General features: G+C 37.1%; 7 protein-coding genes across 7 annotated transcripts; 2 read left to right on the plus strand and 5 right to left on the minus strand.

Moving 5' to 3' along the window:
• Nucleotides 1–7,281: 7,281 nt before the first annotated feature.
• Nucleotides 7,282–9,012, minus strand: LOC127078885 (uncharacterized). The gene is made up of 6 exons (XM_051019300.1): nt 8,502–9,012; nt 8,301–8,409; nt 8,025–8,212; nt 7,865–7,947; nt 7,624–7,773; nt 7,282–7,499 (listed from the first exon to the last, which is right to left on the minus strand). The coding sequence occupies exons 1-6, from the start codon at nt 9,010–9,012 to the stop codon at nt 7,305–7,307; spliced, it is 1,236 nt and encodes a 411-aa protein (XP_050875257.1). The 3' UTR covers nt 7,282–7,304.
• Nucleotides 9,013–11,040: 2,028 nt separating this feature from the next.
• On the plus strand, nt 11,041–11,781 carry LOC127078886 (uncharacterized). The gene is made up of 2 exons (XM_051019301.1): nt 11,041–11,296; nt 11,371–11,781. Exons 1-2 carry the CDS (start codon nt 11,255–11,257, stop codon nt 11,779–11,781), a joined length of 453 nt encoding a protein of 150 aa, XP_050875258.1. The 5' UTR covers nt 11,041–11,254.
• Nucleotides 11,782–12,834: 1,053 nt separating this feature from the next.
• On the minus strand, nt 12,835–14,329 carry LOC127078887 (protein FAR-RED IMPAIRED RESPONSE 1). The gene is made up of 5 exons (XM_051019302.1): nt 14,130–14,329; nt 13,589–14,057; nt 13,398–13,502; nt 13,112–13,180; nt 12,835–12,924 (listed from the first exon to the last, which is right to left on the minus strand). Exons 1-5 carry the CDS (start codon nt 14,327–14,329, stop codon nt 12,835–12,837), a joined length of 933 nt encoding a protein of 310 aa, XP_050875259.1.
• Nucleotides 14,330–14,524: 195 nt separating this feature from the next.
• On the minus strand, nt 14,525–16,936 carry LOC127078888 (protein FAR-RED IMPAIRED RESPONSE 1-like). Its single transcript, XM_051019303.1, has 3 exons — nt 16,921–16,936; nt 15,516–15,751; nt 14,525–15,280 (listed from the first exon to the last, which is right to left on the minus strand). Exons 1-3 carry the CDS (start codon nt 16,934–16,936, stop codon nt 14,525–14,527), a joined length of 1,008 nt encoding a protein of 335 aa, XP_050875260.1.
• A 27,250-nt stretch (nt 16,937–44,186) lies between these two features.
• LOC127087740 (uncharacterized) lies at nt 44,187–47,059 on the minus strand. Its single transcript, XM_051028671.1, has 9 exons — nt 46,787–47,059; nt 46,504–46,697; nt 46,083–46,264; nt 45,705–45,989; nt 45,547–45,605; nt 45,426–45,462; nt 45,261–45,332; nt 44,854–45,178; nt 44,187–44,777 (listed from the first exon to the last, which is right to left on the minus strand). The coding sequence occupies exons 1-9, from the start codon at nt 46,866–46,868 to the stop codon at nt 44,352–44,354; spliced, it is 1,662 nt and encodes a 553-aa protein (XP_050884628.1). The 5' UTR covers nt 46,869–47,059; the 3' UTR covers nt 44,187–44,351.
• Nucleotides 47,060–50,924: 3,865 nt separating this feature from the next.
• On the minus strand, nt 50,925–52,879 carry LOC127087741 (flotillin-like protein 1). The gene is made up of 2 exons (XM_051028672.1): nt 51,741–52,879; nt 50,925–51,571 (listed from the first exon to the last, which is right to left on the minus strand). Exons 1-2 carry the CDS (start codon nt 52,665–52,667, stop codon nt 51,062–51,064), a joined length of 1,437 nt encoding a protein of 478 aa, XP_050884629.1. The 5' UTR covers nt 52,668–52,879; the 3' UTR covers nt 50,925–51,061.
• Nucleotides 52,880–64,875: 11,996 nt separating this feature from the next.
• Nucleotides 64,876–67,033, plus strand: LOC127087744 (flotillin-like protein 1). Its single transcript, XM_051028677.1, has 2 exons — nt 64,876–65,879; nt 66,049–67,033. The coding sequence occupies exons 1-2, from the start codon at nt 64,953–64,955 to the stop codon at nt 66,556–66,558; spliced, it is 1,437 nt and encodes a 478-aa protein (XP_050884634.1). The 5' UTR covers nt 64,876–64,952; the 3' UTR covers nt 66,559–67,033.
• The last annotated feature ends 5,056 nt before the right edge of the window (nt 67,034–72,089 follow it).

The raw sequence follows: 72,089 nt of genomic DNA on the forward strand, positions 1-72,089 counted from the left end.
GGGAACATATAGAGCAGTTCTACGAGACATCATTGATGTGTCAACCAGAAGGTATTACTGAGGATCAAGTTAAACTGAAATTATTCAGCTTCAACTTGGTAGGGAGAGCGAAGGATTGGTTATTGTGCCTTCTAAATGGAGTAATTAGAACTTGGAGAGAACTAGAAGAGAAATTTTTGGAAAGATTCTTCACTACAACACAATTCACATAAATGAAGGATAAAACTACATACTTCGAGCAGCAAGAAATTTAATCTCTCTATGATTCTTGGGAGAGCTTTAAATTATTGTTACGCATATGCCCTAATTACAATATGAGAAATATGGAACAAATGCAGAGTTTTGTCAAGGGTTTACAAATGCAAGCACGAATGCTTTTATATGCATCCGTCGGGGTACAATCAGAACACTGATCAAACCTCAGGTAAAAGAGCCGATAGAGAAAATGAGCCTAAATGAATACAACTTTGCAAATACAAGAGCGGAAAAAAATAGCAGATCTAATAGTGAGTTGACATTAGGAGGCCACAAAAAGCTTCTAAAAAAGCTAGAACTACTGAATCAAAAGTTGAATGTAACAAGTACAACTCATGAGTCTTCAAATGAGGTAGTGCTCTTACTGTGTGCTAATTATGGAAAAGAATATTTTGCAGGTAATTATACTAAAGAACAACTTATAGGAGAAGTACAAGATGTAACCATAAATTCCCATTATGGATCACCACAACGGATATGGAAGTCAATATCTCCCCGCTAGAAGAAACACTGACTCAATTTATGTTGGTAACACAAAATGAATTTTTGAAGGCTAATAGACTACAAAACTTGTTGAACGAAAAGCACGAGGAGTCAATGAAAAGACTAGAAGGGAAAATGTAGAGTTTATCTCAATAAATCACATAACTAGCAAAGGAAAGAGAAAATCATGATGCGATAGAATTGAGAAATCACACAGTTCTCTCTGTTCCTAGTTTGAACAATAAGAAAAAAATTATGGAACAAAGTAGTGAAAAAATGAGGAACCAAAAACCAAACCTATAGAGGATGAAGTTTCAAACGAAATTATTGTTAGGGGAGAGACACTTGAAAACTTCATTGATAAAGACTCACCTTATAGGAGAACAAAAAAGAAAATCATCAATGAACCAACCCCCGACTTACCCGATTACATCAAACAACCTTACCCTTTCATTAAGAAGAAACTGAAGAGAGAGATGAAAGTGGGATAGTTTAAAAATTTCATGGAGATGCTTATAATGTTACAGGTAAATATTCTGTTTTGTGATGCTCTGGAAAAAATGCTCGTCTACACCAAATTCATAAAAGAGCTTCTAAATGGTAAACACAAATTTAAAGATGATGAAAATGTTGCTTTAGCTGAAGAGTGTAGCACAATCATCCAACGCAAGCTACCACCCAAACTAACATATCCGGTTAGATTTAATATTCCTTCCTCTATTGGTTCATTAAACATTGGCTAAACACTATGTGACTTAGGGGCGAGCATCAATTTGATGCCACTGTCTATGATGAATAAATTAAATTATGGAGAGCCAAAACCTACGAAAATGACTTTGACGCTGGCTGGCCGATCAGTCATATACCCCTATGAAGTACTAGAGGACGTGTTGGTAAGCGTTGATGATTTACTTTTCCCTGCTGATTTTTCCATCTTGGATATGCCAGAAGATGCCGAAACACCATTATTATAAGGGAGACCCTTCCTTGCTACTGGAAAAGCTTTGATTAATGTAGAAAGAGGAGAATCGATTCTCTAGTTTAATAAAGAGAAAGTAGTATTTAATGTGTTTGAAGCCATGAAACACACTCATGAGGATTTACAATGTTACAAAATTGATTTAATTGTCGAATTGATAGACAATGTTTCAAATGGAGACGGTCTTCCCTCTCCAATTGAGAAAGTTTTATAGCAGCCTACTGAAAAAATAGGCGAAGACGAAGATAATGTTAAGGTAAACGAGTTAGTGCTACAATTGCAAGCGACACAACTGGAGCGGGCTCATAAATTTTTTGAAGAATTAGGAGGCAGGGTGAGGAGAAACCAATGGATCCTGAATTAAAAGAGCTTCCTGAACATTTAGAATATGTCTTTTTAAGTAAGGGAAATAGGCACCCATAAATAATTAGTAACACATTATCAAAGGTCGAAGAAGAAAAGTTGTTAAGAGTGCTAAGAGAAAATAAAGAAGCAATGGGATGGAGATTATTAGACGTGAAAGGGATTAGTCCAGCATACTGCATGCATAAAATAAAGCTCGAGGAAGAATTAAAGCCGATCATGCAACCTCAATGGCGATTAAATCCAACAATGAAAGAAGTGATAAGATAAGAAATCCTTAAATTGCTTGAAGCATGTATGATTTATCCTATTTCTAATAGTTCTTTGGTAAGCCTAATACACGTAGTTCTATAAAAAGGAGGCAACACTATTATACGTAATCAAAAAATGAACTAATCCCAACCCGTACTATTACAGGATTGAGAATGTGTATTGATTATCGGAGGTTAAACCTCTCTACGTGTAAGGATCATTATCCCTTTCCATTCATGGATCAAATGCTTCAAAGACTAGAAGGACAAGCCTATTACTGTTTTCTGGATGGATACTCAGGGTACAACCAAATTTCCGTAGATCCAGCTGGTCAAGAGAAAACACATTCACATGCCAATTTGGAGTCTTTGCGTATCGAAGGATGCCTTTCGGATTATGTAATGCTTTCTATTTTCTCCATATGATTGAAAACTTAATAGAGACATTTATGGATGACTTTTATATTTTCGGTACATCCTTTAACAGCTGTCTTGATCGATTAAATAATGTCCTAAAGAGATGTACCCAGACAAACTTAGTTTTAAATTGAGAAAAATGTCATTTTATGGTGATTGAAGGGATTGTTCTCGGCCACAAAATCTCTGCTAAAAGAATAGAAGTCGATCAAGCCAAAATTGTAGTGATAGAAAAACTTCCCCCTCCCGTAAATGTTAAAGGAGACATAATTTTTCTAGGTCATGCAGGTTTTTATAAGAGATTCATTAAAGATTTTTCAAATATTACAAAACCTCTATGTAACTTGATGATCAAAGAAAATGAGTTTAAATTTGATAAAGATTGTCTACACTTTTTTTTTGTCATAAAAATTAAATTGATAATTGCACCCACCATTATGTCACCCAATTGGGAACTACCTTATGAAATTATGTGTGATGTAAGAGACTATGTTGTTGGCGTAGTCCTCGGAAAATGACACAGAGACTTTTTCCATGCATTTTACTATGCAAGCAAAGTTTTAAATGAAAATTAGGTTAACTACACTACTACTGAAAAATAATTACTGGCAATAGTATTTTCTTTGGAAAAATTTCGTCTGTATTTAATAGGTTCAAATGGTTATTATTTATACAGATCATGCAGGTTTGAAGTATCTATTCAATAAAACTGACTCAAAACCAGGATTGCTACGATGAATGCTTATGCTACAAGAATTTGATCTGGAAATTAAAGATAAGAAACAGGTAGAAAATGTTTGGCATATCACCTTTCCAGGTTAGAGAATTTTGAAGTGACCAGAAATAAGTAAAGCATTACATAGACATTCCCTGATTAGCAGCTAATGACAATCAGTGAAAGACCTTATTTTGCATACATGGCAAATTATAAGGCGACAAATACGGTCCCAGAAGAATACACTAAGCAGAAAAGGAAATGATTATATAAAGAAGCAAATTTTTATTTGTGGGATGATCCATACTTGTTTAAAAGAAGTCTTGATGGTTTGCTTCGTAAGTGTGTTACAGGTAAAGAAGAAGATAACATTATCTGGCATTGTCATGGCTCGGCATATGGAGGACACCGTAATAGCGAGAGAGCTGTAGCTAAATACTGCATAGTGGGTTTTGGGGGCCTACTTTATTTAAATATTATAAGTTATATGTGTCTACATACCCCGAGTGAAACATAACATGTAACATCTCAAAACGAGACTAGATACCTTTGAATATTATGCTTGAGATAGAACCGTTTTATTATTGGGGAATCGATTTCATGGGTCCATTTCCCAATAAAATTTATATCTTTATATTCTTGTATGTGTTGATTATGTTACCAAATGGACCGAGGCAATTGCTTGCAGTGCTAATGACGCCCGCACTGTTACTGACTTTTTGAAAAGTAATATTTTTGCCAGGTTCGGTGTACCCAGGGTATTGATCAGTGATGGAGGGACACATTTTTGCAATTGATATTTGGAAAGATTGCTAGAAAAATATAATGTTAAACATAAAGTGTCAACTTTGTATCACCCTTAGACCTATGGCCAGATCGAAGTGTCGAATAAACAACTGAAACAAATTATGGAGAAAACAATTGCGGCATCGCAGAAAGATTGGTCGAAAAAATTGGATGTCGCTCTTTAGGCGTATAAAACAACCTTCAAGACACATTCAGGTTTCTCTCTGTATCAACTTGTTTATGGTAAGACATGCCATCTCCTGGTAGAATTGAAGCATAAAGCTTATTGGACAGTAAAATTCTTGAACTGTGACGAAAAGCTGGCTGAGAGGAAGAGATTACTAAAATTGGATGAGCTGGAGGAGATGCGATTATCTGCATATGATAATGCGTTAATTTACAAGGAGATGACCAAAAGATATCATGATAAAAAGTTAATGATACAAAATTTTCAAGTAGGACAACAAGTCTTACTGTTTAATTCAAGACGACAATTATTTCTAGGAAAATTGAAATCCAAGTGGTCAAGATCGTCCGTTGTCACAGAAGTTTTCCAAAGCGGTGCCATTGAAATTCAAGATCTTGGTGATATGAGGAGATTTTAAGTAAATGGATAAAGGTTAAAGTATTATTATGGAGGAGAAATTCTAAATGAAAAAGTTTCCCTAATATTTTCAGAATATTGAATCCACCAGTCAAGCTAATGACACAAAACGAGCGCTTCATGGGAGATAACCCATCTTTTATAACCAACTTCTTTATTTTTGTAGAGTTTACTTTATGTTAGTAGGAAGATTCAGTAAGAGGAATTAGCCACTCACGCACGCTTCTCAAACACTATCCATGTTTGTCTTTAATGAATGCGTTTGCTTCTTCTTGTTTCTTTTAGATGTACAAAAATTGCAACTTAACATTGAATAAATGAACCAAAAGCATCATCCGAGGAAACTTGATCATCAGGAAAGTAACTTACAACTTGAAAGAAAAGGATGAAAAAAGGAATCAATAGACTCATACTCAACCTTCAGATACCTCAACTAGTAAGGTTTAAGTCAAATAAATTTCATTATTTATTGTTCCTTTCATTTAGTGTATCCATGCACTATTGCTTTATCAGGTTTGAATTATTTCTGATTTAATTTGTCTGGTTTGATTTTCACACACGAAGGCAGTTGTCTGAGCCTTTTTAAACACCATGCAATAATAGGTTATATTCGTTGCTAACCACTTTGAGCTTAGTCATTCTTTCAGTGACTTAGCCTTATTTATTAGTCATATGACTTGAAATATTTCATCTTTCCACCCTCTCTTTGGAGTTAGGTAGAAATGTTCAGTACTAAAGTTGAATGAAAAAGAATAAGTTTAGGGTTGCTCTTGGAAGTGAGCAAAGTTTAAGTTTGGGGTTGGGTATTAGAGAAAAAACAGCCAAAAATTCAAAATTTTGAGAAATTAAAGAGTTATAAATAAATTCTTCAAAAAGAAAAGAGAAAAATAATGCAAAAATGAATAAGGAGGACCACAATAGCAAGACCTCTAGTATCATTAATAAGGAAAATAATGGTATGATAACAAGAGGAGAACTAGGTACCGAACTCCAAAGGTTTAAACCTACTTTCCCAAAAGCGTCATACCCAAACATAAGTCAAGATTCAACCAAAAAATCCCTCAAATGTGTGTGTTTTGATTACTTTGACCAATTATATTAGAACATGATCAAACTCAGTATAAACTATTTTGCATGTTGATTGAGAGATTATCCTATCAATTGAGCGAGTAATGGTGAGATGAGAGACAAGTTGAGTACTTGTCAAAGATTGAGGATGCTTTTTAAATTTTTCGGATTGAAGTGGGAAGCTAGAATGATGGTCATGTAAAGAAAATTTCATATGGTAATGTTCAATTGTTTTTTACAACTTATTTTTCTGTTTGGAATTGGTAGTGCAGACAAGTTACTCGAGGGCAAGCAACGGTTCAAGTTTGGGTTGTGATAACACTATATCATTGTATGTTTTCGGTCAAGAAATATATCAAAATAAGTCAAAGAGGATAAAAAATGAAGAATAAAGATCAAAGAAAGATGCAAAAATGATCAAGTATGAAGAAATAAGGACTTGATAAAAATATGATGGAAAAGGGAGCAACAATCGTGCAGCTGCTGGAATAATCAAAAGCGTTGCATCACGCGCATGATATAAAAGTTTTATCAACATCACGCACACGATGTAAACTATCGACGGAAATCAACATTTTGGTTCTCTCATTATTAATATTGATTTAAATTGAGTAGACTTAACTAATTTGTGTACACAAGTACATGAGAAATGATAACAAAATAATTGTGTCACGTGGTCCGGAAAAAAAAAGAAATTAAACTTACATATCTACTTCTAATTCTTTCTCTGCATGATCCAAATAACTTGGAGTTGAAAGGCATAACATGATCAAATCATTTGCAGTCACTAAAAGCTTCAAGCCAAATGCTTTGGAGTAACTTGGCATAAGATAACATCATTCTAACTTTTATGTTCATCCTTTCGACCACTCCATTGTGTTGAGCATCTTTGAAACATGTATTTCATGTCGGATTCTATTGCTGATACAATACTATTCAAAAGCTCACATGAATTCTCCTATGTTGTGACAAAAACAGTCTTGTGTCTTTTATACTTTTGTGCAGAGATTTTTCTATTACTATTACTATTAAGTTACTTTTTTACACTTTTTATTTCTTTTCTTCAACTTTATTATATACAGTAGTTTTTATAAAGAATTACTGGAAAATAATCAGTTACATACACAATTTTAAACAAGCCGAATCCACATTATTAACCACCATTATAATACAAAAAGCTTCTTTAGTAAAACAAATTACAAATCCACATTATTAACCACTATTTAAAATATATCTACATTATCATCACCACCACCAATCATCAATCATAAGCAATCACAAAACAAAACAAACAAAAACACACACAAAGCTATCATATACATATTGTACAAGTTAAGGATCAATCAAGTTAGTCACTCTTCTCCATAGCAATTGGGCCATGAACTACCGGCGCTTCTGATAGTTTGGTGGCAAGAAGTCGGCGATGTTATACATCGCTGTTGGTATATGTCCACCACAATGATCAATCATTTCTTGCTTAAGCCTGCTAATTTCCCTTTCAGTCCTCGCCCTTGTCGCTGCTTCTTGCTTTTCCAATTGAGTTCCTAGTAATGCTATCTGCTTCAAAAGGCTTTTCACCTGAAAGCAATATTCATCGAGTTTAATGGACATGCATGACATGACAGACATTGTAAACCTAAGATAGTTTCACACTCTCGTCCAATAAAAAATCATTACTCCAAAAACAACACAAAACATTTACCTTTCTGTGAGGCCATCTTGCTAATCCTGCTTTACGACATGTTTTCTTAAGAACTGTCGGACACAAGTCCACTTTTTTCGCTGCTTCCTCAATAGGTAGATGAAAATAATCGCGTAAATCATTCAATGTCAATTTTCCCGCTTTTTCTCTCTGTTAAAAATACAATACAATAGGATATATATCAATATCAATATCAATAACTTATCGTTCAAGAAAACAAAGAGAAACATATAATTATTACCTGTTCTGAGAGGTTCTTTTTATCAGGTGTTTCAGTAGTAGGAGTTCCATCCTCACCAACTTGCTCTTGCTCCACCATTTCATCTATAAACATAATATTAACCATTCAAAGTCCACTAAGCTAAATAATAACGTAAGAAAAGAAATTAAATAAGACAAACCTGAATTGTTTTGATTGTTATCAACAGGACCCTCCATGTTAAAATCTTCAATCCAATCCAATCCAGTGCAAAGAGTTTCATAATATGCAGACATAGGATCTTGTAGAATAAAGTATCCTTCTAAAATATGCTGCATGCAGTATTGCGCCAGAAAATTCTTTATTTCATCAAGGCTTCTTCTGCTAAAACTGATAAAAGAAAATTTTGATTATTTAAATTTGTCATAACATAACATGCAAATAATAATGTGTTATAGAAATAAAACTTCGAACATACTCAATCATCTGACTAATTGGTAGGTCTCCATTAACAGGTGTCTGATGATGAATTGCATGTGTAATCAAACCCAACCTTCCATGAATCTCAAGCTTTTCAAATTGAATACCTATTCACCATGCAAAAAAAAAAATTTGATTAACCCAATCGTACATACATAAATTAATTATGGTCTTGTATACGCGATTAAAGACTAATTACCATTAGCGTGGATGATTTCTCTGAGTACTTGACAACAACTGCAAAAATATGGAATTGGTGTTGGTGGCCATTGATCAAGTGTCATTGCATCGGTTTGGTTCATCGAAACCGGAATCTGATTCATAGGTTGAGTTTGTTGATCCTCATGCATTTGTGACGAAGTACCCGCTTCGAAGTCATTTCGTTCAAAGGAAAAATTATTTGGCTGATGATCATATTGCACTTGCATTACATTTGGATGAGATGACATTACATTGTAATCAAATGAATTGTTTTGAGACATTGCGAAATCATCATTAGTACCATGTCCTTGTTGAAGTAATCCATTATGGTTGGAAAAATGATTGTTAAAGTTAGTATCATGTGGCTGTTGAAATACTCCATGATGATTTTGGTGGGGTGCATTGTCAGTGATGGATAAATCGGCTAGTGTGGGGTTACTTGTATTGAAGAAACTTAGATCAATGGAAGTTTCATAAGGGTCATTGAAATGATACGTGAGATCATCCATGTTTGAATTGTTATTATTATTTATGGTGGTAGAAAGAAAGAAGTTATGGAAAGTTGTGTGATGGCAGTGGCGGCGGTGGAAGAAGAAAGTGCCGCCACTGAGAAGAGTTTGAGAGAATTGGTTGAATGATGAGAAACAGAAAACGAAAAAACCTGTGAGAACATTTGTCGGGATGTGATGGATATTATATACGAGGATGTGTGACAGTTAATTACCGTTGGAAATCTATGAAGACGTTTCGGTTGGGATTTTGAAAAACGTGACTTTTCAAATTCAATTCTAAAATTTCCATGCCAAGGCTTTGCGTAAAAATAAAACGAGGCGTTACGGGAATGAGTAAAATAATGGGAAACTGTAAAATGGAAAAAGACCGCCGTGTCCATATGGTGGGTCGGTTGCTTCGGGTGGGAGATTAACATATGGCAGCCACCTCCGGGGCTAGCTCTGGTCAGATGGCGACTTCGTGACAGTGCATGTGAAGATCTGGACAGTGGTGAGGGATTCATAAGGATGTATGAGTGTATGATTGGTAAATAAATATTGGAGGAGACTTCTAGACTCATAAGTATTCTTGGTCTGTTACTTGTAAGTGAACATTGGATTATTGTGTGTGAAGAAGTTATAATTATAAATAAAAGAAGGTGAGAAGAAGGTGAGATGAAGAGGAGGAGTTGCTGAGTTGAAAAGAAGAGAGAGATAGTAGTGTATTCTGTATGCTATTAAGTGAATATACGTGAATAAAAAATACATAAATAATATGCTTACACTTGCTTATACATTTACACCGTATCTATCGTACAATAAGATTGGTTTTTTTTATAATTCATTAATTTAATTGGGATAAGTTGGTCATTTGCACTTTAGGTTTTAGGGTAACTCAAACACACACCCATCACTGCAGTGTACGCTGAATAGTTGAAGTTGCTCTTTCAAAAAGTGTAGCTGCGCTCTCCGTCTCCATCTCCGTCACCGCATCTCCGTCTCCGTCACCGCGTCTCCATCTTCGTCTCTGTCACCGCGTCCTTCCGTCTTCATCTTCTACGTGTCATCCTGTTCGTCTTCATCTTCTCCGTCTCAAGGTTAGATGGTTACACTTCCACCATATTAACAGGAACACTGGAAATTTAGGGTTAACGCCTTTTAGGATGCCATTTACAGTTGAACCAGAAGCATGTACAAGATTCCTTTGAAATTTAGGGTTTAGGTTGAGTGGTTTATGTGTTTCTTTGGTTTTTAATTCCATGGTTGTAATACTGATTATGTGTTTTTTTGGTTCTGTTTTGTTATTAGGTTGAGTGATTTATTGTCGAAACTATGACATCATCAAAAAATATCGACGAAACTGAAGTAAGTAATAGGCATAGGTTTAAACTTTTATTTGTTTACATATTCTAGTTGGTTTGCGTCGTTGGTTAATCAAGTTTTTTCATGAATTTAAGGTGCGAATGAGGCATAGTTGTATCCCGGTGAATTTGAGCAACATCAATGAAAAGTTAACAAAAACTCAATGTGCTCACATCGAATGCACCCCATTCAAATGGGCGATGGATATTTCTAACAACTTCTCAATCTCAGGTGGTTTATTATAGGAATTGGTAAGTAGATGGGACGTACGTAGTAGGGGATTTAGGGTTAGGGATAGAATAGTTCCCTTTACTCCAGTTGATATTTCTTTTGCTCTTGGATTGTCTATTGTTGGTAAGTCTCTAGTAGTAGAAGAAGATCAACAATGTGAAACATTAGATCTATTTAAAAGGGCTGAGGTAACCATTAACAATATCCGCAAACAACTTCGTTACCATAAGAAAAAATTAGTTAATTTTGTTAGACTTTACATATTACTTGCATTTGTGGAGTTTTACTTTCCCAAAACAGGGAATAAGGTATTTACGGGATTTGTTAAGCAATTGGATGATTTGGATTCCCTTGATGCCCATAGTTGGGGCATTGTTGTTTATAACTTTGTGGTTTCTAGTTTATGTGAGTCTTCAGTTGTGTTGAATGAGGGAAAAAATAAGGCACAAAGACATTTAGACAGGTGTGTTGCCATATTGCTGGTAAATATATTATACTACTTTATAGTTTCATCTTGTGTTTTGAAACTTTGAAACTTTGAAATTTTGAAATTTACAACTCCTAATATTTGTTACAGATTTGGGCACTCAACCACTTATCTTTGGGGAAAGCACCAGCTCTTTCTAGGTTTAGTTTTCCACGTTTATTGAATTGGCCGGTTATAAGTATGCAGAAGAAAAATATTGAAAAAGCATTTGAAAAACATATGGTAAGATTTTGCGTGTTTGAATTGAGAAAATTAGTTTTTCTATTGTTGTGTGTTGATTGACTTTTTTTTGTTAGATAATTGATAGAGTGGTTGCAACAGAGGAAGAGCTAAAATATGACATAGTCAATGCTACTCTGTTTGAACAAGGACAACAGTTTGTGGATGTTATTGATTATCATAGATTGGTGTTTGAGAATAAAGATTTCAAAGAGAGGATAACTTTTCTTGAGTATGAAGTGAGGATGATGAAAAAGGCGAGAGTTAACACTCCGTTTGAGGAGGAGGTTGTTCAAGATGATCGACAACTTCTGAACTTTATCATTGAAGATGAAGTAGGAACTTTGCCTGAAGATGTTGGACATAACACTCCATTTAATGATGATGCCAATGTTGCGGAAAATCAATCAAAGTCTAAATCCAACATGGCTACAAGAATGAGGAAGAAACCAAGGAAGCGTGGAAAAAGAACCAGACTGAATTTGTAAATAATTAGTGTTGTAGTGTAGAATTTGTGTAATATGTATTGCAGAACTTGTACCAATTATGATGTGTTGTAGTGCAATGCTGACAATTTGTGGTTGTGTTTTGTTTATGTGCACAATGTCCTGATTATGTTATCGTTCATTTTATGGTTAATGTGTTGAGTATGTTATAGTTCATTATGTTATTAATGTGTTATAGTGAATATTGTTCCACCAATGTATTAACCAAGTCTGATTTAACAATTTCCCTTGTTTTGAAGTTTGGAACTGCATTAACCAACTTCATGAAATGTATTAACCAGGTCTGGGACTGCAATTTCCCTTGTTTTAAAGTCTAAAACTGAAATTTCCCTTGTTTTATAGTCTGGAACTGCATCAAGCAAAGTTAAACTTTTGTTAACCAACTTCATGAAATGTATTAACCAAGTCTGAAAATGAAACTTCCATTGTTTTAAAGTATGGAACTGCATTAGCCGAAGTTAAACTTCCATTAACCAACTTCGTGAAATGTATTAACCAAGTCTGGGACTGCAATTTCCATTGTTTTGAAGTCTGGCACTGCATTAACTGAAGTTAAACTTTTATTAACCAACTTTGTGCAATGTATTAACCAAATTTGGTACTGCAAATTCTCTTATTTTAAAGTCTGCCACTGCATTAACCGAAGTTAAACTTCCATTAACCAACTTCGTGCAATGTATTAACCAAGTCTAGGACTACAATTTCTCTTGTTTTAAAGTCTGGTACTGCACTAACCGAAGTTAAACTTCCATTAACCAACTTCATGCAATGTATTAACCAAGTCTGGGACTGCAATTTCTCTTATTTCAAAGTTTGGCACTGCACTAACCGAAGTTAAACTTCCATTAACCAACTTCGTGCAATGTATTAACCAAGTCTGGGACTGCAATTTCTCTTGTTTTAAAGTCTGGCACTGTATTAACCAACTTCATATTTTTTTATGTTTGGATACGAAGTAATTGCATTAACAAAATATTTTATATCTTATATACACCAACAAAGTTTAATACAATTTGGATTATGACAAAAGTCAATTTACAAAACTACACCATTTACAATTTGGATTAATATAAAATTCAATTTACAATCTTGCAACATCCCACCCGAATATTCCACTTGAATAACCTGCACCACCAAATGTAATTATTGTTAGTGCATGTAATGTTTTGAACAAGATTAAAATAAATGTTTGAACATCATACCATTATGTCAAAAATTTCAAAATAGTATAGATATGTGACAGTCTCCCGAAAATACACATGCCACTAGTCAATAACCAAAATTCCCAAAATCATCATAAATTTGTACAAACTTGAGATGAACCCGTCAAGGTTGTTTCACATGTTGTCAAAAGATCCATGAATGACATACAATTTTCAACCTGTACAATAACATACAAAAATCTAAAATATGACGTACGCAAAATCAAATACATAATAAATTAGTAGTTTAATGAGTACACTTAATTTATCCTCAACATCTACATATGTTTTCCGCAACTTGTACATACGAATCTCTCAAATTTAAAACACAATTTTTTTCAAATGGTACATGTGAAATCAAACATTATTTAATACAATCTTATAGTGTACACAAACCACAATACTCGAATCTAAGTAATGCTCTCCATTAACAACCTCAAGAGATGATTCTACACAAATATTACTTCCAAACTGTTTTCCCACCATTCCAATATTGCACTCCTACACATTTAAGAAACAAAATGTTAGATTCCATACACACATATATACACATTTAAGATATCATTTATTAACGAAAGTAGACATACTGTAGTAAGCTCAGTGTGATCACTTTTTTTTGTTTGTTTTCTTGACCTCTTGGTGATGGTTTTGGCAACAAATGTTTTTCTTTTAGATGGAGGACGACCTTTGCGCTTGACATGTTTTGGACTGCGAATTCTATTACTATTGATTGGATTAAAATCATCATTGAGGTTTTCTTCAATAAGGGCATTACCCTTTGTGGACATATTAGAGCTAAACAAATGTAATGTTTCATGGAGGTCTTCGGTAGTCTCTTCTGACTCAGCAGCTACTTCAGCAACCTCATAAAAATGCTTGCATAATTTGTCAAACCTGTCCATTTGTGGCTTCAACTCTGTTACACCATAACTAGTATTGATATATGAATGCTTCCTTTTAATGTTTTTCTTCCATCTCGTTAAAACATACTTCTCTGGAAGACTTATAATCCTCTCTTGACTACACACGGATAACACATGCCGACACACAATACCTCTAAACTCAAATAATGAACATTCACATTTAAAATCATGATTTTCCTTATTAAGCACAACTTTTAAGACTCACTCTTTGCGTATGTCTCCAACTAATATCTCCTCCAACACATGATACATATCAAAGCAACCTTCCATGCTATTTAATGAGGCAGAGCAATTCATTTTAGATCTGAATTCCACTTGAATTTCCTTGAATTTGGCATTCGTAAACTCACTTTGGAATTGCTTCTCAGTGGACGAGTTTAACCCACATCGAATTGTTGTATCCATCGAATTAAAATCAGCTTCAAATTCCTATTTTGCCCGACTTCTAAGAGCATTATCATATTGTTTCACGAACTGATTTAGACTTGTTGTAAAATTGATATATCCATCAAAGAAAGCATGTATGCTCTCACTACGCTGCGTAGTTGACATACCAGCCCAAAAATATTTCCTTAACAAAGTTGGTGCCCACCTATGACGCTAAATATATAACCCACCCAACCAATCATTTTCTTGGAGATCAAACTTTTCTATGAACGAACACCATTTTTGTTCAAAACTAGTTGTTGTAAATGTATTATAGACTGTTTCTTTCATTGCATACTTGATCCTTTTGTATTCACCATATCCACTTAGCTTTTCTGGAATTTTTTTCATTATATGCCATAAACACCACCTATGACGAGTTGAAGGGAAGACTAACTCAATAGCATTTTTCATAGCCTTACATTGATCGGTCACAATACCCAAATATGCTTTTTCTAGCATACAACGAAGCCATGACTTAAATAACCACACAAAAGAATTTGTGTCTTCACCTGATAGTAATCCACAACCAAGTAATATTGATTTACCATGCTGATTCACACCCACGAATGCAGCAAAAGGCATGTCATACTTGTTAGTCAAGTATGTTGTGTCAAAAGTTACAACATCTCCAAAATATTCGTAAGCGGCTCTACTTCTTGCATCAGTCCAAAATACATTCCTCACATGAAAATCATCATCCAAATCTATGTCATAGAAGAAATCTGTATTTTGTTCCCTCATTTTACAAAAATAACTAATCAAAGCCTTACCATCACCTTCTTTTCCAATTGCACGACGCTCTTTGTTAATATAATTTCTCACATCTTTTTCACAAAAGGGAATATTTTCATGTCCTCCTGCATCTTTAACAAGCGATTGAAAAGTCTTGTTGATCCTTGCTCCCGCATCATCATTGATTTGGATGTTCTTCTCACAAGTAATTTCATTTTCTTGTTAGCCTTGAACAATCTTGCTTTTGTAGGGCTAGTCTCATGAGAATGGTTAGATTCAAATTGTGTAATGTACCAAAACCATCTTGTTTCAATTTAATACAAATCTTGACAGGACAATTTTTTGCTCTAGATGGTAGTGTCTTTAACGTGCATCAAATTTTTGAAATGTTAGACCCCTCTCTTGAACATGAAAGTATTAGGTAGTTCACATCCCCGTCATCTCCTTTTTTCGATGATCTAATCCTCCATCCAAACCCCTTTTTTAAAGCATACTCTTGGTAATATGTTTTAACTTCCTCTAGACAAGAAAAACACATCTCAATTGCAGGAACCCAAAGTGTGTCATCATCATAACCACCACAATCACCGTGATCAACTTCTACATCTTCCCCTTGACTACTACCACATTCTATAAAAATGCTTGAATTGTCCATTCTGACACAAACTGCACAAAAAATGTCAATGTTATGTATAATATAAATTTAACAACGTTGGTTAATAGCATTCACAAGTATGGTTAATGTTGTCTATAACTTGGTTAATAAACTCCCAGACACGTGGGCAGGTTTATAACATTGTTTATTACAAAGTTGTTTATTAGTGTGACATAAGTTGGTTAATACAGTTCCCAAAGTGGTTAACGAACCAACATGAGTAAATAATGAAATCAAATTGTTTCACAGTAAATAAACATGGTTAACGGTGTGACCAAAGTAGATGAATATTGTTTAGAACATGGTTAATGAGCAAACGTGAATAAACATATGAAATCTATAACAGTAGACAAAGTTGGTTAATACTGTGTTAAATCTAAAAACATATGAACAATTATGAACAAACATATGATCCAAAATAAGAACATTGATATTATTGGATGAATCTACAAAAATGATATCTAGAAACTTACTGAGTTAAATCTTCATCTTCATCACATAATGATTCTAAATAACTTTCTATTTTTCTTCAAAAACCATGTATGTGATTGGGTAAAGAAAAGAATAGTTGAAGAAGAGATGAGTAGATGGCGTGAAAGAGAAAGAAGAAGAAGAAATGGAAACAGTGACGCTGATGTATGTGGTTGTTGTTAGGAGAGAGAATATGATCATGGCCCACACTAAATACCACACATCCAATACTGCAGTACAATATGTTATGTTGTATTATTTATTATTTTAAGTAGTATTCTTACACTATTCATACGGTGTAATGTATGAATCAAGTGTAAGAATAGCAAAACTGTAAGAAATAATAATAGAAATATAAGGAAGCTACATTACAATAAAAATAAAAATAAGAACATGGCTCATTTTAAAGTTTCATTTGCGTAAAGATTACCAATAGGTAAACTCTAGTAAAGAAGCTACGCGCCGAAACATAACTATACTTTGATCGCAATTGTTGGAATCAATTCAACTCTTAGTCGTTGGAATCAATTCAACGGCCTCCCGTATTCCACGTCACATTCATTGAGATAGTTTTAAGTCACATTCATAGAGACAGTTTTAACATCCACTCATATATAAACACAATCACACACCAGAAGAAAGTAAGATTCATTTACTCTTGCAAATTACACATCTCTTGCTTCGTTGACTTTGACATATGAGTTCTTACCTTGCAAGTACACCATTTTTATCCATAGGGGATGGAGAAGAGAACTCTTGTAGTTCGACTTATATGAAAGTGGTTGCTCGCCTTGCTTCCTCCCTCCAATCCTACAACAAACTAGGCACGACCATTACGACCCTAGATGAGCGAAAAGCCTTCTACTTCACTGATTATTTCAAGGTGGCGTGCGGGACCCTACTGGTGTAGAGATAAAGAACCGCCTGTCGCATCACGCGAAAAACCGGCGGGAAAACAAGAACAACAGAGCCGCCACCGTGCGTTATTTATCCCAAAAGAGGGAAAGGAAACGCTCGAAGTAAACCTAGGAAAGAACATGGTCTCGCGACCAAAGAGAATGGGTTCGGGAGTCGGTTATGCGAAGGGAAGGTATTAGCACCCCTACGCATCCGTCGTACTCGACGGGATCCACGCACAATAGGAAGGAAAATGGTTGCTAAAACACTGCTCAAACACACACACACACTGGCTGAAAGAGACACAAGAAAACAAGACTGAAACTGACTCGGCAGGATATCGCATCCTGGGCCTACTTAGTCTATCAGGCATAGACATCAGAGTCGAAGTAGTTCGGACTGGGGAAACGACACATGCTCGCTAGGATATCGCATCCTATGCATACGTATCTCCTTGGACGAAGGAGAATCAGAGCATCCGTAGCTCGGCTGACACGCACACAAACAAACACTGGCAAAGGCAAACGTGGAGCCTGAATGCCAATCACTGGACTTACATCAGCATCCGAACCAAAACACACCCACACTTGAACCCGAATGCCACTCGATGGACTTACATCAGCTTCCAAGCACACAACAAGGCAAAACAAAGACACAGGCGCCCGGAGAGATCTGCTCATCTCCTGCCTACGTACCTCATCTGGTATGAGGATCAGGGCGACGTAGTTCCCCTACAGAGGGATACAGGACTAGCCTAACCAGATAACAGAGGGAGACACAACACTAGGGAGACTACGACTCGAGCCTAGATGTTATCATGCAAATCATCCCTAAGTTAAGGTTTCTAGCTAACTGGCACAGGGAGCCAGCCTATCCTAAACATGACTTGCACAGGAAGCAAGCCACACACACACTTAACTTGCACAGGAAGCAAGCCAAGCAAAACCTAACTTGCACAGGAAGCAAGTCTAAACCAACCCTAACTTGCACAGGAAGCAAGTCAAACAAACATACAAGCACAAGTAGCACACACTATACACAAGCAAGTGGCTCAAACAAGGGTTAGGTTTTAGTCGAGGGGTCATATCAACCTCAACAAACAAACCTCTGGAACTGGGTGAATGTGCTCTTAACCTTGCCATTGAGGGGCTAAGGTGAAGCAGATGAAAGGTGAGTGAAGATAAGACTTCACAGCTCTTATCCCTGGCCTGGGAGAGCTTAAGACAAGAATGTGTGGGTTCAGAAAGTGGGAACCCTTCTACACATTTAAAACTGACTCAACTGTACAATTGTACAAGATCTTGGGTTTGTATCTGCAATGCATCAACACAGTGGTGTGAGCAAAGCAGATGACACACGGAATAGCAGGGGATAGGTTGCTTATCCCTTGGGTTCTGCCAATTGCCTCTTCACTTAGGAGGTCTTTGACTCTATGCAAGGACAAAATTAAACAATCACAAACATTGCCTCTTAAGGAGGACTTCAGACAGTTGCCTGGCCAAGTAACAGGCCAGGTCTTCCAGACTACATGAAGATTAGAAGTATACCTCAATGCAAATTGCTTTTAAGCAAAGCAAAGCAAGTTCAAAGAACTAAGCAACTAATGGTACTTGATTTGGAAGAAAAATGTGAAACCGTTGTTGTTTTGATGATGTTGGCTCAAACAGATGAAGCTGATGGTTGATAATGATGACTGCTTGAAGAAACTTGGCTCGAACAACTCAAATCCAGCTTGAATCTACACTTGCCATGGCTGAAGCTTGAAGAAAACAGAGCTAGAAAAAGAGCTTCCAGTTGGGAAAATATGATTGCAAAGAGCCTGAGATGATGCTTGGATGATGCAGCAATAATGGTATGGTCGTGGTCTTTGGAGGGTTTTGAAGATTTTGAAAAATGCAAGCAAGATGAAATTTTAGAGAGAGTGGATTTCTGAATGTTTTTTGGCAGCTGCTAGGGGTTTCATTTTGCAGAAAAAATGATGTACCTCTGCTGTTTTTGTGGTACTGAATCCAAGTCCATGGAAATGTGGGATAGAGTTGTTGAAAAATGTACTTTTGTCCAATTTTCAAGCAACTTGGGAATGACTATGTGTACTGCACGAAAATGGCTTTGTAACATGACCAAAACCACATTTCTGAACTATTTCAATTGGCCAAATGGTTTAAAAATGATTATTTTGAAAAGTCAAAATTCAACTCACTTGAAATTAATTAAGGCAAGTTCAAAAAGGCCATTTTGCATGGTGATGTTTTGGTGAATGAAAGTTACATTTTTGGAAAGAGGAGATCAAATGTGACTTGTAGGAAAAAACCCCACCCAAATTGGCCAAATGGTTTGAGAGATATGGCCTTTTGAAGTTCAAGAATTTCTGAAAATGATTTGATCATAACTTGCCAACCATACATGGGAATTGAGTGTTCTTGGACTTTTTGGAAATGGGAGAACAAGATCTTCAACTTTCATGTTGGGCAAAAATTCATTTGAAGCTTGTATCATGATGTAAGTTTGAGGATCAAGACTTTCCATTTTTGGCAGGTTTTAATTACAGGTCCAGTTTCCATTTTTGGAAATTTCTGATCTGGCTTCAAATTCTTCCATGATGGTGTTTGACATGATATATGAAGACTATATGGACATGAATGAGACCTCTCAAACCAAATCCAACCATCAAATCACTGATTAAATGGACAGTTGACCAACAGTTGACTTTTATGGTTTCTGACTGATTGTGCATTGACTGATGACTTCTGAACATCCAATCTTTGACCTAAACACTTCAAATGGATCCCCAAGTCATGTGAACATGTTGGACCAACCCTAGGGCCCTGGCTCAATGAAAAACACCCTTGCTTGCTTGGTTGACTGATCTCCTGATCAGTTTGACCTAATTTCTTGATTGGCTTGCACTTGAGGCAAATAGGACAATGCAATGTTATGCAGTGGACCATGTTATGTTATGACCTAATATGAGAATGATAGGTGAAAATTTGAGGTGCTACAGCTTCCCCTATTCAATCAGCTGGGAACCCGAATGGATGAGAGCAACGGCTGTCAGACTTTCAGGGTAAACAGGGATTGAATACCAAGAACCGTAGAAATTTGCACTCTGCCGGATATGATACAAGGAGAACCACGTCATTTACCGATGACGCCTGCAATTGACAACTTCAGAAAGGCGAAACCATTTACCGATGGTTAGAAACAAAGAAACTTGATATTTACCGATATCAACTTCAGCAAGACCATTTACCGATGGCTGTTGGGAAACAAATCTGATGTAAAAAGGAAGCAAGACCATTTACCGATGGTGGCTTCAAAGAAACTTGACATTTACCGATATCAACTTCAACTCGACCATTTACCGATGGCTACTGCAACTGGGGATCTGATATTTACCAATATCGAAGAAAACGGGGCCATTTACCGATGGTTGATAAAACTGGGCATTCAATATTTACCGATACCGAAGCATACAGGGCCATTTTCCGATGGCGTCTCCACTTGGGGAGGAACAAAATCTTTGTGGTGTAATCAGACAAGACGTCTACCGACGACTTCTGGGGATCTTGATTTTATTAACAAGGAAACGAAGCATGACCAGACTTTTACCGATGACTGGGATGAGACTCGACGTTTACCGACATCGAAAGATGATGTTTACCGTCATCCAAAAACGACCAGACATTTACCGATGACTGGGAATGAGAGATTTATTGGGGAGATACAAACAAATATTCGCAACCGGAAACCAGACAGGACATTTACAAATGACTCTACTGGGGATTTCTAGCTGGGGATTACCAGACATTTACCGATGACTGCAGAAAGGACTCGATGTTTACCGACATCGAAAGATGATGTTTACCGACATCAAAAAAAAAAATGACCAGACATTTACCGATGACTGGGGAGAAAACCCGATGTTTACAGACACCGAAACAATGGTGTTTACCGACACCAACAATGATGACCAGACATTTACTGATGACTGGGGAGAATAACCGATGTTTACAGACACCGAAACAATGGTGTTTACCGACACCAACAATGATGACCAGACATTTACTGATGACTGGGGAGAATAATCGATGTTTACAGACACCGAAACAATGGTGTTTACCGACACCAAACAAAGAAACACACGCGGGTGCTAGTATGACACTTACCGGTATCACAAGAAATACTTTTTAGATATGTCAAGGCAAGGTTGACCACTTGCTGGGGGTCTCACTGGGGAGAAACAAACTTTCTGTCACCAACGGGTGAGGTAATAAACTTCTGTGGGGATATCAATCCTGAATGCTGTCAAGAGCAACTGTAGCAGACTTGCTGTGCTGATGTTGAATGAAATGATCCGCCTCTGCCGGGGATACGGTCTGGTGAGGTTAACAAATGAATGCATATGTTTGAATTTTTCTATGGCGTAATGCTCCATATTGAATGGGAATGCTACGCAGTTTGAGGATGCAATGATCACTAAAATGCAAAAATGCACAAATGATGAAAAACTCCGGCTGGGGAGCCAAAACTGATCGGGTACTCCAACTCTGCAGGGAGACTCTGCAGGGAGAGCAACGACTTCTCACTCATGTTGGAGAATAGCACTGCTGCTGGGGGAAGGTAAACTCCGCTGGGGATATCCTTCAGTCCACAGATAGGATAAATGTTGGAGATAAATTTCAATGAACCTGCCTCACTCGGGGAGGAAATCGGCAAATACAGGCCTGTTGGGGATAGGCAATCCTTAGATCTGTTGGGGAATAGAAGGCACTATCCACAGACGTCTCCGCAGGGGAACATAACTCTGATAGCTTCCAAACTTGCTTGGGGAAAATATCTGCTGAGGAAACGTCCTCGCAGATGCCAACCTGAAAAACAGCACAACAAAATGCCCCCAGGGGATCATGGACAAGATACGCTCAAGTGTCCTCAACATTCAAAATGATTTTCATATGTTTCATCATCCTGCAAGCTATTGTTTAGCCTTCATGTTCTGATATGCAATGCTTATCAAAAATTCGGACATTTTTGCAAACAAAACAGTAAAAATGAAAACAAAAGAGCCATTTATCTTAATAACGACTTTTATTGATTGAAAATGCGCCTGAAAAGGCAAATACATTGGGAGGCAATTCCTAGAAAGAGGTAATTGCGCACAAAAGGAAAGATCTATCCTAATGGCAATGTGAACACGGCATCCACTATTTCCCAATTCTGTTATAACTCACAGATCATCAGTTTTCCTCCCAACTCCTTGCTTTCTGAGAAGAATGACTGGACGGATCACATCTTTCGAGATGGCAGACGACAAAGCTTGATGAAGTACAGACAACTCAGACTGTAGTCTTCGCTTTAATCCCTCTTTTGGCTGGATCGCCCTTTCGGGTTTTCAATCCACCGGGATACCCATTTTTGCCTAAGCCGCCCTTGCGGGTTTTCGACTTACCGGGTGTACAAATTCTTTTCATTTTATCCCTAATTTTTGCCCGAACCTTTTCTTTCTGTTTTTTGGTTCGCCGGGATGCCCATTTTTTTGCCTGGACTCTTTTTTTCTTTTTGTCCAGCGGGTCAATTTATGCGAAGTATTTTTTGACTACATCTGAGTTAACAGGAGACGGAAAATCTTCACCATCCATAGTTGTAAGCATCAAGGCTCCACCGGAGAAGACCTTCTTCACAACATACGGACCTTCATAATTAGGAGTCCACTTGCCCCTGTTATCTGCACCGGGAGGGAGGATCCTCTTCAAAACTAGATCACCGATCTGATAGCTTCGAGGACGCACTTTCTGATCAAAGGCTCGCTTCATCCTTCGCTGATACAACTGTCCATGGCATACAGCTGCTAGCCGTCTCTCCTCGATAAGGCTCAACTCGTTAAACCTTGTTCGAATCCACTCGGCTTCGTCCAGCTTGACATCCAATAAAACTCTCAGAGAAGGAATCTCCACTTCAACAGGTAGGACAGCTTCCATACCATACACAAGGGAGTAAGGGGTTGCCCCGGTCGACGTACGTACTGAGGTACGGTACCCATGCAAAGCGAAAGGCAGCATCTCATGCCAATCCTTGTACGTAACGACCATCTTCTGCACAATCTTCTTGATATTCTTGTTCGCCGCTTCTACAGCACCATTCATCTTCGGTCTGTAAGGAGAAGAATTGTGATGTTCAATCTTGAAATCTTTACAAAGCTCTTCATCATCTTGTTATTGAGATTCGAACCATTGTCAGTGATGATTCTCTCAGGAACTCCATAACGACAGATGATTTCTTTCTTGATGAACCGGGTAACCACTTGTTTGGTAACGTTAGCATAGGAAGCTGCTTCCACCCATTTGGTGAAATAGTCAATCGCAACCAAGATGAAGCGATGTCCATTCGAAGCAGTAGGCTCAATCTTCCCAATCATATCAATGCCCCACATGGCAAACGGCCAAGGCGAATTCATGACATTCAGAGGGCTTGGTGGTACATGCACCTTATCAGCATAAATTTGACACTTATGGCACTTCCGAGCATACTTGAAACAATCGGATTCCATAGTCATCCAGTAATAACCCGCTCTCAACAATTTCTTAGCCATTGCATGTCCGCCGGCATGAGTACCGAAGGAACCTTCATGAACTTCCTGCATTAACATGTCCGCCTCGGGTCTGTCCACGCATCTGAGCAAGACCATGTCAAAGTTTCTCTTATACAACACATCATCCTGATTCAAATAGAAGCTTCCAGCTAGCCTTCTCAGGGTTTTCTTGTCATTCTTCGACGCACCTTCAGGATACTCCTGAGTCTTGAGGAAGTTCTTGATGTCATAATACCACGGCTTCTCATCAATCACAACAGACTCGGCTGCAAACACATACGCAGGCCTCTCGAGTCGATTCACCGCAACATGTGGCACATGATTCCACCAATGAACTTTGATCATAGACGACAAAGTTGCCAAAGCATCAGCCATTTGATTCTCATCCCGGGGACATGATACAACTTCACCTTCTTGAAGAACGTCAGTATTCTTCTGGTGTAATCTCTATACGGAATCAAATGCGGCTGATTCGTATTCCAATCTCCATTGACTTGATTGACCACTAGAGCTGAATCTCCATAAATGTCAAGAGTTTTGATCCTCAGATCAATGGCTTCTTCTATCCCCATGATACAAGCCTCATACTCAGCTTCGTTGTTGGTGACGTCAAACGTCAATCTGGCAGAAAAAGGTATATGAGCACCTTTAGGATTGATCAATACTGCCCCAACACCGTTACCGTTCATATTCACAGCCCCATCAAACATCAGTGTCCATTTGTCATCCGGATCCGGTCCTTCCTCGACAAGAGGCTCTTCGCAATCTTTCATCTTAAGATACATGATGTCTTCATCAGGGAATTCAAACATCATAGGCTGATAATCTTCAATCGGTTGCTCGGCGAGGTAGTCTGACAGAATACTACCTTTGATGGCCTTTTGTGACGTGTACTGAATATCATATTCTGTTAGAATCATCTGCCAACGAGCAACGCGTCCGGTGAGAGCTGGTTTCTCAAAGATGTACTTCACTGGATCCATCTTAGAAATCAATAAGGTAGTATGGTTCAACATATACTGCCTCAGTCGGCGAGCAGCCCAGGCCAAAGCACAGCAAGTTTTCTCGAGCAGTGAATATCTTGTTTCACAGTCGGTAAACTTTTTGCTAAGGTAGTATATGGCATGCTCTTTTCGACCAGACTCGTCATGCTGTCCCAATACACACCCCATCGAGTTCTCAGTCACTGACAGGTACATTATCAGAGGTCTCCCTGGAACTGGAGGTATAAGGATTGGAGGTTTCTGTAAATACTCCTTTATCTTGTCAAAAGCTTTCTGACAGTCATCATTCCACTTGATCGCCTGATTCTTTCTAAGCAGTTTGAAAATTGGTTCACACGTGGCAGTTAGGTGAGATATGAACCTTGCAATGTAGTTCAATCTCCCTAAAAACCCACGGACTTGCTTCTCCGTTTTCGGTTCAGGCATCTCTTGAATAGCTTTGACTTTCGCTGGATCAACCTCAATCCCTTTCTCACTGACAATGAAGCCTAAAAGCTTCCCTGATCTCACCCCAAACGTACACTTGTTCGGATTCAACCTCAGCTTGAACTTTCTCAACCGGTCAAACAGCTTCTGCAAATTAACCAGGTGCTCCTCTTCTGTCTGCGACTTCGCAATCATATCATCTACGTACACTTCAATTTCTTTGTGCATCATGTCATGAAAAAGAGTCGTCATTGCCCTCTGATAGGTAGCACCAGCATTCTTTAGCCCAAATGGCATCACCTTATAGCAGAACGTGCCCCAAGGTGTAATGAATGTCGTCTTTTCCATGTCCTCTGGCGCCATCTTGATCTGATTATATCCAGAGAAACCATCCATGAAAGAGAATACCGAGGATTGAGCCGTATTATCAACCAATACATCAATGTGAGGTAATGGGAAATCATCTTTCGGACTCGCTCTATTCAAATCCCGGTAATCGACACACATTCTGACTTTACCATCCTTCTTCGGCACAGGAACGATGTTGGCCACCCATGGGGGATAACTTGTAACAGCCAAAAAACCTGCATCCCACTGCTTCTGAACCTCTTCCTTGATCTTAGTTGCCATGTCAGGACTCGTTCTACGAAGCTTCTGCTTGACCGAAGGACATCCTTCTCTAAGAGGTAATCGATGCACCACAATGTCTGTATCCAACCCAGGCATATCTTGATATGACCAGGCGAATATCTCCACATATTCTCTCAGCATCTCAATCAGCCTCCTCTTGACAGAGTCCTCTAAAGCAGCCCCAATCTTGATTTCTCTTTTGGCGTCCTCAGTACCCAAATTAACAACCTCCAACTCCTCCTGATGAGGTTGGATGACCCTTTCCTCCTGCTTCAGCAATCTGACCAATTCTGCAGGAAGTTCACAGTCTTCCTCACTCTCCTCTTCAGCTTGGTAGATGGGATTGTCGAAATCATACTGAGCCATAACAGAACTGTTCATAGTGAATGCCATAAGATCGCTTCTGCATGTTTAATGCTTTGTTTTAGAAAAAGAGTTCAATAAAGTCACAAAAAACAAAAACATTGCCATTTTTATTTTTTTTTGAAAAAATGAAAACAAAAAATAGAAAGACAGGGATCACAAAGTTTGATTTCAAAAAATGTCCTTCATTAATGATAATCATTAAAACATGATGAGGCCCTACAATGAATCACTACGCCTTGGGCAGAACGTAGGATTTTCATGCAAAATGACAAAACAACAGAAAATTACTCTGTCAGAAGAGTAACTTGAACCACTTCTTCAGCCGTCCAGTTGTTGATAGACCCCCTGGTGCACACGGGCGAACCCAGTTGTCCAAATCACAATCACTGTCACAGTCTTCACTACCGGTTGCAGAGACGTCGCCATGATTCATCAGCCCAGCGCTGGTAAAGGTACTCGGACCCGCTTGACCATTCTGCTCTGCTTGGAGAGGCTCATAACCAACGCCAAATTTGTCTTCTTTGACAGGCAAATCCACCATCTTGCCCCAGCCTTCAGCTTTGCCAGAATCAACAACCTCCTTAGCCTGCTTGTAAGAAGTAATTGAAGCACCTGGCTTCCTCTGCTCAGCGTACGCCACTTTCTCAAGAGCCACAGTCTCAAACGCCTGGCATAAGGTTTCGTGGATCTCGCCATCCACCTCAACATATTTGAACGAGGATAGATGACTCACCAGAATCTCTTCTTCACCGCACACGGTCACAATCTGACCGTTCCAGACATACTTGAGCTTTTGATGGAGAGTCGACGAGACTGCCCCTGCTGCATGAATCCATGGACGCCCCAATAAACAACTATAGGCGGGCTGGATGTCCATAACATAGAAGATGATATCGAATACCTCAGGACCTATCTTCACAGGCAAGGTAACTTCCCCACACAGAACGTTTGGATCCGTCGAAAGCACGAACGATCAGGTCACTGGGAGTAAGCACAAACCCTTCCACATCAATCTTCTTCAGAATCTGCTTAGGCAGCACATTCAGCGACGACCCGGTGTCTACCAATACGTGAGACAACACTGCCCCCTTGCACTCCATGGTGATGTGCAAGGCTTTGTTATGGTTCCGCCCTTCAGGCGGTAAGTCCAGGTTGGTGAATCCTACACCATGCCTGGTGCTCACATTGGCCATCACACCCTCCAGTTGATTGACAGAAATCTCCTGAGGCACGTAAGCCAGATTCAACATCTTCAGCAAGGCATTACGGTGTGCCTCAGAGCACAACAACAGTGAAAGTATAGAAATCTTGGACGGAGTTTGATTCAACTGATCTACAATCTTGTAGTCACTCTTCTTGATTATCTTCATAAACTCCTCCACGTCCTTCTCAAATGTCCCCTCGGGCGCTTCCTTCTGGACAGGCTCTTCCTCAACCACAGCTTGCTTACCCTTTGCTTTGGCGAGAGCCTCAGCATTATTGTCCCTCAAAGGCTGCGGTGCGAACAGACGACCGCTTCTGGTAAAACCTCCTGGACCCCCTACATTATCCACAGCCGGACCAACAGTTGCTGGAGCTTGATTCACTGGTCTCGTCTGACTTTCAGCCCTTCTGTTACTGCGGTAAGCATTATCATACTTCCACGGCACGGCTCTACTATTCTCAACAGCCCTTCTTCCAGACGCGGCGATAGTAGTTGGAGCACTGATGGTTACAGGCACGGAAATGGTAACTGGGGTACCATTTGTTGCAGGTGCACTAACGACCCTTTGTCCACGTCCTTCAGACGGTTTAAAGTAAATGGTGATAGTTGACACTGTTCCACGATCTCTTACAGCCCTACTGAATTGCAAACAACCCTCATCCATCATACCCTGGATACCGGCCCTTAACTGGTCGCAACCATTCTCAGATTCTGCACAGCCCAAACAATCCTCATCACAGCCCGAGTAGACACCCCCATTCAGCAGACGGCCCTTCACAACTAGCAGAGAAGTCTGAACATCATCAACATTAACAACCAGATCTTCAGCTTCTTCCCCTCAATATTGTTCACTCTATGCCCACCATGCTGAGGCATAGGGTTGTTTACGACGTTAGGCACTGGAGCGAAGTTGATCGCCTTGGCATCGATCAAATCTTGGACCTTGTGCTGGAGAGCCCGACACTTCTCAGTATGATGCCCTGGTGCCCCAGAGTGAAAGTCACAACGGACGTTGGCGTCGTACCCAGGAGGCAATACTGTAGGCGGAGCCATTGTACGCAACTCAACCATCCCCAACCTGAGTAGTTCGGGCAGCAGTTCGGCGTACGACATGGGTAGCGAATCAAAACGTCGATCAGGCATCCTTTGTCTGGGCTGATACGGACGTTGCTGTTGTTGTTGTTGTTGCGGTTGTTGAACTCTTTGTTGTTGTTGTTGACGAGGTTGAGGTGCCGGAATGGTTACTGCAGCAGCTTGACGGTATTCAATTCTGTTCTGATCTCTGCGGTGTTGAACAGCATTAGTTTCACCCTCTCTTCGACGAGGTGCCCCAGCAAATGGCTTCTTAGAAGAAGAGGAACCAGCATCTTGGATCTTCCCAGTTTTAATCAAGCTCTCAGTCCTCTCTCCACAAATGACAACATCAGAAAAACTACCGAATGGGCAGCTCCCCATCCGGTCCATAAACACACCCTGAAGAGTGCCGATAAACATATCTGTCAACTCCCTCTCCAGCATAGGGGGTTGAACTCTAGCAGCCAGTTCACGCCACCTCTGGGCGTACTCCTTGAAGCTCTCATTGGATTTCTGACAAAGACTCTGCAGCTGAGTCCGGCTAGGCGCCATGTCCATGTTGTTTGTATTGCCTCAAAAAGGCCTCACCCAGATCCCTCCAACAGCGGATAGAATCTCTCTTAATTCCATGTACCAGTCCAAAGAAGCCCCAGATAGACTATCTTGGAAAAAATACATCCACATCTTTTCATCATCGGTATACGCAGAGATTTTTCGATAATAAGCCTGCACATGGGTGCGAGGGCAAGAAGTACCGTTGTATTTATCGAAGGACGGTGCTTTGAACTTGTAAGGGATTCTCAAACCTTCCACCAACCCCATATTGGTAACATCAAAACCGAGAGAATTCTGACATTCCATAGCTCTAATTTTCTCAGCAAGGGCATCAACTTTACGATCCCTCTCATCAACCCTTCCCAGAACGTCTTCGTCTTCACTGAGCAGAGTGAACATATCCTCTTGTCTGTCAACAATCGGAGCAGGATTACGGGCCGGGGCACGGACTGCTCTGGCATTAGCGGCATCTGGAGCAATAGGTTGACCGTTGATTCGAATACCCCCCAACTCATCACCTACAGCATAGTTGTTGATGGGTACAGCAGCAGCAACATTATTATCATTGACCGGGCCTCCCTCTGGCGGAGCATGGTTGACCGGTGGAATTGCAGCCTCTTGTCTCTGAACCATGGCTCGAAGTTCTTCTTGACCTTGTGCAACCCCTTGCATCATATTCATAAACTGGGCCATGTTAGCCTTCATCTCAGCCAACTCTGCTTGAACTTGATCCATACCTCTCTGTTGATTCAGTCTTGTTGAGTAGCGGTGCGGACGTTGATCAGCTATCCTGCCTGAACAGGAACCAAGAGTGAGAAGTCACGACCAAGAACACCTGTTATGCAAAATGATATGAGTATGGTGCTAATGATGCGTATGATGCACATGATATGTTCATTTCTCAGGCATTCAAAGAGTCTGAGTCATCCTCAAAAGATGGCAACCTGCAGCAAGAACAACACAGAAGCACAGAAACAACATACACAAAAGTGATGAGTACAAGGTAAAACCAACAACCCATCTATGAGTAACAGGATCATACAACAAAGTCGACAAAGAAAATCCAAACAATCGGAGTACAACAATGAATCCCATCCAACAAGCCTGGAGGTGATTCTCAACATACATATCAAAGATACAAGCTAAGACAAACGGCCTCCCGGAATGAGAGTCTTCAAGTACTGACACTGGTCTATCAACAAGTCACATTCTGAACATTCTGGCAAAAGAGTGATCTTCTCCTTCAGTTGTCGTCTAAGCTCTACCACTTCTCCTCCAAGGTGGTTCTCTGATGCCTGTCTCAAGTCTACTTCCTTCTTCAACTGGATGTCTTTATCTCTGAGTTGCTTCTCCAAGTCTCTGATCTTCTTCTGATAGCTGGCCTCAGCTCTCTGCAGCCTCAAGCACTCCCGGTGTTCTGCATCTAACATGCTCTCCATCTCCTCGTAGGATCTCTTCTTGTTTCTCAGTCTGCTAGCATCTTCTTCTCGCACTCCTCTGAGTTGATGAGCCAAATTCAACCTATCAGCTTTGGCTTTGTACAGCTCCATCTGGGTATCTTGCTCCTTCCCTCTCAAACGGCGATTCTCCATCAGGGCTTGCTTGTAGTGCTCCGCAGGCACACTCTCAGCAAGGATCAAAGGTGGTTGCTCCTGCAACGGCTCCATCCTATCGTAGGGTAACAACAAAGTTCCTACTCTCTCCTTGACCCAATCAGTGTAATCAGGCATAGCAACGGCAAACTTCTTCCCTAATACAGATCCATCCTTCACACCAATAGACTTCCAAGCTCTCCCTATCTGCTCCAATCTGGCCGGGTCACTCTGCTTCTCAAAATACACACTTTCAGCTACCTCAGCCTCAAGTGGTCTTCCCTTCATCACAAACCCCAACTGGCGAAGAGAAAGAACCGGGTTGTAATTGATGCAACCCCTAGTCCCTATGAGTGGCACATTACGGAATCCTCCACAGCTCATAATGACGTTACGCACATCCATCCGGTAAGATTGCCATCTGATATCATAGGAAGTAAGAGACATAACCCTCTGAGTCCACTTATGCGTGCTCTGAGCATCCACAAAAGGTCCACTGACTGGCAGAAGAGACAAGAACCATCTGAGCAAAAGCGGGAGACAACACCTGATAGCCCCACCCTTACCATGCCTACTGTGAATAGCATAGTAAGTGTCAGCTAATAGAGTAGGAACTGGATTTCCTCCAATGAAAATACTGACTGCAGCATAGTCAACAAAATTGGGCATACTCGGAAACAGGACGATCCCATAGATCATGACGGCCAACTGAGCATGAAAGGCTTCCCAACTTCCCTTCTCTGCTTCTTCTCTAGCTACCCTCAACAGAAACTTCAAAGGCAATCCTACAACATCCCCACTGGACTTCCAACTATCACTGACTTCCTTGATACCCAAATGGAGAGCTCTGGCAACAACTCTGAAATCAACCTCCTTAGGCACATCCAAGAAAGGAACCTGATACCGGACCGGGACACTCAGCAGAATGGAGTACTCCTCAAGAGTAGGCGCCAACTGATAATCTTGAAAGGTGAAACAATGAAGCTCTGGGTCGTAGAACTGTAGAAGAGTCTGCAACGGCACCGGATCGACTACCATCTTCAACAGTGTCAGAATATCTCCATACTGGTCAACAAACCCCTTCTGGTTACCACTGGTCATAAGGTTACTCAACTCAATCAGAGACGTCAAGGTTCACGGTGAAAGCTGTAGGAACAAGTCTTCCGCTTCAACTCTGGGACTGTTGCCATCTCTATCAGTGAACAAGCTCTGGAATGTACCTGAGAAATGATATGCATGCAGGGATTAGTTTTTTTTCTTTTCTTTTTTTTCCTTCTTTTTTTTTTTTTGCGTTTCTTTTGAAAAATAACTATGCTATGATGCAAATGATGCAGACATGACTGGTTGGCTGTGTCTCTCAGAACACAGGATCAAAGCTTCGGCTTGAACTCGGAACCACAAATTTATCTGAAACCCAAAGTCATCTGAGACCCCAAACTTCTGAACCAATAGTCACCAACAGGATCACAAGTCACCAACAAGTCACCAACAAGTCACCAACTGTACCTGTAATAATGATCATCCCCTCCCCACTCACGGGTGTCGTCTAGGCCAGGGTAAGGTCGAGAGAAACGCAGCATAAATAACCTTTCGCAGAACATCATCATATACACACCCGAAGTATGTAACGATAACATCCCACCAGGGTCTGAACTGCTCGTGATATCAATGTTCCGCTAAGTGGCGCAATACCACCCGCTTCCCATGAATCACTCCATTCCTAAGTATCCTAGATTTCACTCATGGCCTGGGTATTGGGCCTTTTACCTCATGTAACTCCCACCCCAACAGAGAGAAACAGACAACCAGCCAGGTGAATAATGAATGTGAATGAATGCAAACATAAGTGCAAACATGAATGCAAACAATAAATAAATGAATGCAATAAATAACAGCAAAAGCAACCAAACCCTATCCTAGAGAGCGCTAGGAGAGACTCGCTTAGGGAAGACGGACCAGCACAGGTCAACTTCTCTATAGTCCCCAGCAGAGTCGCCAGCTGTCGCATCACGCGAAAAACCGGCGGGAAAACAAGAACAACAGAGCCGCCACCGTGCGTTATTTATCCCAAAAGAGGGAAAGGAAACGCTCGAAGTAAACCTAGGAAAGAACATGGTCTCGCGACCAAAGAGAATGGGTTCGGGAGTCGGTTATGCGAAGGGAAGGTATTAGCACCCCTACGCATCCGTCGTACTCGACGGGATCCACGCACAATAGGAAGGAAAATGGTTGCTAAAACACTGCTCAAACACACACACACACTGGCTGAAAGAGACACAAGAAAACAAGACTGAAACTGACTCGGCAGGATATCGCATCCTGGGCCTACTTAGTCTATCAGGCATAGACATCAGAGTCGAAGTAGTTCGGACTGGGGAAACGACACATGCTCGCTAGGATATCGCATCCTATGCATACGTATCTCCTTGGACGAAGGAGAATCAGAGCATCCGTAGCTCGGCTGACACGCACACAAACAAACACTGGCAAAGGCAAACGTGGAGCCTGAATGCCAATCACTGGACTTACATCAGCATCCGAACCAAAACACACCCACACTGGAACCCGAATGCCACTCGATGGACTTACATCAGCTTCCAAGCACACAACAAGGCAAAACAAAGACACAGGCGCCCGGAGAGATCTGCTCATCTCCTGCCTACGTACCTCATCTGGTATGAGGATCAGGGCGACGTAGTTCCCCTACAGAGGGATACAGGACTAGCCTAACCAGATAACAGAGGGAGACACAACACTAGGGAGACTACGACTCGAGCCTAGATGTTATCATGCAAATCATCCCTAAGTTAAGGTTTCTAGCTAACTGGCACAGGGAGCCAGCCTATCCTAAACATGACTTGCACAGGAAGCAAGCCACACACACACTTAACTTGCACAGGAAGCAAGCCAAGCAAAACCTAACTTGCACAGGAAGCAAGTCTAAACCAACCCTAACTTGCACAGGAAGCAAGTCAAACAAACATACAAGCACAAGTAGCACACACTATACACAAGCAAATGGCTCAAACAAGGGTTAGGTTTTAGTCGAGGGGTCATATCAACCTCAACAAACAAACCTCTGGAACTGGGTGAATGTGCTCTTAACCTTGCCATTGAGGGGCTAAGGTGAAGCAGATGAAAGGTGAGTGAAGATAAGACTTCACAGCTCTTATCCCTGGCCTGGGAGAGCTTAAGACAAGAATGTGTGGGTTCAGAAAGTGGGAACCCTTCTACACATTTAAAACTGACTCAACTGTACAATTGTACAAGATCTTGGGTTTGTATCTGCAATGCATCAACACAGTGGTGTGAGCAAAGCAGATGACACACGGAATAGCAGGGGATAGGTTGCTTATCCCTTGGGTTCTGCCAATTGCCTCTTCACTTAGGAGGTCTTTGACTCTATGCAAGGACAAAATTAAACAATCACAAACATTGCCTCTTAAGGAGGACTTCAGACAGTTGCCTGGCCAAGTAACAGGCCAGGTCTTCCAGACTACATGAAGATTAGAAGTATACCTCAATGCAAATTGCTTTTAAGCAAAGCAAAGCAAGTTCAAAGAACTAAGCAACTAATGGTACTTGATTTGGAAGAAAAATGTGAAACCGTTGTTGTTTTGATGATGTTGGCTCAAACAGATGAAGCTGATGGTTGATAATGATGACTGCTTGAAGAAACTTGGCTCGAACAACTCAAATCCAGCTTGAATCTACACTTGCCATGGCTGAAGCTTGAAGAAAACAGAGCTAGAAAAAGAGCTTCCAATTGGGAAAATATGATTGCAAAGAGCCTGAGATGATGCTTGGATGATGCAGCAATAATGGTATGGTCGTGGTCTTTGGAGGGTTTTGAAGATTTTGAAAAATGCAAGCAAGATGAAATTTTAGAGAGAGTGGATTTCTGAATGTTTTTTGGCAGCTGCTAGGGGTTTCATTTTGCAGAAAAAATGATGTACCTCTGCTGTTTTTGTGGTACTGAATCCAAGTCCATGGAAATGTGGGATAGAGTTGTTGAAAAATGTACTTTTGTCCAATTTTCAAGCAACTTGGGAATGGCTATGTGTACTGCACGAAAATGGCTTTGTAACATGACCAAAACCACATTTCTGAACTATTTCAATTGGCCAAATGGTTTAAAAATGATTATTTTGAAAAGTCAAAATTCAACTCACTTGAAATTAATTAAGGCAAGTTCAAAAAGGCCATTTTGCATGGTGATGTTTTGGTGAATGAAAGTTACATTTTTGGAAAGAGGAGATCAAATGTGACTTGTAGGAAAAAACCCCACCCAAATTGGCCAAATGGTTTGAGAGATATGGCCTTTTGAAGTTCAAGAATTTCTGAAAATGATTTGATCATAACTTGCCAACCATACATGGGAATTGAGTGTTCTTTGACTTTTTGGAAATGGGAGAACAAGATCTTCAACTTTCATGTTGGGCAAAAATTCATTTGAAGCTTGTATCATGATGTAAGTTTGAGGATCAAGACTTTCCATTTTTGGCAGGTTTTAATTACAGGTCCAGTTTCCATTTTTGGAAATTTCTGATCTGGCTTCAAATTCTTCCATGATGGTGTTTGACATGATATATGAAGACTATATGGACATGAATGAGACCTCTCAAACCAAATCCAACCATCAAATCACTGATTAAATGGACAGTTGACCAACAGTTGACTTTTAGGGTTTCTGACTGATTGTGCATTGACTGATGACTTCTGAACATCCAATCTTTGACCTAAACACTTCAAATGGATCCCCAAGTCATGTGAACATGTTGGACCAACCCTAGGGCCCTGGCTCAATGAAAAACACCCTTGCTTGCTTGGTTGACTGATCTCCTGATCAGTTTGACCTAATTTCTTGATTGGCTTGCACTTGAGGCAAATAGGACAATGCAATGTTATGCAGTGGACCATGTTATGTTATGACCTAATATGAGAATGATAGGTGCAAATTTGAGGTGCTACACCGCCTTACCTTTTGATCCAATTTATTATCAATGTTATCTTTTACGTGACAACCAGGAAGAAATGGTAAGACGGTGTGCGGATTTGGTGTCACTGTCAGATGTTTGGCTCTACTACTAGGTGGATCCCGAATCGGTGGGCATGATTTTTGTTTTTAATTGTGTTGAAAAGGTGGGAGGAAGCTCAGATAGAAAAAACTTCCTCTTTTGATTGGTTTGTTTCACATATTGATGATGACAAAAGGATTTCAACTGTGTCGATAGGTGCTTTGTCCCCTTTTACAATTGTCTCTTCATATAAATGAGACTCAGCTTTCGTTGGGTTTTAAGAGGAGTTGATTAATCATAGGGATATTGCTCCTTCTCAGCTTCACCCTTCCACATTTTTCATTGCCAAGGTATTTCAATACTCGTGCGAATACCGGGAGAATGTGTGGCCCCTTAATCTTTTCTTTAATTTGTTCTTTGTTTCTCGAACTTTGAGGGATCCTCTCCATGGATAAGGCATGCTTTTGATTCTCCAATCAACTAGGATGTTTGGTATTTATATGGATAGTTAAAAAAGTTTGAAGGACCACTTCATATTGGTGACTCCTTTGACTTTGGAGGTTCACTCTGCTTTCTATAAGTTTCTTGACGGGGGTTCAATCCCTATTGGGGATTCCACCTAGTCGTCTTTCAAGTACAAGTAGAAGATAATAAATACTACTTTACTTGGAACTATTTCAAGCGAGACTCTCTCAGCTATGTTGTCCCTGATGACAAATTGACCCCAAAATAGGTGTCGATGAAAGAGGACCTGGTGACCTTTTGGGAAAACTTGGGTTTCGAAGACGGCAAAGGTCCTGGAGAAATATGGTTGATCAAACAACATATCGGGTTGTCTTAGATGCTACATGTGTCAAAGAGAGGAGAGTCCTTTTTGGTGAGGAGAGAAATTTTATTTTATGCTTTCTTTGGTATTTCTTGAACAGTTGCTAGTTTTTAATTATCTGGTTTTTTTTCCACAATCCATGGCGTCCATCAGGAGTCTCTATGAGAGGAAGAAGCCCAAGGCGGTCGTTGTTGCTTCCCAGATCCATCTGCCTCTCTCAATCCCCACAACAACAAATTGGCGAGGACCAACATTTTAGAAGCACTACATTCGACTAGCCTTCTACTGCCACCGAGAATTTTCCTAAAACCCAAGTGTGGTCGGCTGCCTCTAATCAGGGTGAGAGACGGAGTAAAATATAAATTGATCGACCATCTTCTATAGTCGATGACAAGAATAATCATGGTCGAGACAAGAATCTTGTCGAAGAATGTGGATTGGCGAAAATGTTTAAATATTCTGGCTATGGCGCCGCCAAGATGTCTCTCGAAGTTTCAAGGAGGTTCAACCCTAGTTTCCTAATGCTCTTTCTCCTATGGTACCTCAGACTTCTCAAGAGGCACAAACTTGTTTTTCTGAGAAGGAGGATGTTTACTCAAGGTCTTTCTAACACTGGTAGGATGAAGTTGGTCGAGACTACTTAATATGGATATTTGTGCTTGCAGGTACAAACAATTATCTACAGTTGATCTTAATAATAGATGATCCTTGGTGGTTTTGATGCTGACAACACTTGATGTCAAGCACCATTTTGTATAGTCATTGAAGATCTATGATCAAGAATTCCTCTAGCGATGGCGTATATCAAGAATTCATACCATGCCTCATATATAGAAGAATTCAAGTCCTAATTGAAGCGTTAAATCCATGGTGAATCTAGCAAGAGATCTTGAAGCTTCAAGATTGTGAAAGAGAGGAAGAGTAAAAGTTTGTTTGGTCATGTGTCTGAGTGACCAGTGTATTGTAAAGATCTAAGAGTAACTTCTAAGATACTAAGGCAACTCATGCATAAACACAAACATACACACGCGTGCACACACACATATACACGCACACACATGCGCGCGCGCATGCACACACACACACACACACACACACACACACACACACACAGACACACACAGAGGCGCACACACACACACACACACGCATACACACACATATTATAATCATTTGAGGAAGTTTTTACACTGCCTAATTGATTAGGGAATTGTTATAATTGATTAGAGAAAGGAAAATAACTTCATAATTGACTAGAAACACTTCTAATTGATTAGGACACTAGCCATTGGAGGCTTTCCGTTTTTGGAATCATGGTTTCCGCATTTTAGAGCCCATAGTTGATTATGTCATGTAGATACTCGAACTACCACAATACTCACTCAGGTAGATATGGGTACATAAGTTGATACATACAAGTCAACCATTCAAAGTAACAGGATATCACCTCCAAAGGTTGTGTCTGAGGGTTCTCCCTGTACGATGTGAAACAAATATCATTCTACAGGATGCGCTCAAGTGTAGTTTGGAATGGCTTAGTCACCTGATTCCCCTTAAGTGGGATGATCTAGCAAGCACATGGAAAATCCTAATGGTAGTATTCAACATAATCCCGGCTAGAGAGACGTGGAAAATGTTGGTAGATTCATGCCTGCAAATAGTTAAAATGAAATAATCTTCATGTGATCGAAAGATGTATGAGGCATGATACATCATCATGTGTGATGGTTATCTCATTGATCGAAAGATGAAATGACGACATTTCTATGTGTCATCTCTCAATAAACGCGGACAATAAACCATGATTAATATAGCTATATCTAGTTATGTTGAAATCCTTCATCCAATATAACAGTAAGGAATTCTGAAACCATGGTTCGTCAGGCTACGATAACTTTTCTAATTTCCAACCATTGTTTATACATTTACATTTCTCACGGTACTACAAAAATAAATATATCATTGTCATATAATTCAATTAGTATAACACAAATGTTTCAAATAGTAATTAAATAGTGTTACTACCTCTTCATCTCACACGTGCCTAACAGTATGGTGTGCATATAAAAGAAGTAGTGAAAGGTTTAAGGGGCCTCATAGAAAACTATCAGGCATAGCAGCATCAGGTACAATAGCATGTATTGGAGCAACGGGGGCTTTGTAATGAGTCGGAGATACATGAACGTGGGAAGATAATGCTTCAACAGTAAATGAAGATTCTCCAACTACGGGTTGCAAGGATATATCTTTCTCACTCTGCACTGAAGCATGTTGGTTCATTCTACCATGTTTCAATCTTTGTTGATCGACAACTATTTTTCCTATAATTAAACAAGAAAATACATATCATAATCAAAGAAGTGGAAACAATGTATTAATAAGTCGAACTATAAAATAGAATGCAAAATTGATAAATCCTTATTTTGTCATCAGGACTAAGGGTCCGAATTTCAATATCCGACTGCACGAACCCATGACAGAAACATAAATAGAGCATTACGAACCCTATGCATCAAATGTTCAAAATTCCTACCAAATCTAATTAGGACCAAACAAATATAACAACTTTATTGCATATAACTTAATGACATATCTATAATCTATCTAGGAAATGCATGCATCACAAATTAAAAAAAAAAGTAAAGAAATGAGAAACTTATCAAATGTGAGAGATAAATGATTTTGACTTGAATGTAGTGGAGTAGAAGTTGAGGTGTGCTAAGCTTGAATGTAATGGAGTATAAATTATGAGAAAGAATGAAAAATGTTAGATCAGGAGTAGGCACTAATGAGTTTACTCTCACTTGTGTGCAACTTTGAAGAAATGAAAGGGAAGGAAGAGTGAAAGGTCTGAGCACAAAGGCTTAAATAAAAACATCTAAACTTTAAAATTCTTACAAACCATTTAACTTTAATTTTGTTATGTTCTAAGATTGGATTTAGTGTAATGTGTTGAAGTAAGTATAAATTTTAATATTTGGAATTTATTAATCCGGATTACAAAAATCCCTTTTTTATATATTTGATTTGTCGTGTTTCTAAGAGAGTTTGTTGTGTATTTGGTGATGCGTTTAGATTTTGAAATCTGGATTCTAAGCGTGTGTTTGGATGAAATAATTGAATATTTTTTAAAAAATCAAAATTTTAAACAATTTAATCGATTCAACTGAAATTCATTCATTATTAAATTTTTTGATTTAGATAGCTCATTACAACTATTCATTGTTAAATTTTTTAAGTCATTTTTAAAAATTATAGACTAAATTGCAAATTTTAAAAATTAAAAGGTGTCAATTTGTGATATTAGAAAACTATAAAGGCATTTTAAAAACTATGAGATTTAATAAACAATTCCCAAATCCAACGCCTACAATATGAGACCCACCAAAGTACTACAATCTGGGAACTACTTAACTTATTATGTTTTATCTTGTGTCTCATAAGTCATTCCTTGTCCTGCGTTACCCTATAAAATAACCACATTTTTTTCATTAAAATAAAAACTCGTACTCTTGTCATTACAAAGAAGCTACAAACAACATCATGCACCAACACTGAAAAACAAATCTAAACTTAGTTAAAAACATCAATTATCAATGTCATTACTCAACACAGATCCTTGTCTCCTTAAGTATAATACGAAATATGGTAAGGTACCACGCGCTTAAGTGATTTTGGCATATTATAAGATATGGGCCACATACACTTAAGTGGACTTTTTAGCTTATAGCCCCCACAAGTGGTTCTATAAATAGAACTCTTGTGCAAAAGTATTTGCGTAGTTGCATTTTTCGTTTCTCTCTCTCTCTCTCTCTCTCTCTCTCTCTCTCTCTCTCTTTCTCTCTCTCTCTCACTCAAAGCCTTCATTCGTAGCAGCTAGCACTGAGATTGAAGGAATTCGTTCGTGTGGACTGAGTAGAGGCGTTGTCATCGTTCAATGTTCGTGATCGCTCCGTAGATCTGCATCAAAGGTTTCAATCGTCACAAGAGGTAACGATTCTATCACTGATCATGCCCATTCGTAAGGATCACTAAAGGAGAAATTTTAAATTTCGCTGCATTTTGGATCGCCCTTCTCCTTCACTTAGATACTACCTGTGTCAAAGAGAGGAGAGTCATTTTTGGTGAGGAGAGAAATTTTATTTTATGCTTTCTTTGGTATTTCTTGAACAGTTGCTAGTTTTTAATTATCTGGTTCTTTTTTTTTTCCACAATCCATGACGTCCATCAGGAGTCTCTATGAGAGGAAGAAGCCCAAAGCAGTTGTTGTTGCTTCCCAGACCTATCTGCCTCTCTCAATCCCCACAACAACAAATTGACGAAGGACCAACATTTTAGAAGCACTACATTCGACTAGCCTTCTATTGCCACCGAGAATTTTTCTAAAACCCAAGTGTGTTCGGCTGCCTCTAATCAGGGTGAGAGACGGAGTAAAATATAAATTGATCGACCATCTTCTACAGTCGATGAAAAGAATAATCATGGTCGAGACAAGAATCTTGTCGAAGAATGTGGATTAGCGAAAATGTTTAAATATTCTGACTATGGTGCCGCAAAGATTTCTCTCGAAGTTTCAAGGTGGTTCAACCCTAGTTTCCTAATGCTCTTTCTCCTATGGTACCTCAGACTTCTCAAGAGGCACAAACTTGTTTTTCTGAGAAGGAGACTTCTTATTCAAGGTCTTTCTAACAGTGGTAGGATGAAGTTGGTCGAGACTACTTAATGTGGATATTTGTGCTTGCAGGTACAGACAATTATCTACAGTTGATCTTAATAATAGATGATCCTTGGTGGTTTTGATGCTGACAACACTTGATGTCAAGCACCATTCTGTATAATCATTGAAGATCTATGATCAAGAATTCCTCTAGCGATGGCGTATATCAAGAATTTATATCATGCCTCATATATAGAAGAATTCAAATCCTAATTGAAGTGTTAAATCCATGGTGAATCTAGCAAGAGATCTTGAAGCTTCAAGATTGTGAAAGAGAGGAAGGGTAAAAGTTTGTTTGGTCATGTGTCTGAGTGACCAGTGTATTGTAAAGATCTAAGAGTAACTTCTAAGATACTAAGGCAACTCATGCATAAACACAGACATACACACGCGTGCACGCACACATATACGCGCACACACACATGTGCATACACATACGCGCGCACACGCAAGCGCACACACACACACATGCATGCACACACACACACACACACATAAATACACACACATGCACACACAGGCGTACACACACACATACACACACACACATTATAATCATTTGAGGAAGTTTTTACACTGCCTAATTGATTAGGGAATTGTTATAATTGATTAGAGAAAGGAAAATAACTTCATAATTGACTAGAAACACTTCTAATTGATTAGGACACTAGCCATTGGAGGCTTTCCGTTTTTGGAATCATGGTTTCCGCATTTTAGAGCTCATAGTTGATTATATCATGTAGATACTCGAACTACCACAATACTCACTCAGGTAGATATGGGTACATAAGTTGATACATACAAGTCAACCATTCAAAGTAACAGGATATCACCTCCAAAGGTTATGTCCGGGGGTTCTCCCTGTACGATGTGAAACATATATCATTCTACAGGATGCGCTCAAGTGTAGTTATCATGTGTGATGGTTATCTCATTGATCGAAAGATGAAATGACGACATCCCTATGTGTCATCTCTCAATAAACGCGGACAATAAACCATGATTAATATAGCTATATCCAGTTATGTTGAAATCCTTCATCCAATATAACAGTAAGGAATTCTGAAACCATGGTTCGTCAGGCTACGATAACTTTTCTAATTTCCAACCATTGTTTATACATTTACATTTCTCACGGTACTACAAAAATAAATATATCATTGTCATATAATTCAATTAGTATAACACAAATGTTTCAAATAGTAATGAAATAGTGTTGCTACCTCTCCATCTCACGCGTGCCTAGCAGTATGGTGTGCATATAAAAGAAGTAGTGAAAGGTTTAAGGGGCCTCATAAAAAACTATCAGGCATAACATCATCAGGTACAATAGCATGTCCTGGAGCAACGAGGGCTTTGTAATGAGTCGGAGATACATGAACGTGGGAAGATAATGCTTCAACAGTAAATGAAGATTCTCCAACTACGGGTTGCAAGGATATATCTTTCTCACTCCGCACTGAAGCATGTTGGTTCATTCTATCATGTTTCAATCTTTGTTGATCGTCAACTATTTTTTCTATAATTAAACAAGAAAATACATATCATAATCAAAGAAGTGGAAACAATGTATTAATAAGTCGAACTATAAAATAGAACGCAAAATTGATAAATCCTTATTTTGTCATCAGGGCTAAGGGTTCGAATTTCAATATCCGACTGCACGAATCCATGACGGAAACATAAATAGAGCATTACGAACCCTATGCATCAAATGTTCAAAATTCCTACCAAATCTAATTAGGACCAAACAAATATAACAACTTTATTGCATATAACTTAATGACATATCTATAATCTATCTAGGAAATGCATGCATCACAAATTTAAAAAAAGTAAAGAAATGAGAAACTTATCAAATGTGAGAGATAAATGATTTTGGCTTGAATGTAGTGGAGTAGAAGTTGAGATGTGCTAAGTTTGAATGTAATGGAGTATAAATTATGAGAAAGAATGAAAAATGTTAGATCAGGAGTAGGCACTAGTGAATTTACTCTCACTTGTGTGCAACTTTGAAGAAATGAAAGGGAAGGAAGAGTGAAAGGTCTGAGCACAAAGGCTTAAATAAAAACATCTAAACTTTAAAATTCAGACAAACCATTTAACTTTAATTTTGTTATGTTCTAAGATTGGATTTAGTGTAATGTGTTTAAGGAAGTTCAGATTTTAATATTTTGAATTTATTAATCCGGATTACAAAAATCCCTTTTTTTTACATTTGATTTGTCGTGTTTCTAAGAGAGTTTGTTGTGTATTTGGTGGTGCGTTTAGATTTTGAAATCTGGTTTCTAAGCGTGTGTTTGGATGAAATAATTGAACATTTTTTAAAAAATTAAAATTTTAAACAATTTAATCGATTCAACTGAAATTCACTCATTATTAAATTGTTTGATTTAGATAGCTCATTACAACTATTCATTGTTAAATTTTTTAAGTCATTTTTACAAATTTGTAAATTTTGACACTAAATTTAAAATTTGAAAATTATAGACTAAATTGCAATTTTTAAAAATTAAAAGGTGTCAATTTGTGATATTAGAAAACTATAAAGGCATTTTAAAAACTATGAGATTTAGGGCCCGTTTGAATGAGTTTTAGTTTTTAGTTTTTAAAAACTATTTTAAAAATTAATTTTAAAAAAGACTTTTGAAGAAAAAACATGTTTGGTAAACTAATTTTTAAAAATTGTTTTAAAGTTGATCAATGTTACAAATTTGTCATTGATGAATATAGTACCTAATTTCTTGTTTTGTCCTCTTTCTAATTTCCAAAACTAAAAATCAAAAAATCAAAACTTCTAAAACCTATTTTAGATTTTTAGTTTTAAAAACTCACAAATAAAAAATAGTTTTGAGAAATAGTTTTATAAAATTAGACTACCAAACAAATTTTATAATTTTTAATTTTTAAAAACTAAAAAACAGTTTTCCAAAACCATATCAAACAGGCCCTTAATAAACAATTTCCAGATCCAACGCCTACAATATGAGACCCACCAAAGTACTACAATCTGGGAACTACTTAACTTATTCTGTTTTATCTTGTGTCTCATAAGTCATTCCTTGTCCTGGGTTACCCTATAAAAAAACCACATTTTGTTCATTAAAATAAAAACTAGTACTATTGTCATTACAAAGAAGCTACAAACAACATTAACATTATGCCCCAACACTGAAAAACAAATCTAAACTTAGTTAAAAACATCAATTATCAATGTCATTACTCAACACAGATCCTTGTCTCCTTCAGGAATATAATGCAAGTGCATTTGTTGGTGCAGGTGCATTTGTTAATGCACGTGCATTTGTTGGTGCAGGTGTGGTTATTCTTAAATTTTTCGACTCTTTCGTATATAGACGATGTCTCCGTTCTCTTCCATACACAACCCAGAAGATCAATGAGAACATCACAGCAAAAGAGACCAATATTAATCCAACATAAATCCTTCCACTGTAACGTCGTAGACCAGGACAATGATCGTTGTATATATCAGTGAATGTTTCTCGAACGAACGTGCAGTCTTGTAGCTCAATAAGGGCAGGCGCATATGTATATAACGCGTTACCAACGTTTATTCCGGCGGATATTTGGTTATAGAACGTCGGGGTTAAACGCCCTTGAGTCGTGCATATCTCTGATGGCGAAACCTGGCACACAGAATTTCCATATACCTGTATCAACAAAACTAGTTAACATTATGACTTTACATGGTTAACACAATGTTTTATGAAGATTCAATTAGTCTACCTGTGTAGCATTGCTTAGGTTCACTTCACCGGAGTCACATTGTCTATCTGTCATGTCAGGATGGAACGGATCGCAGAGAAGAGGCATCAAAGGACCAGATTGATTGTAATACAATGGCGTGAAATTGGGCGCAAAGTTGATGTTAGAAACATTGGTAATAACTTGATTCACCAAGTTTACTAATTCAGAAGTCACTTCTTTGCTTCTTAACAAAGTTACTTGAGCAGTGGCGTTGTCGACACAGGGCAGAATGTCATCTAGAGCTGTATTTGCAGTAGGATATTGGATCCACTCATTCATGGCTACACAAGTATCTGCTGTCACACTATCAAAAGTAGCGCGCACATATTAAACATTACAATTCGACATAATTTCTCAAATATATACAATTCGTTAGGGAAACTTACTTGTGGAGAATAAGGAACAAGCCACATAATATAAGCGTGCCAGTAACAAGAAACCATCCCGCGATTACCAGGCTGCAATTATTCATGTCAAAGCTTTTGATGAGAAAATGTAATGAGAGAGTTATAGTCACTAGGAAAGAATCATCAAAGTACTCTATAACTTACATATACACAAGGACCTGCATTCCGATAATTGAGAACACTGTATAGTAACATACCAGAGAAAAAATCAATACCTCAATAACAGTAAGATATTATGCATCTAAACTTGGACATAAAAACTTACGAAATCCAAGAAACGTCAAAACTAGCATAACTGCGGCTATTATGATGAGCGCCATCCTCCTGTATTAGGCTCACGATATTCATTTTATAGAGAAAAACCGAAAAGAAAAAAGATATGAAGCTGAAAGCATAATGATTAATGAACTATTAAATCATTACACAGAATCTAATAGATCTTGAATGTTGTCTGAATTCTCCTTTGTTTTATCAGAAATTGTGGCAGCAGAAGCATTGATATCTGTTTCTGCTTCATCGATATCAGTTTGAACATTCACAGGAAGAAAAACTCGGTCGATTCCAACCTGCTTAGCTTGAGCAAGGAAATCAGAAACATTCCTTAGTTTATCCACAGTAGAATCAGCTTGATATACCACATACTGCAACGTTGATGTCGTGCTGCGATGAAAACTACCTTGGCCAAAATATAGAACCGCACATCCAATCCTGTTAACACAGAGAGAGACATAATTTTTTATGCAGATTAAGCTAAATCTAAAATCAACAAAAACAAAGGAACAGAGAGAAATATGTACATACATTGTTGTAATTGTGAACAATATGAGAAGAATAAGGGAAAATGTGTAGCATGTTGGAGAATAACCATAAGGCTCGGATTTACGACAGAAGTAACAAACAATGAGAAGCAATAAACAGAAGCCAAAGCCTAAGAACCATATTGCTGCAATGCTGAATACAGGAACTGCTGTATATGCCACTGACTGCATTCAATTAAAAGAAAGAAAAAAAAAACTCACAATTAACCACTTAAATTGTTGTTGCCAAAGTTGCAAAATCAACTAAAATCAGCCATACGCAGAACATAATTAGTTGTATATTTCTGTATTTTGCAGAATAAAGATAAACTAACAGTGATAGTTAACAAAACCTAACTATTTGCATTCTACAAAACATGAAACTAAAAAAAAACAAAAGGAGTAAAAAGGTTGAATGAAGTTACAGCCCAATAATGGTGGTCACTGATATTCCATCCATTAGTGTACTCATTGAAGCCATGTAAAGGATCTTTTCTTCTTGTTCTCTCAGCAGCTAAGGGAAGTGGTGAGTTTCCATATGTTTCAGGTTGAGGTTGAGGTTCAGCAGCAATTGCATCATACCGAGAAAATGTTAGAGCGTTTCCATGATTTGGTTTCCCTGGAAAAGAAAAGAAAATGAAATAATAAAAAAGTTTGTAGTGAAAAGGAAAAAGAAAAGTGTTAGTGAGATATTATTATTATTATTACCTGAAGTGAAGTGTGAGTGGAAGCATACGAAGAAGAATGTGAGAAGGAAACAGAAATGAAGTAGCTGGTAACTAGTAAGCATTATGGTGTTAGAGAGTAAGGAACATGAAAGTGGAGAAAGAGTGATGTCTGTGTGTGGAAACTAAACTCAGTGACAGTGGCGAATGGCAGAGAGAGAGAGAAAGAGAGAGAGAGAGTGTGTGTGTGAACAGAGTTTAAGTGTTGGAAAATATTTGGTTTCCGAGAATGGTGTTTGAGACTAACCTCGTTCCTCTCAAAGCTACCCTACCATTAACGAATGCAGGGAAAATTTTAATCAAATTATTAACCATAAGATTAATTTAACAATTTCATATTAAAGGGTAAGAATATAAAATGTGATCCTTCATACAAAAAGTATGGGAAAACGAACATATTGAAATGGGTTGGACAGTTTATCCAAATTATTATTTGTATATGAATCATATTTAGTTACTTAACATATTTATTAGTCGGTCAATCGTTAAGAATAATAAGTTAAGTGGAAGTTAGAGTTTTACATTGATTATAAATGTGAAGATTTGAGTATTTATAAGTAAGAGAACTCACACACATATCACCTTAAGGTTTTAGATGAATATGTGGTGTCTCTTTCACTTCTATGTTGTTTTTAGTCCAATGTTGATGCTCATCCTCATGACTTAACAAATGGTATGAGAGTCTTTGATTCGAATAAAAAGACCTACTTTATATGTATTTAAATGTCCAAGAAGAGGTGTCTCGTTGAAATCGAAATACTCAAAAAGAGATGTATCGAAATGTTCTAAAAGAGATGTCAACGACAATACAAGTGTATATGAACAAAAATGTTTCCACCTGAGGGGAAGTAGTTAAGAATAATAAGTAAAATGTGAGTTAAAAAAAATGTTTACATCCAAATAAAATCTCCATTCAAGTAGTAGCAAGATTTACATTAACCAGAATCAATTTTCTAAAACAAATTGAATAAAAATGAATTATTTCTCTTTAGAATATGAGAAAGTGCCAAAATAGTTAGAATTGATTGGGCTCGTTCTCCAAAGTAATTTCAGTCCCGCTTTTGACTTCAATGCAAAAGTGTGTATCATTTTTCGCGCCTTTTCCTCTTTCCATGCTCAACCAGCGTCTATAGCCTTCAATTAAAAATTAGAGCTCTATTATTCCGAAAATAGCTCATTGTAGTATACTCTCCTGTTTAACACATATGAATTAATTATTCAATTAAAAATTTAATTAACATTATCACTTCATTTAATCACTAATGACTCTTAACTAGTATTTAAATAATATAATTAAATTAAGATATATACAAACATAATAATATTAAAATATGTTAATTAAATAAAATATTTAATAGAATTCTTCGCATGTTCAAACCATATAGGTGTCATCGTCTAGAAGTCATGGATAACATAAATGTAATGAAATTTATTTTGAATGTGTTAAAGGTTTAACGTGAGGGTCTAGTTAGGCATACCCCAATTAAAATTATTCAATGTATATAATCAATACATGTGAGATTTAAGATACACTTTTTAATCTTTATTTTTACTATATTCATCTTAGACTAAATAACTAATTTGGATGTTGGAGTGATAATCTTGTTGGTCCACCCCGTTCCACCGCATCGGAGATCAGCATCATCTCTTCCAGCTACAACAACAATCAACACCATTTTAGATTCTAGAGTAGAACAATGGTGTCGTATGTGAGAATTAATCTTTAATTCCTGCGAAATTCTACGACCAACTCATTCTTAATCAAAAAACCATATATTTACTAGAACCACCATAGGATGGAGAGAATAACCTTCTACAACGCATCGAAGAGTTGTGCCAATTCCTTTAGTCTTGCACCACCTCAATCATTCGCCATTCATGAGGTCTGCATGAAAGTCATGTGTGACAGAGATCCATCATCAGAGAGCATATCCAAGCAACGACGAATACCATACCACAAATTAAAGACATATCGATGCTAGGATTTTGAGGTGGATCGTAGAGTTACCATTGTGTATCACATATTAGCAAGATTCCTCGTGGATGATAGGAGTTTGCGTAATGTCCTCTACACTGACTTGCTCGAGCAAATAGGACTCCGCTAGCTGGATCTGAGTCATGTGTTTGGAGAGGTCTTTTGGCTTTCAATGATTCCATAACTCACTATTGCGGAATGACGAGTTTACCATTATCATTTGGAGAAGAAGAAAGTGAAAGGAAGTTAACTCTTCATTTCTTGGTGGTTCCATGTAAGAGTGCTTTCAGCGACATCCTTGAAAAAACTCGATGTTATGGCTTCCCCAATCTACCTTAAAGTAACATATTACAAAAACCCTAGGAAATCGTTCAGACTTAACGCCGACTTGAAAGCGTCAAGGCTCATCCGTGAAGTTATGCTTAAAAATTTCCTCACCACCCCGTCAGTGCCAAAAGAATGTCTGGGGGAGTCAATATGGCCGATCTTGATAGGCGTGAAGACGAAGTCATAAAAATCCCAAATGGTGATTTCAAAGTCCTTTAGCTTGATGATAAATCCACCAGACCCATGAAGATAGGATCAGGACTCCCTTACGAAGTAAAGAATGCAATGATCAAATGTCTCTGTGAAAATATGGATCTCTTTGATATTTCTCTCCATCTTGTCTCCATGAATCTTCATTGTGTTTGCAATGATCATCGTTCTTCCAAAGAAATATGTGACAGACTCATGAATTTATACGTAAAGTCTCAAATTCAGTGTGCATGGCTTGAAGCTGCACTCGTCTGACCTAGCATATCCTTGAAATTTCTTCTTTATTAAGTCCCAAACCTGTTTGGAGATTCTTTGATGAGAATCATCTCTAAAGTTGCTCGATCTATAACCTGAAACAAGAATTTATTGGCTTATCCTTAAGTTTCAGTGCCTTTAGTTCTACCTTCTGCGCATATGTTTGAGTTGCTTCCTTCGTAGACTCTATAAATACGGAGTCAACAACTTGCCAACACTTCTTGGACCTCAAGATATTATCCATCAAAACGAGGAATTACAATTTGCACAAAATTCTCGTTGAAAATTTCTATTGATCTACGATTATTGTTGTTTTCTCTCAAATCCCGTTGCGTTTCACTCAGATTTTTCTCTAAATTAATTTGTTCTTGATACCATAGTTAATTTAGAGTACAAAGAGGAAAAAAATGCTCTATTTGTTTGGATGATACTTTAAAAAATTACAAGGATTGCAAATATTTAATAGAGCTAAAAATCACTTACAGCATATTGTTAAGATTTAAGCATTCTCTGCTAACTCAACTAAATATTCCTAAAACAAGCTCAAACAAATTAGTTACAAACCTAAATAACATAATAAACTAATATTTTAATAAACTATTGATACATAAATATAGTACCTATGAGCTAAGCATTGCAATATGTCTTTGTTGGGAACTATCAATGAACTAAGCATTGCAATATGTCATTGTTGGGAACTATCGTGTTTTACCCCATTGGTTTTGACATCATTTCCTTCTGTTATGCATTTTCTACAGTTAGAATACATACTCTTCAATTTTAAATAGCCTTTCTGAAAGCTTACTAGTTTTTCTCTCTGAATCGGACTTTTTTGACCACTCCTTGAAGCCTACTCAGAAATTTTATGATTCAGTTGTGAATTAGTTATTTATATTCTAAATTCACAATACTCAATACTTGGTTGTTTGTTATAATCTATTGCTTTGGTTGAGATTCCGTGATACATTTCGTTTTCAGTGTTCTTTGATCCACCATGTTTTATCATGGCTAATGCATGAAAGAACTCAAATGAAAATGAATTTTCGCCATTGACATTGCTTCACAAGCAACATCACGACAACAAAGAAACAAGATGACTCAATTGTTCCTGATCCAAATAGGAATTGGTTTAGTGACTCCATTGTGTTGTAATTTGTTACTCACATATGTCCGATTTCTCCTCTCTTGTGTGTTGATATTAAAGTATTTTTAAAAGTAAAAAAAAAAAGCATGGTGTGATGTTGTTCTTGTTGGGAGTTTTGTTTTTAAATGACAAGCCTGTAAAAATGTACTAGTTTAAATTGGTATGTAATATAAGATTTTGAACCTAAAACTAATAAGATAATACCCAGCATGTAAAAATGAACATTAAATCAGCATATAGTATAAGATTTTGAACATTAAACTAATAAAAGACAATAAATGGTACTACTGCTAGATTAGTAAATCAATAAAAGGTACTACTTAAACCTAATACTTGCATCCTGCTAATTAAGAGCTTTTGTCAGGTAAGGCTCCCATCCAAGAAGGAGGCAACATTCCTGTTTGCTCATGAACAGTCTTAAACAGAGGTGGCAACATCTTGTACACACCAGCAAGATCTTTCATACCCATCCCACCTTCTGTTATTCCTCCATTATTATCACCACCATTGCTCCATATACTAATCTTCGGCTCAAGTCCACGAATTGCCTCAGCATTAATCTTTGCAATCTCCTGAAACATGCCACCATTTATCATCAAATAGTCCCTTAGAGCTGTGTAGTTGCCTCCAAGGGCAGTCAGAAGTGTACTTATATACACTCCTTGAGATTGCCCAAGTGTCACAATCCCCTCTGCTTCCTTCTGCTTTGCATATAGATCTGCTTCAGCTGCTTGCTTTCTAGCATAAAATGTTGCGTCTGTCAATGCTATCTGTGCTTCTGCCTCCATCTTCTTCTCATATAGAATTGCTTCTGCCTCTTTTTGTTTCTTGTACAGCTCCCAGTTTGCTTCTTGTACCTACAATTTCAATCACCAAATAATATAATTTTATGATGACACACTAAATTAGAATCTGTTAAACATTATAGGGTCATAAAAGGCAACACCATGTAGCGCCATTGAATAGTAATAAAAGAACCATGAGTTATAACTTTATATACATATAATTAGAATGGAGTAAACTAACCTTGGTTTCATATTGAACACTTGCTTTGCTTAGAAACTCAGCTTTAAGCTTCTCAGTAGTTGTCAAAGCATTCATCTTCTCCACCTCACCTTGCAACTCAGCTTCCCTAAGAGCCACAGCTTTAGCAGCTTCAACTTCAGCCACTTGAGCCGCCTTAGTCCAAGCCGCTTTCTTTTTAGCCAACTCAGAATTAGCCTGAGCCACTTCAGCTTCTCTCTCATTCTCAAAAACCTTCACTTCACTCCTCACTTTAATTCCTTCCTTTTCACCCTCTCCACTTCTCTGCATGGCAATAACCTTCGTCTCTGCATCAATTTTCGCCGCATTCTGCATCGTTTGTCCTTCCCTCAATTTCGAACCAATCTCACCTTTCATCCTAGCTTCCGCCACGTCAACCTTAGCTTGATTCGCCGCTTCCATTTGCGTCTTTTGCCCTAAATATGAGAAATACTCATGACCTGGAACGTCAACCAATTGTTTAACATTTGCATTGTAAATCAATAATCCGAATTGGTTAAGTTCAAGTTGAACTTTCTCGAACACTTCTTGTTTAAACTCTTTTGTTCCTCTGAAAACATCTTCCATCGTCATCGAAGCAGCAAGAACGCGCGTCTCGCCTTCGATGATTCCTTGAACGAGTTCGTTAACGTGATTGGAAAGCTTATCATGTGGTGAAATCAGTTTGGCGTATTTGAGGAGACTTTCGTCATCGTCGGCACGAGGACCGATTGTGAAGACAGCGGGGAGAACAAAAGGGAGCTTCTCGGCGCTCATTGCTTGAACTTCGAAGGTGTAGTTCACCGGAGAAAGGTCGAAGACGGTGTAGGTTTGTCCGGGAAGAATCCATGCTTTCTTTGCAAGCTTAATGTCTTGGATTCCGACTCCGGTTATCACAAGGTATTCTGATGCTTTTGCTACCCGGTACATATTGTTGATTTTGATTGATTTCAAAACCCTAGAATAAGAAGAAGAAAATTGAAAGAAAAAGTGAGTGTGTTCTTGTTCGTCAGTAGAATTAGGGTTTACATTTATATATAGAGATAGTTTGTTAGTATTAGACTAATTAAACGCGATCAAAGAAAATGCAGCGGAAGAGTTAAAAGCGTGAATGCTAGTTTTTTTTGGCGAAAAAGTAGCATGAAATTATGGGCGCCTAGTTATTAAAACTTATACGGATCTTATTTGATTTATTTTCGGAAACAAATAACTGTTTGGCAATTAGAATGGTATGTTCAATACATTAAAATCAAAATACGTTATTTTTAATAAATATTTTATTAGAAATTCTTACATGATGCCTTAAAACAATGGCTAACAAGATCCTTTAAATGATTCACTAAATATGTGTACTTTGCTGGTTATAAAGGTTTTTGTAATCACCTGATACATGGTTAATCATCAACTTGATTTAATTTCAAAATTAAATTCATTTATTTTATAAAATTCAATTTAACTTTTTTTTTCTAATATGAACTTGATTGGTTTTGAAATAAATTAAGGAACATGAAATGAAAGTAATCCAAATAAAATAAATTCCATCTAATTCTATAATATATATGATATAATTTAGTATAAATATTTGATATGCTGAAACATATATCCAAATCTGCAATTATTCATTTATTTCTATTTAAAATGTTGAATTAATTATTTGATTAAAAATAAGCTGTTCGTTCGATAATATAATAAGTGTATAAAAAAGAAATCCTATCAATGAAATTATAAGATTATAGACTTAATTTCAATTACACAAAGACGTCGGAAATAGATAATCTTCTGTAATTATTTTTTAAATTATATTTTAACTTTAAAATATGTACTGACTAGTGATATGAAAATGGATATGAATGGCACGGTATGTTATAGTTTTAGGGTAGTATATGAATTGGGTAAGCCTAACAAACCTAAAACCCACACAAATCTATCCCAAAAAAAATAGATTAGGTCGGGTCATTGGATAAATACGGTTTTTAAAATGAAAAATTATTCAAAATAATTAAGTTATGGGTAAATCTAAATTCAATCCACAAAATTCATTGATTATTGAGTGATTATATTTTAGCTATTTTTTTATAATATAATGAGGGATAATTTTAATGTCTTTAATTTTGGTTGCTTCAATTACAAATTTTTTAAGAGATTAATTACTATGTATTGTCAATGTAAAAAATTCTACACTATTGATTCATCATCATCACCCGTTTGCATTACTTTATAGATTTTTAAAATAAAAGTCAAACTTGTTTCAATATCCAACGGCTATGATTAACTGACATTGTAAAATCCTTTTACAATGTCAGTGTATTTCAATTAAATCATTTTTTTAAATATCTTTTATTTTATAAATAATAATTATAATTTATTTAGAATAGTGTACTTTGATTATTTTGATGTTAATTCTCGTAAGTTGTGAGTATTAGATTTAATTATTAGATTTAATTCATATTTAAGTTTGTTAGATATTAGATTTAAATATTAGACTTGATTCATATTTAAGTTTGTTAGATATTAGATTTAAATATTAGATTTGATTCATATTTAAGTTTGTTAGAGGCTTATAAATAGGGTGTCAATCATTGTAACTTTTAATCATGTTTTGTAGCCGTCATTCTTAATAGAATATTCATCTTTTATTCTACCTTTGCACCAACAATTGGTATCTAGAGCTCCGGTTCGGATTCATTGGGAAACACGGGAAACACGAGTGAACGTGAGGTCTTGTGTGTTTGGTTTTGATTCTTAGATTCGTGTTGAATCTTGAACAAAATCTGATCAGAATTTTAATTCTGTGGGTTGGGAAACACTGTGTGAGAAATCTGAGTGTATTGTGCAAGGTAGAAAGATGAACGGAAACGGCAACATGAACACCAAACTTCCAGTATTTGACGGTAAAAACTGGAATCGTTGGATGATCCAAATGCGTGTACTGTTCGGTGCTCAAGATGTTCTAGATCTTGTAACTGATGGTTATGTTCCGGTAGCAGCAGATGCGACGGATGAACAGAAAAACACGCAGAAGGAAGTAACGAAGAAGGATCAGAAAGCATTGTTCTTCATTCATCAATGTGTTGATGTAAATATGTTTGAGAAGATTGCAGATTCAACGACAGCAAAGGCTGCGTGGGACACACTGGTTAGATGTTATGGTGGTGACGCATCAGTGAAGAAGGTGAAGCTTCAGTCCTTGAGAAAGCAATATGAGAATCTCAACATGAAGAATAATGAGAAAGTTTCTGAATACATCTCCAGAGTGATTCTGATCACTAATGAGATGAAAGCGTGTGGAGAAACTCTTTCTGAAGAAACAATCATGGAGAAGGTATTGAGATCCCTTACCTCTCAATTTGATTACATTGTGGTAGCAATAGAACATTCCAAAGATCTGAGCACCATGAGAATTGAAGAGCTGCAGAGCAGTCTAGAAGCGCAAGAGTTGCGTTTGACTGAGAGAACTTCTGAAAGGGAAGTAGAGCAGCAGGCTCTGAAAGCAACTTCTGATAGGAGGTATCAGAAGCAGTCAGAAGCCAGGAGAAGATCTGATGGTGGTCAGAAGTCAGAAAGCTCAACCTCTGATAGACAAAAAATGCTCAGAAGGGAAAAGAGAAGTATGACAAGAAGAAAATCCAATGTTACTGCTGTAAGAAGTTTGGTCACTTTGCTAGAGACTGTTGGTCAAACAAGGAGAGAAAATCAGAAGAAGCAAATATAGCCAGAAGTTCTGATGACGAATCTGTGCTATTGATGGCCTCTGAATCTGATGATATGGATCTGATAGACTGGTGGTATATGGACACTGGTTGTTCAAATCATCTTACTGGAAACAAGAAATGGCTGGTTGACTTTGACTCTGAAAAGAGGACAAAGATCAGATGTGCTGATGACAAATATCTTAATGCAGAAGGTATGGGAAATGTCAGAGTGACTCTGAACAATGGGAAAACAACATTGATTCAGAACGTGTGGTATGTACCTGGCATCAGAAGCAATCTGATGAGTGTGGGACAATTAATTGAGAAAGGTTTCTCAGTTACCATGAAGGACAATCTTCTGAAGCTATACGACTGTAATCAGAAGTTGATTATGGAGTCAGAACAGGGAAGGAATAGAACATTCAAGGTGAATGTCAGAACTGCAGACTCAGAATGTCTTAGTGCAACAAGTGCTGAGAAGGAGAGTGAGCTGTGGCACAGAAGATTTGGTCATTTGAATTTCAGAAGCTTAAAACATCTGAATTCAAAGAAGTTGGTACATGGAATTCCTGCAATTAAGAAGCCTGAAAAGTCATGCAAAGTTTGTATGGAAGGAAAACAACCACGATTGCCATTTGCGTCAGAAACTGCTCCAAGAGCAAAACATGCCTTGGGAGTTGTACATTCTGATGTGTGTGGTCCATTTCCAGTAGCATCGATGGGAGGGAATAAATACTTTGTGTTATTTGTTGATGAATTCACAAGAATGACATGGGTATCCCTTATTAAGTTCAAACACGAGGTGTTTGATGAATTCAAGAAGTTCAGAATGAAGGCTGAGAATCAGAGTGGTCAAAAGCTGAAGATTCTTAGAACTGACGGTGGAGGTGAGTATAACTCCAAAGAGTTCCAGAAGTTCTGTGAGGAGAATGGAATTGAGCATGAGGTTACTGCTCCTTATACCCCTCAACACAATGGTCTTGCTGAAAGAAGAAACCGAACTTTGCTTGATATGGTGAGAAGCATGCTAAAGGAGAAGAAGCTTCCTCAGAAGCTCTGGGGAGAAGCTGTTGCCACCGCAACATATGTACTCAACCGATGTCCTACGAAGAAGTTGAAGGAAATAGTTCCAATACAGAAGTGGACTGGAGATAAGCAAAGTGTTAGTCATCTGAAGGTGTTTGGTTCTGTTTGCTATAAACATGTTCCAGAAGCCAGAAGACAGAAGCTGGATGATAGAAGCAAAGTGATGATTCTGATAGGGTACCACAGTACAGGTGCATACAAGCTCTATTGTCCAGAAACCAATAAAATTGAATTCAGCAGAGATGTGATTGTGAAGGAATCAGAAGTTTGGAATTGGGATAAGTCTCAATCTGACTCTGATGTTAGAACCTCTGAAGAAAGGTCAGAGTTCAGAATTTCTGAGGCTGGAGTAAACTCTGATATTGATTCTGATTCTGATAGTGATTCTGACTCTGGAGAAGACTCAGAAGATGAAGGTGACTCTGATGATCCAGACTCTGATGACCCAGACTCTGATGGTAATCCAGATTCTGGTGGCAATTCAGACTCTGGAAATATGCCAGACCCTGAAGATGGTCAAAGCTCTGGAGGAAGTCAACCATCTGAAGCTAGAAACTCTGAAGCTCAAGACTCTGAACAAGTTCAGAGACCACAAAGAATCAGAAACATCCCCAGAAGATATGCAGAATTTGACATGCTGAAAGACACTGAAGTAGACTCTGAAGGAGAAGTTATTCAGTGTGCCATGTTAGTAGACTCTGAACCCATAAGTACAGAAGAGGCTCTTAAGCAGAAGCTCTGGCTGAAGGCCATGAAAGAAGAACTTGATGCTATAGAGAGAAACAAGACTGGAAGTTCTGAACAAGAGATAGCCAAGTTCAAGAAAGTTCTGATGAATGAATTCGAAATGACTGATCTAGGCAAAATGACATACTTTCTAGGGATGGAGTTCAGATACTCTGAGAAAGGTATTATTTTGCATCAGCTCAAGTATGAATTAGAACTTCTGAAGAGATTTGATCTGAAGAATTGTAAGATTGCTGTTACTGCATGCCAAGCTGTGTGGATTCTGAATCTATTGCAGGATCTGAAGATTAAAGTAAACAAACCTCTGAAGCTGATGATTGACAACAAGTCTGCAAACAATCTTGCCAGAAACCCAGTGTTGCATGGGAGAAGCAAGCACATTGAGACCAAGTATCATTTTCTGAGACATCAAGTTCAGAGGGGAGTGTTAGAAGTTGTACACTGCAGCACTCAGAAGCAGTTGGCAGATGTTCTGACGAAAGCTATCAAGACTGATCAATTTCTCAGATTAAGGGATGGAATTGGTGTTACAAGTTTTGATGGAATATGAATTAAGGGATGGTATTAGATTTAATTATTAGATTTAATTCATATTTAAGTTTGTTAGATATTAGATTTAAATATTAGATTTGATTCATATTTAAGTTTGTTAGATATTAGATTTAAATATTAGATTTGATTCATATTTAAGTTTGTTAGAGGCTTATAAATAGGGTGTCAATCATTGTAACTTTTAATCATGTTTTGTAGCCGTCATTCTTAATAGAATATTCATCTTTTATTCTACCTTTGCACCAACAGTGAGTACCTTATAAATTCCTATAATGTAACCTTGATTTTTGTATATATATTTATGATATTTGATGTTTTAAAAAATAGCGGGAATATTTTAAATTACTTATTAAGAAAGAGTGTGACAAATCCAACCCACTATCCAACCCACAAACTTATGATTTTATCCAACCCGACTCAACGACAATGTGGACAATTATTTTATCTCACTCAAACTGATATATCACGTACGAGTTGGATTTATAATTTTGATTAAATTTAATCCAAACTGATTCATGTACACCTCTAATTCATTCCATTATATATATATATATATATATATATATATATATATATATATATATATATATATATATATATATATATATATAATACACATCAGATCTACTCTACTAGATAAAAAAATCATAAATTTTAAGATATTCATGTATATTTATGAATAGTTATGAATATTATTATTTATAATTTTAAAAAATAATTAAATTTTGTTTTTATCATCTTTTAAATATATAAAAATAGTTTTATATTTAAAAAAGAATAGTTGTAATTATAATAATAATAGTTCAATACTAAAAAATAATAATAATAGTAAAATGATATAATTAATAATAACTTGACAATTATTAACGAATACAAATAATTACATAAATATTTACATGTACTCAGACCATCAAATATGTATATGTATCCAAGCAACAAATAGATAATTTAATATTCTTTAATTTTATATATGAATATCTATTAAACCATCAAAAAGTATATGTAAGTTTTGGAGTCTCACTCATTTAATTTTGTTTCCACAAAACATAAAAAGAAAGTTATTATGAGTTGAATTTTTCAAAAATCTAATTTGTTAATTGTTAATAATTAATAATTACTAACTGATATTATTATTCCCCATCTCTTCTTTGGCATTTTTTTTCCTTCGATTTTGAGAGTTGTTTCCAAGGTATTGCCAATTGGATTATTATTTGTAATCGGATGGTGTTTTGTTAGCCAATGCGTAAAGATTTAGAAAATGAAAACCAAATTTTGATGTATTAGGAGAACTAAATTTGTAGTTCCTATTTAATTATCTATTTGGATTGACTTTATTTGTAATCGGATGGTGTTTTGTTAGCCAATGCGTAAAGATTTTGAAGGAGGCTGATCTGATCATGTGCCCAGATAATACTCTTGAGAAGGTCTATCACTTCGTCAAACTCTGCAAGAAGACGATGGTCGAACTCATCACCGACATTGAGGCTCTCCGCAAGTCTCAAGGGTCACTTTTAGGGTTGATATCTAGTTAGTTTATTTGTTTCCACAACTTGTACTTTGCAACTTCCATGTATTGCAATATGTTTTCCCTTCAAAGGATAAATGAAAGCTTTGTGATTTTCTCTATTGTGTTTTCCTTTATCTATGATTGTGAACGTAAATCGTCAACTAGTTCTTGCAATGAATAAACATGAATAAATAAAAAGAGCTTTGCTTTAACATAAAAATAAAAACAAAAACATTCATGCATCATTTGCATCTTTCAAAACATAAAAACATAAAAACTCATCCATCCACTCTTTTTTGTGACTAGAACCACTCTCCAAAGCTGACTTTTCGGTACGAAACACGAGGACACCAGCAAGCTGTCATGGAACAACTTCAAGAAAACCAAGTTGCACTTCAGGAGAAGTATCCCAGGTACGGTCCCAGATGCAGAAATTAATGGAGACTATCCAAGCGGTCGCAAGAGATCAAGAAATTATGGCGAAAATGCAAGAGGATATGAACCAACGTGCCAATGCTGCCAATCCTCCCACCGCTCCAGCGGTCGAGACACCGAGTCCACCTCCTCAAGTTGACCCTTCAATTAACATAAATGCACCCGATGGTGTTTCACACGTCAATCTTCATCCTCATGTTGTTGAAATAGACGATCAACATGATATTTTCTTCAGCCTAAAGGCTGCCTCTCAGTATGACGTTTTCGGTCCGGCAACCAATGAGGTGGAGAAGAAGGTAAAGGCTATCGAGGAGAAGCTCAAAGCAATTGAGAGCACCGGTTTTTTTGGGTCTTGACGCAGCAAAAATATGCCTAGTGCCTGGGGTCGTCATTCCAGCAAAGTTTGAAGTCCCAGACTTTGAAAAATATAAGGGAAATCGTGACCCTATGACTCACATTAGAGCATACTTCCGAAAGATGGATGCTTATTCCAGTGATGATCGACTATTAATGCATTTTTTCAAATATTCCCTCAGTGGAGCATCTTTGGATTGGTATATGCAACTCGCACATGGAGGGAGATGGCTGAGGCATTCCTCAAGCACTATCAATACAACACTGATATAACACCTAACCGCACGCAGTTGCAAAATCTAACTCAAAGGTCTGAGGAATCCTTCAAAGAGTATGCACAATGGTGGAGGTAATTAGCTGTTAGGGTACAACCCCAATTACTAGAAAGGGAGCTAATATACATGTTTATGGGCAACCTACAAGGCCCGTATCTTGACAGAATGGTGGGGAGCACCTCTTCAGGTTTTTCCGATTTAGTCCTAGCTGGAGAAAGAATTGAAAATATGATTAAGATAGGCAAGATCCAAAACTCTGTCAGTACATCCGGTGCATCGAAGAAGCCTTTTGTTCCTTACGGTAAAAAACGAGAAGGCAAGACCAATGCCACTGCCATCATCCGAACAAGAAATCCTACTTATCAACAAGTAGACGTTATGGCTCCTGCTCAACAACAACAACAAGCTCTTGTTATTCCCGTTCAACAACCACAACGGCAGTATCAACCACGTCAACAGCCACAACAAAATCAACAATGTTATCAACCGCAACAACAATGTCAACAATAACAATATCTACCGCAACAACAACGATTAAGAAGACCTAAGAGAAGGTTTGACCCAATACCAATTCCATATATTCACATTTTGCCTTACCTTCAGAGAGGATCGCTTGTACAATTGAGAGAGTTAGGACCCCCACCATCGGTCCTTCCTCCCGGATATGACGCAAATGTCCGCTGTGAGTTCCATTATGGCGCTCTCGGGCACTCTATTGAAAATTATAGAGCGCTGAAATATAAAGTTCGGGATTTGATCGATTCCAAGGTAATCACGTTCGCGCCTAATGGCCCAAACGCAAATAACAATCCTATGCCTCCTCATGATGAGACAAATGTAAACATGGTGGAATTGGACAACCGAAGGAAGGTGATAACATCAGTAAATGATTTGAAGACCCCTATTGTGGAGATCAAGAATCTTTTATTGAGAATCGACGCACTCTCCGTTTGTGCTCAGACCTGCGAATACTGTTTAAAGGACCCACAACAATGTGAAGTTTTTAAGGCTTCCATTCAAACTCTCATGAACCAAGGAAAACTCATAATTAATCAACCCTCCACCATCAAGGATGTCTCAACCCTTGAGATTCCATATGACAAAGTTCCTCCCTTGCAAATCCCATATAAACTTTCTCAGTTGACTCTTTTAGCGAACCCTGTTACTCCAATGATCATAACAGTCCCAACATCGTTTCCATACAACGACACCCAAGCAGTCTCTTGGATGTATGACACACCCGTCTACAACCACGACCAAAAGGTACAAGAAGAACCAATCAAGTTTAATGACCCAATAATAAGAATCACTAGAACTGACGGCGTAACAAGAAGCGGTAGAATCTTTGCACCAACACCCTATTCGATTGAGAATAGCGGACCATCAGTCCATAACAAAGGCAAACAAGTTGATAATACCCCGCCAAGGCAAGACCCTCTAACAACCAGTGAAGTAGATGAATTCCTACGAATCATCAAGAGAAGTGACTACCGAGTGGTTGAGAAACTCAATTAGACATCCTCAAAGATTTCAATGTTGTCTCTACTAATGTGCTCAGAGGCCCATAAAGATGCTCTAGTGAAGTTTTTAAAGGCTACTCACGTACCCCAAGAAATTTCGGTCTGCCAGTTTAAAGGCGTAGTCAACAATATAGCCACTAGCTTGAGTTTGGGGTTCAATGACACAGAGCTCCCCATGGAGGGAAGAAACCAGAACAAGGCCCTCCACATCTTCATTGAATGTGTGGACACAGTTTTTTACAGAGTTTTAGTGGACACTGGTTCCTCCCTTAATGTGATGCCCAAGGGCTCTTTAGCTAAACTGACTCTTGAAGGACTTATCATGAAACCAAGTGAACTAGTGGTGCGAGCGTTTGACGGATCAAGGAGGATTGTGATTGGTGAAATAGACCTACCCATGAAGATTAGTTCCCATACCTTCTTCATCACCTTCTTTGTAATTGATATCCACCCAGCTTATACCCGACTTTGTATGAATGCCATAATATGAACCAAGTAATAATCATTAGTAATCATTAAATGTCACCTCATAGGAACATGATCACCAAAAGTCAAGTTTTAAAAATTCATTTCACAATCACCTATTCCATGATGCCATCCCAAGATTGTAGCAAGAATTAGGGTTTCTCCCAGATGAATCTCAAGCCTATGGTGTCCAAGCAATCAAGATGTAGCATAGTGAACCGTAGACTTGATTAACAATTGTATCATGAAGCCCTTACCCATGCATTATTCAAAATCCAATGGTTTACATCATAAATAACAAACCTTTGAATCAATGATGTTTTAAAAGGAAAATATGTGCAATTATGAATGAATGACCTAGTTAACTAAGAGGATGCAGATGAATCAATAACAAAAGTCAGAAGAAAACTGAAAGGGGAGGGCAAATTTTAGGGTGTGACATTGGCGTCCTAGTTTCGATTAACCACTAAAAATGTCAGGTGATCAACTTCTCAATGCATCTCTTGTTCGACTACATGGGGCACAAATTGTTGGCCCTGATTAACTGTGTTTTCTTAAAGGGTTATTCCCTTATTTAGAATCGGACTAGCCACCCGAGGTTGTACCATTGGTTGAACTTGCGCCTGAGGGGCGCGAAAGATATCGGCAATTTGAGTCATTTGATTCGCCAATTTTTGATAACTATGATTCGTATTTTGAATTAAAGGGTTAAATATAGTACCCATTTGTTGGGTAAGCAGGTTAACTATCTCATGGTTACTTTCCTTCATTTGTTGTCTCATCGCCATCACAGAATTTATGGTGAAAGTCGGTATCGCTTAGGAACCGAATCTCATACCCAATTGGGATTGCGTGGTTCGATCATGGTTACCTATAGCCGATCCTGTCATACCCTAAAATTTGCCCTACTTTTTTCACTTTTCATCTGGCCCATGGCTCATTTCAGCTGCATTTTCACATGCCCCAATCATCCATCATAAGACATTCATTTACAATCGCATATTTTGAATAACATCATTGATTCAAAGGGGCTTGCTATTTATGATGCAAAGTTATTGATCAAAGCTAGTGGATCAAGCTTATGTTATGTTTTGACTATTTTGGCACAACAATGGTGTTTGACTCATTCCTTGTGGACAAACTCTTGTGAAACCCTAACTTTTCGACCATGGTCTTTGGATTGCACTATGGAAAATTGATTTTGGAAGTCATTGTCAAGATTTACCTTTGTTGATCATTTTTCATATAAAGCCTACTTAGTGATTACTATTGACTATTATGGGATTATTTGCATGGTTTTTAGCCAAGGGGCTAGGATCAAGAGGAGGTCATTCAAGGCAATTCAAATCCAAGATTCATTCAAGTTTATATTCAAGGCAAATTCAATGTTTTCAAATCCAAATTATGGAGGGAAAACATGATTACTTGAAGCATAAGTTACAGTTCATTTTAAAAAAGAGAAGCCATTTCCATTAGATAGACATCAAATCATATGACACAGAGAGTCTAAATCAAAATTACACAAAAAAAATCTAAGTTTGATCTACAATTGACTTTTGGTCAAGTGTTGACTTTTTGGTCAAACAGTTGATCAAAGTCAGTCTAACCCTAACATTGACCCTAAATAGATTGTAAAAACTGATTATTATATTTCATATTTTAATGTCAAAATTTGGTTAATGTGATGTAATTTATTGGTTAACGAAATAGTAAACTTGGTTAATGAATTATAAGTAAAATATATGGTTAATAACCTATATTATTTGTGGTTAATATAATAATAAAATTGGTTAATGGCAGATTTTATATTTATGTTATAAAAATAATATTTAAATTTTTTTTATTAATAAAAAATTTATATTTATGTATAAAAGTAATATTAATTTTTTTTTATTTATAAAAAATTAAAAAAAATATTGTTTATAATATAAATATGACAAATAGTATTTAGTATAAGTATTTTGTATAGAAATGAGTGTAAGAGTAAATTATTCTAATACATATATTCAAAGCTGAATTTAAACTCACTGCTACTATTTAAAAAGAAAGAAACTCTCACTATCTAGTCAAAGATTTAAAATAAATTTTAGTATATTAAAACATTAAACAATGTCTAAGGCATTTATATTAAATCTTTATCTTAAAAAAATTAATTATTTAAACAATACCTCTAAGTCATTTATTAACATTTTCCCCATTTAAAATTATTATTTTTGGGAGACTATCACCGCTGGAAACATTTAATGTTGCACTAAACTTGTTGATAATGAAACAAATAGTTCTTAAATTGTCACTGCACCTTATACCTATCACTAATAGTTTCATGCTATTCTTTCGCCAAAAAAAACTACAATCACGCTTTTAACTCTTCGCTGTAGTTTCCTTGATCGCTGTTAATTAGTCTAATACTGTAAAATTATAGATCGCGTTTAATTAGTCTATTACTAACAAATTATATCTATATATAGATATAAGTCCTAATACTAATAACGAAGAACAACACACTCACTTTTTCACAAGTGTTTCGTTTCCATGTTCTTATTATATTTTAGATTTTCATAAATCAAATCAATATCAACGATATGTATAGGGTAGCAAAAGCATCAGAGTACCTTGTGATAACCGGAGTCGGAATCCAAGACATCAAGCTTGCAAAGAAAGCATGGATTCTTCCCGGACAATCTTACACCGTCTTCGACCTTTCTCCGGTGAACTACACCTTCGAAGTTCAAGCTATGAGTGCCGAGAAACTCCCTTTTGTTCTCCCTGCCGTATTCACAATCGGTCCTCGCGCCGACGATCACGAAAGTCTCCTCAAATACGCCAAACTCATTTCACCACATGATAAGCTCTCTAATCATGTTAACGAACTCGTTCAAGGAATCATCGAAGGCGAGACACGTGTTCTCGTTGCTTCAATGACAATGGAAGAGGTTTTCAGAGGAACAAAAGAATTTAAACGAGAAGTATTCGAGAAAGTTCAACTTGAACTTAACCAATTTGGATTACTGATTTACAATGCAAATGTTAAACAATTGGTTGATGTTCCCGGTCATGAGTATTTCTCATATTTAGGGCAAAAGACGCAAATGGAAGCAGCGAATCAAGCTAAGGTTGACGTGGCAGAAGCTACCATGAAAGGAGAGATTGGTTCGAAAATGCGAAAAGGGCAAACACTGCAGAATGCAGCGAAAATTGATGCGGAGACGAAGGTTATTGCCGTGCAGAGAAATGGAGAGGGTGAAAAGGAAGGAATTAAAGTGAGGAGTGAAGTAAAGGTTTTTGAGAATGAGAGAGAAGCTGAAGTGGCTCAGGCTAATTCTGAGTTGGCTAAGAAGAAAGCGGCTTGGACTAAGGCGGCTCAAGTGGCTGAAGTTGAAGCTGCTAAAGCTGTGGCTCTTAGGGAAGCTGAGTTGCAAGGTGAGGTGGAGAAGATGAATGCTTTGACAACTACTGAGAAGCTTAAAGCTGAGTTTCTAAGTAAAGCAAGTGTTCAATATGAAACCAAGGTTAGTTTACTCCATTCTAATTATATGTATATAAAGTTATAACTCATGGTTCTTTTATTACTATTCAATGGCGCTACATGGTGTTGCCTTTTATGACCCTATAATGTTTAACAAATTCTAATTTAGTGTGTCATCATAAAATTATATTATTTGGTGATTGAAATTGTAGGTACAAGAAGCAAACTGGGAGCTGTACAAGAAACAAAAAGAGGCAGAAGCAATTCTATATGAGAAGAAGACGGAGGCAGAAGCACAGATAGCATTGGCAGACGCAACATTTTATGCTAGAAAGCAAGTAGCTGAAGCAGATTTATATGCAAAGCAGAAGGAAGCAGAGGGGATTGTGACACTTGGGCAATCTCAAGGAGTGTATATAAGTACACTTCTGACTGCCCTTGAAGGCAACTACACAGCTCTAAGGGACTATTTGATGATAAATGGTGGCATGTTTCAAGAGATTGCAAAGATTAATGCTGAGGCAATTCGTGGACTTAAGCCGAAGATTAGTATATGGAGCAATGGTGGTGATAATAATGGAGGAATAACAGAAGGTGGGATGGGTATGAAAGATCTTGCTGGTGTGTACAAGATGTTACCACCTCTGTTTAAGACTGTTCATGAGCAAACAGGAATGTTGCCTCCTTCTTGGATGGGAGTCTTACCTAACAAAAGCTCTTAATCAGCAGGATGCAAATATTAGGTTTAAGTAGAACCATTTATTGATTTAGTAATTTAGTAGTAATACCTTTTTATTGTGTGATTATTAACATAAAAATTTTGGTTTATTATTTCAATATAAAAGTGTGAGGTTGCTAAGTATAAAACGACATAACTATAGTCTCTCGACATCTTGATGACTTCGACTGAAGAGGCGAGTTAGATAATCTAGAAACCTACAAAATCTGATTTAGAGAAATCTCAAGAACAAATTCATAAGATTAGGATCTCTCTCTTCAAAACATGTTCAAAATTTCGAAAAGGTTTATATTCATTTGGTATATTTGATGGAAGTGAAAATGAGATAGATTCACATACTAAGTACAAGTAACTACATCATTTCGACGTTATGCTCACATAAGCAGTTAGGAGATTTAAAAGACGGTTTGAAGAAGCAAGAGCAATTCAAAATAGTTCAAATGTCAAAAACACGTGGAAACAGACTAAAAGGTTGAAGCCCACATAAGGGATTACAAGTCAAATTCTGTTAAGATAATTGTCGTCGACAGTTAACATTATAATAGTATATAAGATGAGTTCAGTCATGTTAACAAGGATCACAATTTTGATTTACTCTCTATAGAACTAAAGTATACAAGTCAAAGAGTGAAACAGATTGTGAAAAGATGCATGAACCTGCGTCATTTCTTTAAGTCTTTTAAATTCAAATATTTACTTAATGACATTTATTATACTTTTTCGTTTACTTTCTTCTTCCAAAATAACTCTGCATTGTTTCGACCATAATTTTTATCCAAATCCTTAATATCCAAACATCTAAATTTCAAGAATAAACAATTTTTATTATACTTTTCTACACAAATTGTCATAAAGGAAATTTTCAAGTTTAATCCCTTAAGTGAATTAAATTTTTTGATCTTATTTACTAAAATACCAGTAAATGAATTGGCACACTAGTGAGACCCTTTTGTGCAAGAAATTTTAACTTCTGCATAAAAGTGTTGTGTTTTTTATTATTTATTTTTGTTCTTTGTATATGAAATGTCTTCAATTGTTATGTGTTTATACGTCTTGAGGAGTGGTAAGATTCTTGCTGAAATGACTCATCCAACGTTAAAAAATCCCCCCTCCCCAAAACAATGCTCAAAACGTAGAAGAACAACCAGTTGAATCGACGGTTGGTAATGCATGAAATTCAACAACCGTTGGAGTAATCCATCATGTTGTTATAAGTCAAATATCAGTTTCGACGATATTACTAGAAGTGGCGGTTTCCCCACCATATTCAGTGAGTATTCTAACTTCTCTCAGGGTCACACAAACTATGATAGGATACCCTAGGCCTTCTTTTCTCCCAAGTTTTACGTTGCCTTCATGGTAGTAAAGAATATCCTTATGGCATGCCAACTGCAATGATGGCAGGCATGCACACTAGCGCATCTACATTTGCAGATGATGTGATGTCAGTTGTGTCACCTCTCAATCCATACTTAGTGCCAGGATCTTCTATAAGCAATCCTAGTCGAATGGCACAACCACAAAAAGGGTTAGGATATATCCCTCAAGTTATGTCACCCTTGACCACAAGTTCCCTCCATTATGTGAGACAACAAATAGATGAAAGTAATCATGATATAGTGAATATGCTTACACATCAAATTGGTATTGTGTTTAACCCTTTGATCCAAAACACAAACCATAGTTACCAACAATTGACGCACCAAATTGGTCGAATTGCTGATTTTTTTTGTGCTCCCCAAGCGCTAACTCGGTTAATCCCTCAAATCTAAAATGTTAGACCAATTCAAAATTTAGGAGTGCCAAACAACGAAGGGATTCTTAATAATCAAGGGCAGTATGTTTTGCCTCAACCCGTCGAACAACCCATACCTAGGGTAATCGAAGAAGACATAGGTAGGAATGGTCCAGAAGTAGTATTGGTCAATAAGAATCAGGATGCAGACCAAGTTTTTAGGAATGTCCAACAAAAAAATTTGGGGGGACAGAATAACATAACCAATGTGGTCGAACAGATCCTAGCCTAAAATGGCCTTAATGTTGGCTTACATAGGCCAAATTGTTTCTCTGCATTATCAGAGTGTGTATTGCAAACTGAAATTCCCAGGGGTTTGAAGATCCTCAAGTTCACTAAGTTTGCAAGATATGCTAATGAGTTCACTGTCGAGCACGTCGCTCGACATTAATCAGAGGCAGGGGATTTGGCCAATAATAAAATTTAAAAAATAAAACATTTCCCCAACTTTTTGACCAAGAATGTCTTTACGTGGTTCACCACTTTACCCCCAAATTCCATATGTAATTGGAATCAATTAGAAAGGATGTTCCATGAATAGTTTTACATGGGTCAGCCAGAGATTAGCTTGAAGGAATTAGCTAGTGTGAGATGAAAATTGGTTGAATCAATAGATGACTATCTCAATAGGTTTATGATAATAAAGTCGAGGTGTTTCACTCAAGTGCCTGGACATTGGTTGAAATGGTTGCCGGGGGTTTGGACTATTCCATTAGGAATAAGTTAGATACCTAATACTTAAGGGACATGGCCCAACTATAAGACAGAGTTCACCAAGTCGAACGTTTGAGAGTTGAAAATGCTAGGTCGGATAAATATCACAAAAAGTAAAAAGTTATTTACGTAGAAGTAGATAAAAATGATCAAGAATCTGACATAGGTTATGAATATGTCGAAGAAAACAAGGTCAATCTGACAGAACTAAATCCAAATACCTCCATATGCTTGTAAGGTTTTAAGACCTTCGAACAGGAAAAATCTTGTCGAACCTAGTAAAAATGAGAAGTTTGTTACAAAAAAAATGTATACATTTTATGTAACCAAATATGATGAGATTTTTGACTTGTTAGTCACTGATGGCCAAACCATAGTACCAAAAGAGTTAAAGACTCCATAATTAGTGTCATACCCTAAATTTTACCTTGAGTTTTCACTCACATCAGCATAGCATAAATCGATCCATTTTTGTCGTGCATTTTTATCAGTTAAAAAGCATTAATAAGGGTTCAGATTAAAAAGCATTATTTTAGGAAATTTTTTAGGGATTGTTAATTTTGTCTGAATTAATTTATTTCTAAGTTTTTTTGTTTACATTAATTAAGGATTAAAAGTTTTTTGATATATATAATTAACTACTAAAATATCACTACTTTTTATATTTTATATATATTATATATATATATATAATTATATATATATATATATATATATATATTATATATATATATGTTGTGACGTTGGATAGAAAAAGAAAGAAAATCATCACTACTTTTTTTTATTATATTTATATATACATGATGTGACATTTGATAGAAAAAGAAAGCGAATCATCACTACTTTTTATATTATATTATATATATATGCTGTGACATTTGATAGTTAAAGAAAGAAAATCATCACTACTTCTTTGTATTATATATATATATATATATATATAATATATATTATATATAATATATATATATATATTATATATATATATATATATATATATATATATTATATATATATGCTGTGACATTTGATAGAAAGAGGAAGAAAATCTTTATCTTGGGATTCATCGAACCGCCTTTCTCAAAGAAAAGTTAAAAGCAAAAATGTATATGGAGGATAGAGATGAACAACCATTTTGAGGGAGGAGAAGAAAGAAACATTTTACCAAAAAACTCTTTCTAACTCAACAGAAAACACTTTTATGACATAGAACAAACCATTAAACACCACCACTATAAAACTCCCTCTTCGCCGTCATCATCGTCAACCACCCACGGACCGTCCGCCGACACAGTACACGCACCACCACATCGCCGGAAAACGTTCGCCGGTAGCTTTTACTTCTTTCCCTTTTTCTTTATTTCTTGTGTGGATATTGATTTAAATTTGAGTTGGAGATTTCTTTTTGTGAACAACAAACACAGTTTTTTTTTTTTTTTAAGAGTTGGGAAGGTTGATACAAAAGAAGAAAATTTTCTCTTCTTACTGTCATGTTGGTTGAGAAAGAGAGAGTAAAATTATATTTTTATTTTTATTTTTGTGTTCTGAAAAACTTCAAACTCATCATTCCTTACCGAATAGCGGTATGAACCGCCATCCCCTCTCGGAACTCTCCGCCCTCACAAGTCTGAACCACATTTATTTTGGTGGATTTTTCTACCTCCTTGATTGTGTCTTGTTTATTTTTGTTTGATAATAATTTAATTTGTGTGACTTGTTTTAACAAGAATGAAGGAGAATTTTTTCTGCATTTTCTATTTCATTGGGATATATAAAGGAGCTTGTTAAAAATTAATTTGCAAGGTCAACCGTTCACTGTGTCTCTTTTATTATTAGTTTTATTATATTAAGCTTTGAACAAAGAAGAGATTGGTGGATTGTGCTTTTATTATATCATGCTTCACAGGCTCCACTATTTTTATTATTATTATTATTATTATTAATATTGTTTAGTTAGTATAATTTACAAATATATATATTTATGTTTTAAATCAACATTTTTTATGTTGTCATTTTTTTTTAATTTGTCTGAAAATGAAAAGATTATGATGGCATGTATGGTGTTTTAGATTAAATGCACATTTTTATTTATAGTTACTTATTTATATTATTATTATTATTGAGAAAATTAAGATTAATTTTGGTAAGATTGGGTGTTAGGCCCATGTGTAGTTTGATACCCTCCATATATATGTTTATACTACTCTTGCATTTTACTTTTATTTTTTATAATCTTTTATTTTTTTATTATTTTTATTTTTATTTTTTATTTTATTTTTATTTTTTATTTTTTATTTTTTTATAATATTTTTGTGTTTAAATTAATTATTTAAAATATTAGTTATTTGTTTGATTAATAATTTTAATTGATTAGTTTAATTGATTATTTACTTTTAATTTTTGAATAGTTTCTTTGATTAATTATCCTATTGATTTCAGATGCTTTGTAATTTCAGAGTTAAAAATTCAATTTAACTTCAGAAACTGTTAAACGCATAAAGTTCATTTACCGGTCTAAAATAGAGTGATTCCTACATGAACCATTTTACAATTGCTTAACACAACGCTAATTATATAGTTCAATTTCTTGATTTTTACTTCGAGTCCCTTGGCTTTCTCTTGGGCCTTCTTACAACGAGATTCTTTATTTTTGCAACTGTCTTTTAAAACTTGTATGATTTAGTTATTGTGTTGTATTCCCATTCGATAAAATGTACCCCCATTCCCGAAAATGTGTAATAAATTTTATTGCTTTTGTTTATTTTTATTATTGTATTAGTTGATTGTTAATTCCAAGATTAAAATCAACCCTTTTTTAGAAAAGGACAAAAACAAACACTCGATCCAAACGTCAAGTCTTTTGTCCTAAATCAAATCCAAATTGATTACAAATTCAAATATACCCCGCCACATCCAAATTATTTTCATAAGTTAACTTTTGACACTTGATCCAACGTCAAGTCGTCCCCCTGTTTTTAAAATCTTTTCACAATAAAAATGGAAGA

The sequence above is a fragment of the Lathyrus oleraceus genome, chromosome 5 (genome assembly GCF_024323335.1).
Source record: "Lathyrus oleraceus cultivar Zhongwan6 chromosome 5, CAAS_Psat_ZW6_1.0, whole genome shotgun sequence".
NCBI classification, from domain to species: Eukaryota; Viridiplantae; Streptophyta; class Magnoliopsida; order Fabales; family Fabaceae; genus Lathyrus; species Lathyrus oleraceus.

Coding starts and splice junctions, on each gene's coding strand:
- LOC127087741 (XM_051028672.1), bottom strand. CDS start 52,667: ATGTACCGGGTAGCAAAAGCATCAGAATACCTTGTGATAACCGGAGTC. Junction 51,572..51,740: donor GTGTTCAATATGAAACCAAG/GTTAGTTTACTC, acceptor TTGAAATTGTAG/GTACAAGAAGCAAACTGGGA.
- LOC127087740 (XM_051028671.1), bottom strand. CDS start 46,868: ATGCTTACTAGTTACCAGCTACTTCATTTCTGTTTCCTTCTCACATTC. Junction 45,990..46,082: donor TTGTTCACAATTACAACAAT/GTATGTACATAT, acceptor CTGTGTTAACAG/GATTGGATGTGCGGTTCTAT. Junction 44,778..44,853: donor ACCTAAGCAATGCTACACAG/GTAGACTAATTG, acceptor TTGTTGATACAG/GTATATGGAAATTCTGTGTG.
- LOC127078886 (XM_051019301.1), top strand. CDS start 11,255: ATGCAGAAGAAAAATATTGAAAAAGCATTTGAAAAACATATG. Junction 11,297..11,370: donor AAGCATTTGAAAAACATATG/GTAAGATTTTGC, acceptor TTTTTTTGTTAG/ATAATTGATAGAGTGGTTGC.
- LOC127078887 (XM_051019302.1), bottom strand. CDS start 14,329: ATGGATACAACAATTCGATGTGGGTTAAACTCGTCCACTGAGAAGCAA. Junction 14,058..14,129: donor GTTGGAGACATACGCAAAGA/GTGAGTCTTAAA, acceptor ATTTGAGTTTAG/AGGTATTGTGTGTCGGCATG. Junction 13,181..13,397: donor ACTTAGATTCGAGTATTGTG/GTTTGTGTACAC, acceptor GTTATTGTACAG/GTTGAAAATTGTATGTCATT.
- LOC127078885 (XM_051019300.1), bottom strand. CDS start 9,012: ATGGATGATCTCACGTATCATTTCAATGACCCTTATGAAACTTCCATT. Junction 8,213..8,300: donor CCAATTAGTCAGATGATTGA/GTATGTTCGAAG, acceptor TTCTTTTATCAG/TTTTAGCAGAAGAAGCCTTG. Junction 7,948..8,024: donor TAACAATCAAAACAATTCAG/GTTTGTCTTATT, acceptor TTATGTTTATAG/ATGAAATGGTGGAGCAAGAG.
- LOC127087744 (XM_051028677.1), top strand. CDS start 64,953: ATGTATAGGGTAGCAAAAGCATCAGAGTACCTTGTGATAACCGGAGTC. Junction 65,880..66,048: donor GTGTTCAATATGAAACCAAG/GTTAGTTTACTC, acceptor TTGAAATTGTAG/GTACAAGAAGCAAACTGGGA.
- LOC127078888 (XM_051019303.1), bottom strand. Junction 15,281..15,515: donor AAAAAGGAGATGACGGGGAT/GTGAACTACCTA, acceptor ACTTGTGAGAAG/AACATCCAAATCAATGATGA.